Here is a 72089-nt window from a genome sequence, read left to right as displayed (position 1 = left end):
CTTCCTTGTAATCAGACACCCAAGGAACAACCATGACTCACAGCTTATTGTGTATTGTGAGTTCCTTCTGATGCAACATCTTAGTCTTGGCAGAAGAATCTTGTTTCATCTGTGTGATCCATCCATTTGGATTGAGAGGTACCAGAATAAGAAACCATATGAGCACATGATATCGGGAATAAATAGCGTCTGGCGCGAAAACAAAGTGAACCAATTGCCAAGAACCAAACTTCACGGGATCTGCCGCAATTCCAATAGCGTCTGGCACTAAAACAAAGTAAACCAACTGCCAAGAACCACACTTTGCGGGATCTGACGCAATTCCAATAGCATTTGCTTCCCTGGCTGACCATTTTGACTTCAGTAACATTTTCATTGAGAATGTGTATGGGTGACACACGAAGAATAGAAAAAGAGACATAAGAATGGTTTGGGTATAATGGTTCAAACAGAGTTTTGCTTTGCTCCAATCATATTTTTCAACCTACTGGGCCTCCTTCCTAACAATGCAGACTTAATTCTTCCTGTAACCTCCTTGAATCGCAGGCTCTGGTTTTCGTAAGCCAAGTACTAACAGGATTTTAAACCTCACATAACTACGGCTACATCTGAAGTCAGCGTCATCTTTATAGCACAAAAACCAGATTTAAGAGAACCTCCACTATCCAAGGGCTTGCGTTTCACAAGCACGGCTGAATTTTCCGTCTATGTGTGAATTCCCAGAAGCCTCATGGAAGTCAGATACAACCAATAGTTCTATTTCACCTCTGTATACGCACCTCCTATCAGACTTAAAACGTGTTAGATTAATAATTAACGCTAAAAACACAGGGGAGACAGAAACATTATAAATAGATGTAGGTGTTAGTCTTTCTTGCTAGAAACCAAAGAACAGCATTCAGTCTTTTGTGTAGCTATCTACACATCTAGGAATGTGTTCTATGCATGGATATGTATCATACAGACATTCATGGAAAATAAAATACCCGCCTGGTGTAAAATCGACGTATATTAGAAGGTTGCGAGTGTAATCAACTCATCACCCCCCTTGAAGAAATCACTGCGGGAGGCAAAATAAAAGTGCAAAGCTGTACCGTTTTGCCTTTTTCTTTCAGGAACGAAATTTGCATTATCCTTCAGCAAGGTGTGTTCAGGTAGCTTCACTGGTACCTCACGCAGCTGTGTCACTGCATTCCCTGACCTTGATGAATAACTAATTAGTCGGAAATGAGCTCTTGCAGACTAGCTCTCTCCTGCCACAGATCAAGAGGAGAGCTCTATACTCCCAACTCCCTGCTAATGTGCATGAGCCATAAAAAGGGCACCAGTGCCACCTTCCCTATTCCAGCTGGGCGACCAGAGCCCCATCAATAGGATACTATGCCCCTGGTATTCATTCTTCACAGCTCAAGTCAGCAGCAGTACATCTGCCACTGCCACAGTGATTCTCAAGTACAGATCCAGCTAGGAAGCTACTGATTTACTCGCGTTGGACAGCAGCATTGCTGTAACTCTTAGTTTCACTGCATTAAATTTTACAATCGGGCACGATTATTCATTTGGGTCTTGGAGTTCTGTTTGTTTACAGGGGACGTCCAAAGAAAGGTCACGAATAGGTGTTCCCGTTGTGGCTCAGTGGTAACAAACCCAACTGTATCCAAGAGGATGTGCGTTCAACCCCTGGCCCCGCTCGGGAGGTTAAGGATCCAGCGTTGCCTTGAGCTGTGGTGTAGGCCGCAGATGCGGCTCAGATTCTGCATTGCTGTGGCTGTGGCGTAGGCCAGCAGCTGTAGCTCTGATTCAACCCCTAGCCTGGGAACTTCCATATGCCACACATTCAGCCCTAAAAGGATAAAAAAGGGGGAAAATTATCCCCCCAAAAATAAAAAAATAAAGGTTTAACCACATGAAGCATTTAAAGTAGTAAGAGTCACGTTACCGAACATAAATACCGCTAACTGATGGGAAGAATTATCAAGGAAAAGCAGCTACAGGAAGATACTAGATGTAAATCCGCCTTGCTTCTCTGAATCCAGCATCTAGCCTCTGCTCCAGAGGTCCAGACAGGGAGCCTGCTGTGTCTGTTAATTACAACACTGGGTTGGATTCCAGTTGCATGGTTCTCAGATGAATATAACCTCCAGCTGACTTTGTTGCCAAAGTGACTCTTTGTCACCAGCAGCAAGTCACGAAATTTTAAGACTCACTTCAGAGGGCCAGCCCCAGGCTCTTGGTTTTCATTCTCCCTCGTCTGGCTTTGCCCATTTTCCCATTAGAGTTGCAGGTTCCAGAGTGAAAGCAAGGACACTCTATCACCAAAGTGAACACTGGGAGACTTGGATTGTAGGTCCAGGTTTTTTGCTTTTTTTGGGGGGGGGGAGTCTTTTTAGGGCCACACCTTTGACATGTGGAGGTTCCAAAGCTAGGGGTCGAACCGGAGCTGTAGCTGCCAGCCTACACCACAGCCTCAGCAACTCGGGATCCAAGCTGCGTCTGCAACCTACACCACAGCTCATGACAACGCCAGATCCTTAACCCACTGAACAAGGCCAGGGATCAAACCCACGTCCTCATGGATGCTAGTTGGGTTCACTGCAGCTGAGCCACGACAGGAACTCCATAGTATAGTTCCAGTTTTGAGCATAGTAACTCTGGGACCCAGACTCAAGCAGCTTCTACTTCCTTTTCCACTAGATGGGGTTAATGAAGGGCCACTGAGGACACGTGTAGGCATGAATACCGTATGCCTTTGAGCCTACGTGGGTTTGGGATGGCAGTGGGACCGTTTTTGCTTGACTCTCGCTATCAAGGTCAGACCTCCTGTGGACATGCTAAGATCCTCTTATCCAGAACATTAAAAATGTATCATTATCATCATCAAAAGGTGATCTTTAGAATATATTTCAGATTTCCTTTCGGGAACTAAGGCATCTTTCCTGCAAAACGTCCTGTATCACAGAAGCACCAGGAGATGATAAAGTCCTTTTGCCGCAAGTGAAATTCACGTCAAGCCATCTTGATCAAAACATGGGCCTCAGGTTTTTCCTCAAAAGAATTAAAGTTGAAAAGTAGGACTAGACACATAGACGAATAATGGTATAATGCTGAAAAATAGGATTACTATTGTTATAACTTTCATTTATACAGGATGCCATAATTTTTAGTTGTTTTTTTCATTTTTTAAAGTTTTGTGGAGGTGTAGTTGATTTACAATGTTGTTATTATAAGTTCTGCTGTACAACAAAGTGATTCGGTTAAACACCTACACACATTCATTCTTTTTCAGATTCTTTTCCCACATCAACCACCGCAGGCCATCGGGTAGAGTTCCCTGTGCTGTACAGCAGGTCCCTGTTGGCCGATCATTCCATCAGGCTCAACGTGCAAGTGCCAGTCCCAACCCCGAGGCCATCCATCCCCTTGGGTAACCATAAGTTTGTGTTCAAAGTCTCTGAGTCTGTTTTTGTTCTGCAAATAACTTCATTTGCATAGGAGGCCATGGTTTACAAAATGTGTCACGTGTATTTGTGTCCTACTCGATGCCTATATTTTATAACCCATCTGCACATTCGAGTATCATGTGATGAAATCAACACGTTTCGTTTCATACAATACCTTTATTTTTATTAATAATATAAACCTAGATCTTTCCTCCTGTATTTCTGCTCATGCAATTTGTTTTCCTCCCCAGGTCTGCAATACCCTAAAAACACATTCCTTAACTATCTTCCATTTGTTGTTCAATTTTATTTCCCCTTTAACAAAATAAAATTTACAAGCTAAAACAGTATGACCAAGACTCAGAGGCACTGGGTTACGTGTGGTTAACTTGCCCAGCACCATGCTAGACCACCTCCTCCTGCAGCCCTGGGAACCCTCAAGGAATTACACACAAGAACAGAGGTATTCTCTTCTCCAACATAACATCTAAAAGCCAGCAGAGGTCCTCTGATTTCGCGCAGTCTACTCCCCCCCACTCCCGCCACCAAAACCCCACAATTTCAGTAACGATTAAGGTTTAGGGAAACAAGGGGTAGAGCCACACACTAGAGTTAGCGAGATGACGGGGGTGGGGGTGGAGGCCTGGAAAGGCAAGGTAGGGCATGGTTATCACACACCAGGGAGAACAGCTCTATGGAAAAGTCCAGGCCTGACTCTGAAGCAAAGGCAGCAGCTACACTGTGGTGGCCCACAGCGGGGAAGCTGGGTCTCCAATCACCTCTTAGCTGTCCTGTCGGTTCCCTCCATTGGTCAAACCCAACCAGAAGCCAGAAGGCAGGGGCACCTCCTGCAGGTAGTTCCTACAGGCCAGCTTCCTGGGCCTGGACAAGAAGAAAGAGAGGCTCTGGAGGGTCAAGCAGGCAGAGAGCCTGCCAAGTAGATGAGCCAACAGAATTCCGTCAAGAGTGGGTGGCAAGTCCTCTCTAATGTCACTGAGAAATACCCACACTTCTTTGTACCTTGAAGTATTCTGCATTCGTATTAGACCATACTATTTCCCATGTAAACTCTTTTCTTTCTTGTATACAACAATTAAGCGTTTTAGAAGTTGGACCATCATGAGAATAAAATGAGTTCTTACAGAAGACATGCTCAAAGTCAACTCAGAGCATGTGACTGAAGTCTTTGCTCCACATCCAAACCAACCCAGAGGAGAGGTGGTCAATGGTGCTTTCAAAAATGGCCCATTAAAGCTGAAAACTTTAAAATAAATGAAAACGGCCCACTTGGAGTTCCCTGGTGTCCTAGTGAGGATCCAGCATTGTCACTACCAGGCTTGGGTTCAGTTCCTGGCCCAGGAATGTCCACATGCCACGGGAGCACCAAAAAAAAAAAAAAAAAATGGCCCACATGCCCAATCCAGTGGTACCAGCTCTGCCAGCACAGTCTTTCACATCTACCCATGGCGCCTTGGGTTTCATGCCATTGCTTTTCCCTGCTTCTCCTTACACATTCACGCCCTTCCTGATTCTCTTTTTCTGGCTTCTCTCATCCTGCTCCCAAAGGAAATGTCAGTGCTCCCCGGATGCGATCATTGCCGTCTTCTCTCCCTGTCCTGCACACCCTCCTGAGCAGACTCGCAGGCTGCCATGGCTCACCTCCACCTCGAAGCCACAGCTGTCCTTTCCAGATGAATGACCTAAGGAGGACGGGTCCCGTGAGTGAATGGAGAGTCTTTTCCTCTCCAATCTAGCTGCCTCTCTGCTACTAGAGTTATTTTTTTAAAACACATATCTCTGTTTAAAATTCTTCAATGGCTCCCAACCATCTAGGATAGGGTTTTGGATGGAGTATAGCAGTGAGGTCCTTCAAGTCATATCCGTACCCCACTGTCCAATTCTATCACCCACCGCTAGGCAGAACATGTGTACCTTACCTTTTCAAAAAATGATTCCTACATGTATGTGTAACTGGGTCACCAAGCAATATAGTAGAAAAAAAATTATATTGGGGAAGTAACTATTAAAAATAATAATAATAAAAATGATTCCGCCAGGCACGTTCACAAAGCTTTGCCTTTTCTCATGTTGTTTCCTTCCTCCTGTAATTTCTTTCCCTGATGAACTCCTATTCATCCTGCAAAGCCCAATTCAAATAGTCTTTCCTCTGTGATGCTTTCCCCAAACCCCCTAAGGAGAGCCAATAGCTCATATCCAGCAAAGCTATTAATATATTGTAATAGAATTTTCTTGTTTTTTTTTTTTTGGTCTTTTTGCCATTTCTTGGGCCGCTCCCACAGCATATGGAGGTTCCCAGGCCAGGGGTCCAATCGGAGCTGTAGCTGCCGGCCTACACCAGAGCCACAGCAACACGGGATCCGAGCCGCGTCTGCAACCTATACTACAGCTCACGGCAACGGCAACGCCGGATCGTTAACCCACTGAGCAAGGGCAGGGACCGAACCCGCAACCTCATGGTTCCTAGTCGGATTCGTAACCACTGCGCCACGACAGGAACTCCTAGAATTTTCTTTATGTAAATCCATCTCATCTACTGGGATGTGAACTCTTTTAGGGGCAAAAATCACATCTCACTAATCTCTGGCACAATACTGAAATTAAAAGTATCTATTTGCCAACTTACTCTCACCATCACAGTCAACCTATCTCCAGAAAGAATAATCTTGAACAATCTAGATTTTTAAAGGAATGATCTAAAACGTGAACAGTCACTAACGATCAGTGAAGCGGTTTAGGCAGACCTATAGCAGAAAGGTTAAAAACATGGGCTCTGGGAGTTCCCATCGTGGCTCAGCAGAAACGAATCCGACTAGCAGCCATGAGGATGAAAGCTTGACCCCTGGCCTCGCTCCATGGGTTAAGGATCTGGCATTGCTGTGAGCTGTGATGTAGGCCGGCAGCCACGGCTCCGATTCAACCCCTACCCTGGGAACCTCCATATGCCTCTGGTGCAGCCCTAAAAAGACAGAAGAAAGGAAAAAAAACAAAACAAAAAAAACCAAAAAGACATGGTCTCTAACGCTCAGCGGTTTAGGTTTAGATTTACCAGATAAAACAGAGAGCATTCATTTACATTTGAATTTCAGATAAATAATGAATAATGTTCAGTTTAAGTTATGTCTCAAGTGTTGGAAAAAGAAGGCAAGTACTGATGGCGTTTTTGTGTGTGTGTTTCCCCCTGAATCTGGCAATTTTACCAAAGTTCAAACCTCAGTTCTGTGGCTTCCTGGCTGTGTGGCCTCAGAGAAGTTACTTTCCCGCTCTACCCTTTGGTTTCCTGTTTTTAAAACTGGGACGCTAACGCTCTGCCTCCTAGGGTTGTTATGAAGGTCACATGAGCTCATACACACAAAGCGCTTCAAACACTGCCAAGGGCGTGGCCAGCGTCAAGCCCTGTTGCCAGATAAGGGCCACCGTTAGTAGTAGAAGTCTCACCCTCTCCTGGGTTCACTTCGTGAAGACAGGTTTTATGCCCATCTCCACGCTCAACAATGAGCATGACACAGTAATGAACATTAGAAACGTCTTCCTTCTTCGTTTTTAACAAAAAGACACATCCACAGGCGCAGGGCCACGCAAGTACCTCTTCTGCTGCTAACTTGTTGTGCCACCAAAATGGCTCAAATCTCTTTAAAAAATGGCAAGCGGAGTTCCCTCTGTGGCTCAGCAGTTAACAAACCCCACCGGGATCCATGAGGACAAAGGTTCGATCCCTGCCCTCGCTCAGTGGGTTAAGGATCCGGTGTTGCCATGAGCTGTGGTGGAGGTCACAGACATGGCTTGGATCCCACGTTGCTGGGGCTGTGGTGCAGGCCGGCAGCTGCAGCTCCAATTCGACCCCTAGCCTGGGAACTTCCATATGGCGCGACTGCAGCCATAAAAGCAAAAAATATTTAAAAATAAAAAATGATAAGTATGTGAGATGATAGATGTGTTCATTAACTTGATTGTGGCAATCATTTCACAAAGTATATGTATATTAAATCATCACACGGCACAACCCAAATATATATAATTTTCATTTGTCAATCACACCTCAGTAAAACTGAAAAAATTAAGCTGGTTATAAATAAGTATATTTTGAATGAATTAATGAAAAAATGTTTCAAATAGAACTGAAGTAGTAAGAAACACCCTTAGGATATTCATTTAAACGGAGATGCTAGTTGAAGACAATGATTACTAATAACATAAACCAAGCAGTCCTGCCTTATAGAATTCTATGTTTGTAACACAATTTATTTTCCCAAGTCTCTGAAATGAGCCAAAAACAAGCCTGTGAGAAATTCAACCCCATATAACATGGCTTAAAATTCTAGTGATGGGGGGAGAAAAAGACCAAATGACAGAAAGACCATGCTCTAATGTCAGGGAATGAGGTCATTTTCAGTCATGAAAAAGAAAAGGAGTTTTAAAAATTAATCATTTCCACCCATATGTAAATTTATCAGCTCCATTAGAGCAACATCTTAGGGTCATCACACTGACCTTCAAACCCACCCCGAAGGTATCACTAAAAATCACAACATCATTAGCCAAGTGTGATATGCACAAGCAGGTGGAGCCTGTGGCTGCTTCTACCCCATCCTTATTGTTCTGTCATCACTTACCCAGTCAAACATCATCCAAGTCCCCTCAACAAAAAGCACAGACAAATGAAGAGAGAAATATGTCCAGTAAGAAAGCGCTCCACAAGCTCATATGCATATGCTCTAGTGGGAAATACTGTCTCATGCACTACTATTAAAAACATGCTCACTCGTGCGCGCGCGCACACACACACACACACACACACAGAGGCATATCTCAAAGCAATAAACGGCCTGCAGAGAAGGAAGGTGAAATATGCTTGCTGAACCATCATTACCAAACAGGGGGGAAGCCTGAAATCAACAAAGGACCAGTCATGGGAAATTTATAAGTTAATATCGGTCACACCTGCAAATTACTACAGTGAGACCCCTGACCAAATCCAGAATACCATTTAAATGGATTTGGTGAGATATTTATACAGCCCTTAGAGTCACTGAAATGTTGTGAATCTAAATTTGTCAGTTATCTCAATTAAGTGCAGTGGAAGTAATACTTATCAGAGCACAGACGAAGTGAATTTAACCGCACCACTTGAGAACAGGGTTTTCCTTGGGAATCTTTAATGCACGTATTCACACAGCTTGAGATTCAGGATATAAATTTAGTGTTTGCATTTAATAGCCAATCAGGATTTTTTTCTCACGGCTTAAAACTCACAAGACTTTCAAATGCCTTAGAAAACCCCAAACACAAAACATTTCACTGGTGCCTTCTGGGAGTTTAGCAAAGCATGTACTTCCAGCCGCTAGCCAAAATACCCCATCTGAGTGACAATTTACACACATGTCACATCTTTTCATCTCCCTTGTTTTCGTGGAAAAGGTCAAAGCCATCAAGCCGACATGCTTAGCCAGAGTCAGGGAGAGTCGTCATTTCACAGCCGTGGAGTGGAACTCACACAGCAAATGAGGCTAATCATTCAGCAAGTACAAGGAAAAGAGATTATGAGATCCTAATTTTCTCACCAATTGAGAATCACAGTGCATAAAAATAGAAATTAATAGGGAAAAAATTCAGAATACTTACCAAGAAAATAAGAGCACTAAATAAAATGATCTCTTGTCTGGGAAATGACTTTCCATTTCAAGCAAAGCGGAAAGCTCTCAGATACACAAAAGATAAGAGGGCAAGACAGCACACCCTTTGGAAAATTCAACTCCGCTGCTTTATTCTCAAGATATGATTGATGACACAGGATGCCCTGAGTGGCCTTGCAGATGCCACTCGCCTGGCACTGGCAGCACTCTTTTTTTGCTGGCAAGTGGGAAATAATTCTGCTTGAGTTTATTCGGCAACAAATGGAGATGATCTAGTCCTGAACAGGTCAGCAGAAGCCTTGTAAGGACCGACGAGGCGAACTAACGGGAGCCCGCTCATGTGCACCTGCCTGTTTAAAACCCATAAACATCCTGCCTCACTTTTTCCGGATGAGCATTCCCCTAACAAAAAGGATTCTTTAATGATGTAGAAAGAAAAGATGTCTTCTCGGCTCTTAAGCATTCCGGAGAGCCTAGACAGAATTCATTTTTCCACAGAAGAAATACATAATAGATCTTGGGGAAATTCTATTTAATCCCCAAACTGTATTCTAAGGAGGATGGATTCTGTTGAAGAAAAGGCTGGCTGGCCCTTATGCTCAGTCAAGCACCTTGGCCAGGGCTGGATATGCAAAGGTTGTCCTGGGGTGAGTTTGGGAGCGAGGGGCATGAGAGGTTTGATGTTTTCTGAATAAAAGAGTGAGAAGACTCTGGAATTGTGAGAGCAAGCCAAGAATCAGAGCTGAGACAAAGGAGAGAGAGGAGCCAGCAAGACAGAGAGGGACCGGGATAGGACATGAAGCGGCTGGGCCAGTGAGGAGAGACTCCGTGAGGGTGCAGCCAAAAATACTTTGAAGGACAAGGACGCCGACTGCAAGTGGGAATCTGGGATGTGTGATGTGGCGGTGTGCTCCTGCCCTTCCATCCCACAACCCTCTGCTTCATGAAATAACTCTTCGCTGATGGAGGAATCAAAAAGAAGGGGTTTCTACACTCAACGGAGATACAGGACCATCGGAAGAGGCAGAGAATACAAAAAAATAAAAAACGCATCTCGCAAAAGTAATCCTGGAATGCTAAGTCCCCCAGGATTTGCAGACAGCTTGGGAAAGGTCCTGGACAGTCCAGGGGATGTAGAAAAAGGCTGTGAGCCATCTGATCAAAAGCTCAAGTGTCAGAGCAGCCAGCTGACATCTGGGTACAGATGTTTATGCGTTTTTGCAGCTTCACCTTCCGGCTGAACATCCGTGGTGTACTTTAATTCTTCCAGGAATTCTCTTTGAGCAACCCTCAGCTCCACACCTAAGAACCTAATTAACCTGACTACCCAGAGCCATCATCTGCTCACCAGCTGTTAGCTTTACACTATTTTCACTGTACACTATTATTTTGTGTAGTATATTTGTGTTATTGTGTAGTATTTTGTATTATTTGTGTATTGTGTGGTATTTTGTGCACACTGTTTTAAGTGTGACTGACCACTGATTTCACACACAGGCAAGCCCCAATGTACCCACGCACTAAATTCCCAAAGTACACTTTGAAGCGATTGGGTGGAGGCAGGAGCCCATTTTTCCCACAGAAGTAACGTTATAAATCATAGGTTCTCAAACTTCAATGCAAAAATAAATAGCACAGGAGGCTTGTTTAAAACAGATCCCTGAGCTCTACCACCAGAGATTCCGATTCTGGGATGGACTCCACCACGCAGCATTGTGATGAAGCAGCCGTTGATTCTGACGCAGCCCTGCTCTTTGGAAAATACCGTTGTTGGCGGTGACAAGGATTCTTCATCCTCTCGCCGAGGCTGGTCTAACCCTACTTTAACTGATGTGGGAGTGATGGCCACTTTCAGCTCTGAACAGCCCCTCCGTCTAGTCTCAGATCCTCAGGCTAAAAGCCCAGTAGCTCCGAGCACAGAGAAAGCTGCGTGAGGCCTGATGAACCCAGGAGGTAGCCCCACTAGAAGAGGCAGGGTAAGCGGAGCGAGACGCCAGCAACTGTCATATGCAAGGCTTGCCCATAATTCAGTGTTTTTCCCTCTGAACCTGTCACCTCATACAGAATTCTAATTAAGATGCTAGTAGCTTAAAAGAATTAAGATAGCTCCCTAACTTTCTTCTCTTATAACCAAGTTATAGAATTGAGAAAATCTGGCTCCGTTAATTTCTGTAGGATGATAACATTTCCAGAAGAGCACATCTTATTGGGGGATTTTCCCCCCATGGAAATTAATTGAAAGTAATATTCAATCACACAGTCCAAGACCCAAAACAAAGACTGAATTGAATGCTGTTTTCCTTACAAGTAGGAAAAACAGCTTAAGATCTGAAGGCTCTCTCTAACAGTGTCCAAAGTGATTAAGAAAAACAATACAAAGGACACCAATTGTTCTAAGTGGCTAAAAAGATTTCAGAGATCCTTTGCACGATGGCCTGCCAAAATCGTAGGCTAGCAAAGCTTGCCAGGAGACACCAGACATGCACTGGCAATGTTTAACTTAAAAAAAAAAAAATCCATTAAGCTCACAGCAGAGTAACTTCCAGACCTTGAATGACACAACATGACAATTTTATTGGCTGACCTTTCAAAAGTGAGAAGATCTAATTAGACACTCTGATGTGCAGGTTCTGAATTATGATGAGCAAGCAGGAGTCTCTAATCCCCCCACTGCTGCAGCTAAACATTTGGGAGTCATATTGCTCATTAAAATGCAGCACTCCAACCTGAAAGCGGAGTTCCTGCCTCTGGTCCACATTGGAGCCTGCGGTTTCGGCGGCCTCTCCCCAACACATACCACCTACTGCCTTCCGCCGTGGGGATTCTCCTTCTTACAATGTTCGGTGTAGTTTCTACAACAGATGCAACGTGTCTACTCGGGAGCCTGGAGACTGAATCTCTTCAGGTGGGTGATCATTTGAATGAGGAAAAGCCAGGAAATCGCTGTCATCCTCACCTCACCTCCTGCACAAAATAAATTCCATGTGGACTAAAGATTTGAAACAAAACAATAAATCTGCAAAATACTGGGAGAACAAATGAGCATGCTTGCCACAGAATTTATAACAGTAAAAACTTGGCAACAAAGCTTTTAAACCTGACTGTCTATCAGTAAGGGACTGTGCAATGGTAAATTACAGTTTATTCGTGGAGCGAAATAATCTGTGCTTGCTAAAGTAGCGCTTTAAAAAGAGGAAGTAGAACTCTATTTTCTGACATAGAAAGAGATCTATGACACTGATGAGTGAAAAAGGAAATTAAAGCGTACGTCAAAAAAAAATAAAAACAAAATATGTGTGTGGGTGCATGCATAAAAGAAACCCTGGGGAAAATGCCCAAGTCATTACCATTTGTTCTACAAGGGTGAGAACACGGGGCATCACCCCTTTATATAGTTTATGCCTTTCAGTATAATTTGAATTTTTGCTACAGCAAGAAAGCATAATGAAGTCACACCATTAAAAACATCAAATTGGCAAATTCCACCCTCTTCAAGTAAAGAGGAGGAGAGAAAAGGTCATTTAAATGGTGCAGAGTCATGGTTAAACGCGTAGAGCAAAGCAGTTAAGAGCAGGACCCCCAGAGCCAGACTACTTGAGTTCAGATCCCAACTCTGCCACCTTTTTTTTTTTTTCTTTTTGCAGCCACACTCAGCCTCTGGACATTCCTGGGCTAGGGGTAGATTTGGAGCTGCAGCGGCTGGCCTATGCCACAGCCATGGCAACACCAGATCCGAGCCACATGTGCAACCTACCGGGCAGCTTGTGGCAATGCTGGATCCTTAACCCACTGAGTAAGGCCAGGGATCGAACCTGCAACCTGGTTCAATCTGTCGGGTTCTTAACCTGCTGAGCCACAGAGGGAACTGCAAGACTATGCTATTTCAAGATGTACATTTCCGATCCAACAGGGCCCCAGCCCCAAGTCAACTATTTTTAGCAGGTGGTAAAAGAAACAATGTTTTGTTGGAAAAATCAGCTCTGCGAGATTCAGGGAAAGATGGCCTGCCCGTCCTCACTGTGGCAGGTGAGTATGGCCGCGTATACTTAGTTGATGAGCAGCTGAAGGGATTTCAAGCGTGGCTTTGTCTAGTGTCTTTACTTTAACATGCTGGCTTTAGAATTCAGCATGAATACAATCGCTCCTTAAAACTGCAGAAGCAATAAGCTCCCCAAGTTTGTTATATTACAAATACAATAATTATAGAGACTACCAGACCGGTCACCTTGCCTACACTGACCACTTCTTAATATTTCTCTTTTACATTTTTACGCTACAAGGGTTTCTGACTCTCCTTCTATCTTGAATTATTTTGTATGTGGGCTTGGTGAGGAAGGAAGGGTGCCTGGGGAGGAGAAAAACACTTCTAGTCACTTATGATGGGACATGATGGAGGAAAATGTGAGTAAAAGAATGTATATATATATATATATATATATGTGTGTGTGTGTGTGTGTGACTGGGCCACCTTACTGAACAGTAGAAAATTGACGGAACACTGTAAACCAGGTACAATGGAAAAAATAAAAATCATTTTAAAAATAGAACACAGAAAAAAAGAAGGGAAACAACACAATTATAATCTCTGAGACAAGGCACCTCAGCGGGAGTGCTGACAGCTGTGGCCTGGGAGCCAGCACTCCGTGTACCAACTGTAGCCCTCCCCGCCCCTTATCAGGCTTGGCATCCGGGCACCCTGGGCACGGGTACTGGCTGGCATCCGCAACACGGGTAACAGCTTCAGAAGTGCCTGCGGTGGGCGTCAGCCACGTAGGGGCCACCCTCAGGACAGGCGGCAACAGGAACACTGCCACAAAGGCAGCAGAACTGACACGGGGTGGCCAAGGCGTCCTCTGACAGCATCCGAGCAAATGCTGGGAGGTGAATGAAAGACGCCTGCAGCACGCGGAGCATGGTTTAACATTCCCTGGGAACTCCCCGGAGGTACCGGGATGAGGCTTGAGTTCCCTCGGCCGTTTTGACACTCAAGGGTAGGACGTCGACTTCGGGGATCAGCTTGGATCTGGACCTGGAAAGGCTCACAACACGCTCTGCGTGAAAACGGGGAGGAGGATCCTGAAGCTACGGCAGCGACGGCTGCAGCCAGTGGGGAAAACACTCATTCTGGAGTTCCCTTGTGGTGTGGAAGGTTAAGGATCCTGTGTTATCACTGCAGCAGCTCAGGTCGCTGCTGTGGCGCAGGTCCAGTCCTCAGCCCACGAACTTCTGAACACCAGAGGTGAGGGGAAAAAAAGAATACCCATGTCGTGGGGGATTATATGCTACAGAGGTGTTTGCAAATCTGGGGATTCTTGAATATCTTCAGAGACGTCCAGGGCCCCCTGCAGGTTCAGAGAACCTTGACATTCAAGTCTGTGAGTATCCAGCACATATTCATGCCATGAAGCAGTAAACTGTACAGGAGAGATTCTGGAAGCAACTCCTTTGGGGACACCAGGAAGAACCTGGAGAAGAAGGAGGTGGCCTAATCGAGAAAGGCTGGGACATTCAAGAGCAGCCAATCACGCGCCTGGTCAGCAGGTCTAGACTGCACGGGAATGTGAGTGGACTTGCTCTGAAGGCTTCGCCCTCACCCACGACCGCCTCCAGACCCTCAAAAGATGCATTTATTTTCATTTATCCACGTGGAAAAGCCCTTATGAGAATATATAAGCAAGCTTTAATTCTGCGTTTTATTTTTAAGCATTATTTTATTATTGAATTACAGAAGCAACAGAGAGAGCACCATACAAATTCTGAAAGAGAGTTTCATTAGGGAAAGTGAGTCTCTACTTTTAACAGCTGAGAGTTCTTAAGATATCAAAACAGACACATCTTTGGATTGGCTGATTTCTTTTCTGTTTGCTCTTGACAGCCATGACTGTGGCATACGGAAGTTCCCGGGCTAGGAGTTGAATCAGAGCTGCAGATGCCGGCCTAGGTCCCAGCCACGGCAACACTGGATCTGAGCCGCATCTGTGACCCACGCCAGCAGCTTGTGGGAATGGCAGATCCTTAACCCACTGAGCAAGGCCAGGGATGGGACTATCCTCAGAGAGACAACGTTGGGTTCTTAACATGCTGAGCCACAGTGGGAACTCTGTGGATGGGTTGATTTCTTAAGCTGAGGGCTCTGAGTGAGAAGCAAGGCCTTCGGAGGTTGTCACTGCAGACACATCTGTCTCCCTCTTGAAAATAGTAAGAATGTGTGTGCATTGCAAACAAGAACTAAAACAGTCACTCTCATCGATTATTTGACACTTTATTCTTCCAGAAATGTAAGTATCCAGAAGACAGGTCTAGGACTCTTTCTCTGTCCACTGCCTAGAAAACCGCCGCATGCACGTACATATTTATCGAGGATGACCGCAGTCAGAATCAGCCCTGCCAAGTCTCTGATCGCAGGGAGACGCCATCCACTTCTGGGGGCATCTTTCAAAGGAGAAGGTAAGAAGTTCTCGATTCAGTTCCTTCTTTAGGACCCATTCAGGACCTGCAGTAAAACATGGTACAACTTACTGGGCTCTATGTGCACAAAAGGAAGACTCTCCCCCGCAAACTTACTAGAGAGGGCGGTCACGGGACCAGGAGTGGAGGCTCGGCATCGCTGTGACTCGGGGAAGCAGAGAAAGGAGAGGTGAAGAGGCAAGTGGCAATCAGTGCAGACATGGAGGGAGTTCCTGCCGTGGCTCAGCAGTAACGACCCTGACGAGTCTTCATCAGGATGTGCGTTCGATCCCTGGCCTCATTCCGTGGGTTAAGGAACCAGCGTTGCCGTGAGCTGCAGTGAAGGTCCCAGAAGCGGCTGAGATCCCACATTGCAGTGGCTGTGGTGCAGGCCGGCAGCTGCAGCTCCGGTTGGACCCCTAGCCTGGGAAGCTCCATATGCCGTGGGTGTGGCCCTGAAAAAGAAATAAATAAGTAAATAAAATGCCTGCGTCAAGGCCCATAGTACTTGTCCATCTTCAGAGTGGACTCTTCCTCCCACAGCCACCCAGGCAGGGTCCCCTCTCCGTTCCTGCATCTCAACTCTTCAGGATGTTTTGTCCATTTCTTCTTTCCTTCCAGTTTTAGTGAATCTATTTCTTCCACGTGCAAATATCTGGGGAGTAGCTGGATATGGGTTCGACCTTGGGTCATCCAGACCATGGAATCTGTATCATCTTCTTTCTTTTTAGGGAAATCTTATATGATCCTCAGCCATCTCCATCCTGTTCAACTGGATCTTAAACCCAAGACAGAAGGTTTCCAAGTCAATAAACAGCAAGGTGCTTATTCGGCGTGTCGGTGCAGTGAGGACGTAACGATGTGCTTCCCTGCCTCGCCAGCCCAGGAAAGGCATCCGTCTCCGTGATGAGGTGCGTATGCACGACAGAAGGCCTAGCGGTTGCAAAGCTTAGACACTAAGCCAATTCGAAGTCATTCAGGAAGAAATCAGGCCATGTTTCTAATGCTTTCTGTGTGAATCACTCCTTGAGGCTAAAGGGGTAGACCCCGCCACGGAAGTAAACAGGGTTCCCCTCAGTAGCTCAGGGTTTTAAGCCCCAAAAAACCAACTCACTAGATGCCACACAGAACAGTGAAGCAAACGCTTACTCTTCTTCCAAGAGGAAAAATGTGTAACTATGCCAAGGTCCCAGTATCCCTGTCTCTATGGAAAGAAGTCAACAGTCAAAACCCCTGTGGAAGACACGGCAGTTACCTTCACAACGTCCACGTCCTTTCTTGCCTCCTTGCTAACAGGACTCCAAACCTGTGCAAAAGGCACCATGCCCAGACATGGGCATCAGATCAGCACTGGTCCTGGGCAGTCTTGAAAATCCTGTCCCTTGCCTCCCAAACCTTTTTGGCAGCTGACACACACTACAACATGGACGAACCTTGAGGCTAAGTCACAAAAAAGAGAAGTACTGCATGGCTGCACTTACATCAAGCACTTGGAGCAGTCAAGATCCTGGAGACAGAGAGCAGAACGGTGGTGGCCAGGCGCTGGGGGGAAGGGACTGGGGAATTCGTGTTTGATGAACGCAGAGCTTCCGCTTGGGAAGATGAAGAGTCCTGGGGGTGGATGAAGGCCCTGGTTGTACAACACTGTGAATGTATTAGATGCCACTGAACTGCACACGTCAAAATGGTTATGACGGCAGGGTTTGTATTCCAACCAGCCCATCCCAGGCCTGCTTATCCTGCCTTCCCTGTTCCTTGCCATGGAAACCACAGCAGAGGCCCTTGCCCGTGTGCCCCCCTCCCTCTGCCTCCTGACTGGCCCTGGGGATTCCCCCACGTGGGCCTGCATGGCAGGCACGTCCCCTCCTCCTGGAAGCTGTGAATGACAAACTACTTTCCAAAGGCAATCACCGTATACCTTCATTGGCAATCCTCCTGATGTCTGGATGATAATAATAAAACTCGCATTTTGACACCGCATGAAGGGTGCTGTTTCAGGCAGGTGGCCTGGGAAGGCATCTTTGCAGAGATGTCTTTTAAGCACAAACCTGAAGGCAAGGAGGAAGAGGAATGTCTGGAGAAAGGAAATGAATCTACTTCCTGACCAGATACTTGCTCCTCTCAACCTCCTCTTCCTTTTAGCCCCCTCGTGATTTTTCAGCACTATCTGCTTTTGTTCTTCTGTTGCCTTTGTGACCACAGTCCAGGGGGTTCTCCAAGGCCTCTAGGGTCAGCGTTGTTCTACACACGGATTCCTTCCCATGGGCAGTTTCAAATACTTGCTGGCCTTCCTACAGACCATCCCGCAGACACTCCAAACGCCTCCTATCAAAACCAAATGCATCATCTTCTCTCCAACGCTACCCAAAAAGAGAACCTTCAATACACAGCTACCTGGATTCTAAAGGGACACCGCTGGTCCCTTCCCTCTGGTCTCTCCTGCAGCCAGTTCGTGCTCTGCAGTGTTGCTGGGGGACTCTGAACACAGACTTCCTGCCTGATAAAGTCAGCGGTTCCTCGTGGTCCAGAACATGAAGGCCAAAGTTCTGAGCCCCAGCCTATCATCCCAGCTTCACTGCCAGGGATGCGCCCGCAGTCTCAAGCCTTTGCCTCACCAGGTCAACAACGACTCCCATTTTGCCCAAAGTTCATGAACCTCTGACGACATTCAACTCCAGTGCAGCCGTGGACTCTGAGGACCATTCCCTGAATACTTGAGAATATTCTAATTATAAAATAAAGGTATATCTGTTACAGAAAACTTATAAGAATAAAGAACATGAATAAAATTGAAATCGCTGCCTATCATCCTATCACCCACTTCTATCCATTTACAAGTACTGAGTACCTAGTATGAGCAAAAAACAGTACAGAGTTAGACAGAGAAGTAGAGGCTCTTAAAGATACTTGAATGACACGGGGACAGACAGAAGAGAGAAGAGATTTTCTTGGGCTGTTCCCTCTGTCTGAAAAGCCCTTCACGCCTTTATGATGTGACAAACTTCTCTTACCCTTAAAGAGCAACTCGAGCCTCTCTTCCCTGATGGACATACCTGGATGTCCCCCAGACGGAGCTAATTACCAGCTGATTTTGTTGCTGCTGTTGTTACTCTGACCTTGTGTATCTGTCCATTTCAGCCCCATCACCTGCTATCAAAGGGCTCTGACTGTGTGTGTATCTGTCTCCTCTCCGAGGAGCCGTGGTGACCAATCCAGCCTCCATACACGGCGGGCCCTTAGATAACAAATGTTACTGGGTTGTGTTCACAGGACTTCTCTTGAGTCCGAAAAACCCCAGTGGTTTCAGTAACTGCAATTCCACTTGACGAAAGCGCTGTATATCTTGCAAACACCTCTCTTTATGGTAAAGCATCTCCCTAGGTCATGTGTTAAATGCCACAGCATACATAACACATTTTAACGTGACATGTTATACAACAAGCAAGTCCTGCTATAGATACTAAAGCAAACTGGAAGCATCGTTTGATACACTGTGGACTCCCGTCAAGCCTGCAAAAAGTATTCAGCCTGTCCTTGTTACTAAACCCTCCGTCAGTTTCAAAGCATTTAAAATAATCAATTAGCTAATCCTTGCAACAATTCTCTGGGTTTAGCCAGGGTTCTCATCACATTTTAGAGATATTGTTTAAAGAAAGCAGAAACAGAAAAGCAGCTATCCTGTAAAGCAGTGGGATTCCTCAGTGATGCCTACAGCACCTGCGCAGAAAGCCGCCACCGCTCAGGGTTAAGACGCAAGCGAAGGAGCCTCACTTCGCCAAGGACCCCCTGGCCCGGCACTCGCCGTCCGAAGAGGAGTCGTCTGCAAGTTGCACAGACGTGAGGGACGAGTTCAGAGCAGCCAGGACCACCCGTGGGAAGCGAACTGTCATTTAGTTACGTAGGAATTTGCGGCGCATGGGGGAAGGCAAGGTCCCCATAACTTGAAGCACAAAGATCATCAACACAAGGAAACAAAGTGAGCGCTTTGTAACGGCGGGGCCTGGCCAGTGAGGAAGGGACTCGGGACAAATTGAGGGAACCTGAAACATGGTGTGTGCTGCTGTACATATTATTGTGGTGATATATTGTTGTTATGTTATAGAGTGTTGCAGATGGTGATATTGCATCTATAACTATATATATGCTATATAGTTATAATATATATTTATTACAATTTAATATAGATATTAAATATACAGTTATATAAGAGTACTCACACATATGCTGATGAAGTAGGTAATAGTATCCCCACTTTAAGAGAAAACTGGAGTTCCCATCATGACTTAGCCGGTTAAAAATCTGCATGGTGTCCCTGAGGATGTGGGTTCAATCCCTGGCCTCGTTCAGTGGGTTCAGGACCTGGCGTTGCCATGAGCTGTGGTTTAGGTCGCAGACGTGGCTGGGATCCCGCGTTGCTGCGGCTGTGGCGTAGGCCAGCGGCTACAGCTCCAATTCGACCCCTAGCCTGGGAACCTCCATATGCTGCAGGTGTGGCTGTAAAGAGGAAAAATAATAATAATGAAATAAGAGAAAACCAGAGCTCAGAGTGGCTAAATCACCTCCACGTTGAGTCAGCAAGTGACGGGGTATGTTGGAGCCTAGATGCATCTGCTGCCACACAGAGGACCAGCGTGACGGCACCTCCCCCGGTGATGTGCGCGTTCCCTGGGTGAGTCCAGCCATCCGGGCTCCAGCAAGAAACAGGCGGCACCTTCCAACCTCACACCGTGAGGAAAGTCAACACGGGGCCTGTCTACGGTGGGGTGGGCAGGGGGCAGGGCACCTCCAGGGATGGTGCGGAGTTGGTATCAGGGGTCCCTGTTAATACCCATCAGCTGTGGGGCAAGGGGCTGGCTGGAATTTGGACACAAAGAGGGTGTTCGGGGAGGGACATTTTGCAGAAAGTGTAAGATAGTCCAGGATGAGCCAATGTGATGGGCCCCACAAAGGGAAGGCAGGGGTGATAAACACACAGGCCTCCGTCTCCTCTCCCCCTCTAATCCCTGCCTGCGTGCCCGCCGGCCAAACCCCACTTGAGCTAGAGAGCGAGGTAACTGGTGAAGCCGTCCAACTACCAGAACACAGAACCCGGCGGCAGAGTGGACCAAACGTGAACTTCGGTGAAGATCATGAGGTCGTGAGGCTTGCTTAGGCTCAGCGAGGAGAGGTCAGGAAAGGGGTATTATTGCTCCAAAGGATGAGGTGGAAAGGAAGTTCGGCTTAAAACATAATAAAAATCACGCTTGATAAGTAAGACTATTAACAACATTACATCCTTAAATATTTACTTTCTGATTAATTAAGAATAACCAGGAGTTGCCCCGTGGCTCAGCAGAAACGAACCCAACTAATACCCATAAGGATGTGGGTTCGATCCTTGCTTCACTCAGTGGGTTAAGGATCCACTGTTGCAGTGAGCTGTGGTGTAGGTCACAGAGGTGGCTCGGATCCCGCGTTGCTCGGATCCCGTGTTGCAGCTGTAGCTCCTCCAATTCGACCTCTAGTTTGGGAACTTCCACGTGCCGCAGGTATGACCCTAAAAATCAAAAAGAAAAAAAAAAGGAATAATCGAAATATGACTGTAAGTGTCCTTAGTTCATTTTCTTTGCTTGACCTGATGGCTTGGTCACTTAAAGAAAAAGCAAAGAGTTGGAACTCAACTATCCAGGGGGGGAAAAGAAGCCGAGCTGTGAAAGGAGCAGTTTCTGTGAATCCTCTCTCCCCACATTTTCTAGGGGCTCAGGAAGTTCCCAAGCACATGGGCTAAGCTGCTCCCTTCTAGAGATGAGCAAAAGGAAGAGAACTAAGGAGAGAGAGCAGAGAGAAAAAACAACAGAGAAGATAGCGACAAATGAACAAAGAGAGAGTCCTTCCATTAGAGTACCAGCCAAGGGAGCACCTTCCTTAATTCAGCCAACGGGCACCATATATTGAATAAATACTTATCTCTATAAATTCCTCTTCCAGGTTTCAGGCTGTGGAACTTCTGTGCAATGAGGAATAACTCTACCACTAAAGACTGAACAGACATCGAAACAAAAGCCTCTTCTAAAATAACATTTAAATTGAAATTAAACACAGACATCAGCAGCAGCCCATTGTTCCTTCAAAGACAACCCTGGATATTCAGAGGCAAAGGGGCTTGGCTGCCTTGGAAAAAATTATGCAGCCTGCTGAAGGAGCAGAACTCAGCTGAAAAGCAAAGATGGGAAGACGTGCCCTGCTCTTCATGTTTTTTTGATCAATGACTGCATAAAAGCCGAAGGCAGGGAGTTGAATCCCATGGCTTCCCCTTTCGCTGTCCTTCCTGGTCTAAAGGGAGCCTCACCTATGGCAGTGGCTTGGCACCATCGCCATACACACGCACACGGGTCATGACAGGAGCGGATCCGGCTGGATCATCAAGCAGCGATGTGTGCAGCCCTCAGACTCCCCATCATAGGGGAAAGACCCAGACCCACGGCAGCAGGCCCTGTCCCACAGCTTCGCCTCGCAGGCTGCTGCAGCCTTAGCCTAAGGTGCAGCTGCTCCGACAGACCATCCCAGATTCTCACAGCTCACAAGGAAGGCGTTGCCATTCTGGTCCAAATCCCTGACTTTACAGGTAGAAGGAAGCAGAGCCCAAAGGGCTAAGGTGGGAGGCACTCATTTCACACCAAGGGGAGCGTTTGTCCTTTTTCCCCTCTTTCGGCAGAGCTTTAAATCATTCAGGTGAAAACTTACTGCATTTATTGGCACAACAGCAATAGGAAATAAAGCAATCTAAACGATCACTCAAAACAAGTCACCATAGTTTTCATATGCTTGGGTATAAAGAGGGAACTGCCATCATGCGTGAAACTGGGGCAGGAGCTGAGCTAGAAATGAGAGTAAGTATGTGGTCAAAGGCTAATCTAAATGAACACAGAAGAACAGGATTAAGACGGAGAGGAGCTGAGTGCAAGGGCTGGCACAGGTCCACCTCCATAAATCTCCACAATTTCCTTTTTTTTTTTTTTTAGGGCCACATGTGTGGCCTATGGAAGTGCCCAGGCTGGGGTGGAATTGGAGCTGCAGCTGCCAGCCTACACCACAGTCCCAGCAATGCTGGATCCTTAACCGACTGAGCAGGGCGAGGGATCAAACCCACATCCTCATGGATTCTAGTAGGATTCATTTCCACTGAGCCACAATGGGAACTCCCACGATTTGCTTAAAAATCCTCAGCATAGATCATGTGTGTGTTAGGTGGTTTCAGCTTTTACCCCGGGGCAGCCAGTTGTCTGAATCAGGAACCCACATTCATGGTGTGAAATCCCAGACACCAGAGAGACTTCGGGTATAGGTTTCTTGGTCCTCACCCGCGCCTTTGCTAATGAGTATCAAGAATTTCAGAAAGAGAGTTCCTTTGGTGAAATGAGCAGCATCTCAGCACCGTGGATGTAGAAACAGGCCCTGGCTGGTGAAAATGGTGGTATTCAAGATAACGTGGGCTGTGTGCCTTGGTGGTAGAGTGGTGAGCATAGCCGCCCTCCGGAATCAGGTGTGTCGGTCAAAGTATCTGTAAGATTTCCCATCCCTGCATAAATGGAGTAAAGAATGCATTGATGGAGTTCCCGTCATGGCTCAGCGGTTAACGAGCATGACTAGCTAGCATCAATGAGGACGTGGGTTTGATCCCTGGCCTCGCTCAGTGGGTTAAGGATCCGGCGTTGCCGTGAGCTTGTGGTGTAGGTCGAAGACGTGGCTCGGGTCTCGTGTTGCTGTGGCTGTGGTGCAGGCGGGCAGCTACAGCTCCGATCCGACCCCTAGCCTGGGAACCTCCATATGCCACAATGCAGCCCTAAAAAAGGGGGGGGGTTAAGGCCAGCATCACACATGCTTAAGGGTGAGGCTTTCGATTTAAATGCCCGTAAATGAACAGAAACAGAGACGGCTGCTGAGGCGAGAAAGACACATTGGCATTTCAGGGCAGAGATGACGGGATGTTTTGCTCTTGAAAGCAGCAGTTCTTACATATGCAGTCACCAATTTTTAAGATTTTGGAATGCACTTCTTTGAAACATAGACTAACAACTGGTTACTTTAAAGCCTACGCTATACTAAAAAACATTTTTTAAGGAGATCACATGCTTACCCACCCCTACCCCATACGAAAATACACCATCCAGCCGCAAACACAAGATCTCCCAATTTACGCTATGACTTTTCCTTCTGCATTTCACCGGACAATTTAACTTAAAATAACCAAATGTGTTTCTCTGTCCAATTTTCCTGTAATAGCCCATTGTTGCAATCTATTGATAAACCCTGCAGTGCTTCAAGATTAAATGTTAAAACCTACCTCTTGAGATTTGTAACCATTTTCATTTAAATAACTTTCAGGTTTTTGCAAAACCCCATTTTTAGGCATCTCCAACACGTGGAGTTTTGTCTAACATCTTATCCCAAGTATCTTCTATTAGTGTGAAATTATATGTCCACTCTTCATGTGGTGTGTTCGCCTTCCATAAGATTGCCAGCTAATTGCTTTTCCAAACTCCATGCTGGACAACAACAAAGAAGACGTTACAAACCGACAGACAGTAACACTGGCAAGTGCTGGGGCTCCTGCAATAGTAAACACCGAAGATGAAGCAACCAACTGCACAAACCCAACTGAGGTTTCCTTGCATAATCCTTTAATGAAATGAGACTGCTAAAACAGAAGAAGTTGGACACCCCTGACCCAGATTCTTAAAGTAAGGGCAGCTGCCCTAGATGTCTGTCAAGATTGTGCATTAGAGTGTATTCTTAATCAGTGAGCAATCAAGACAAATATTTCACTCCACTTCGTAAGTCTAAGCTGTGTGATTGCATCTGACACATCTAGGAGAAGAGAATCCCTTCCAGTTCACTTCCTCCTGCTTCTAAATGTAAGGTGCATCGACCTCAACGGGCCTCTCCACTCTGCCCTGGACTAGAGAGATATGTGGAGGGTTCAGGGGAGCTGGTGAAGCAAGAATTTCTAACTGGCATTGGAATCTGATTATGATAACCAGGACCTCCTGCCTAATCAGGACTGAGAGCGCCTGTCTTGGTGGTGTTCTCCCAAATTAGGCACAGGAAGAAATTAACACAGGGCTCTTTCAACAGGAAAAAAAAAGAAAGAAAGAAAGAATTAGTGTGTATTTCAGAGTTATTCATTTCGCCATTATTGGCGTAGCAAAACACAAAGAGGAAAGAAAGGAAATCACCTCCATCTCCATCAACAGGGAAATGCTGGAGCAAATGAGAGTCCATTCATTCCTGGACATTATGCAAGGACAGAAGCTTGGAGGGTAAAGCATGGAGTGCAGCATCAGCCTGCCTGGTTTGCTCACCTCAGCGCATCCCAATCTGCGTTACTCTCACAAACAACTCTGTTTATCCGGGCCTCAGTTTTCCCGGACGGAAAATACTGTAACAGTACCTATGTCACAGGATCCACAAAGTGTTTACAAGAATGATTTGGCCATGGTACACATTCAGTAAAAGGAGCTATCACTGTCGAAAAGAATTAATTGTCTAGTTAGGGCTAATAAGTGAATAGCATAGATGACTTGGCAGAGTCATGTTCACGGTAGGGTAATATTAAAAATGACCTATGTATCTGTCTCTATATATGCCTGGCACATAAAAAGGTACAGAAGGATACACACCATTGGAAGGAGAGAGAGGAAGAAAGAATGAACTTTTTCTTTATAAATCTCTGTGGTGTTTATTTTAGCATGCAGGAATTGGGCAATTTGTTAAATCCAATGAAGTAAGAAAAAACGTGCATTAATACCCAAGCATGTGTTTGGGCCCAGACACGAAAGCCAGCTCTGGGATGGAGGAGACAGCGCACTGTGGCCTGACTTCTTGACTGTGTTTCTGTACAGTGGGACTGCAGCCCCAGAGGACACTGACCACTGGTCATAGCTGTGTCAGTAGCCACAGACGGTCCATGAATGGACAGCTCCTTCCCAGAGGGCGCTGATTTTGCATGTCGGCGAAGACACCAGTGAAACTGCAGAGGCTTCAGCAGCAAAGGTTTCTTTCTCATTCTCATGACCTCTCCAGCGCAGATCGGCCCCAGCTCCATGCCAGGATTATTGGGGATCCAAGCGGAGGGACCCCAGCTTCATCTGGAACATTGCCGAGCTCGTGGCAAAGAAGAGAGAGAATGGAGAGCTACAGGCTGGCTCTTCAAGCTTTGCCTGGAAATGCCTCTTCTCTTCTGCTCACATTTTATTTGCCAGAGAAAATCAAGCACGTGGGCCTGCGTGAGTTCCACAGAAGGAGATGTGCGATCTTCTCTCAGGGCATCAACGGAGGGGAAAGCTACATTTAAGGACTGCTGCGCTTCTCCGTTATTGTGTTATTCACACCCCTCCCTCCTCTTCTTGAGACAGGTTTACATTCCCTTATCTGAACCCCTTGAGGCTAAATGCATTTCAGATTTCAGAATTTTTCAGATTTTATGCTGCAACCGTATTTTAGGTAACACACTAAACAGGATCTGGGCAGCACCTTCTATGAATAGGTCTGCAGCAAAATACATAAGAATCCACATTAAATGGGTTAAATAAAGATTAGAAGTTAACTCATTACAGCTTAGATCCAGCATTTCCACCAAATAATCTGTATCAAACTTATGGGGGAGGGGAGATTAGGATTGTTAAAGCTTTTCAGAATTTCAAATTACAGGTAATGGTTTGTCAACAAGTATCATCAAGAATTAGCTATACAATCCTGAGAAACAAAAACCAAGCAGGAGGCATAACTCTCCCAGACTTCAAGAAATACTACAAAGCCACAGTCATCAAAACAGTGTGGTACTGGTATCAAAACAGACAGACAGACCAATGGAACAGAATAGAGAATCCGGAAATAAACCCTGACACCTATGGTCAATTAATCTTTAACAAGGGAGGCAAGAACATCAAATGGGAAAAAGAAAGTCTATTCAGCAAGAATTGCTGGGAAACCTGGACAGCTGCATGCAAAGCAATGAAACTAGAACACACCCTCACACCATGCACAAAAATACACTCAAAATGGCTGAAAGACTTAAATATACGACAGGACACCATCAAACTCCTAGAAGAGAACATAAGCAAAATACTCTCTGACATCAACATCATGAATATTTTCTCAGGTCGGTCTCCCAAAGCAATAGAAATTAGAGCAAAAATAAACCCATGGGACCTCATCAAACTGAAAAGCTTTTGCACAGCAAAGGAAACCCAAAAGAAAACAAAAAGACAACTTACAGAATGGGAGAAAATAGTTTCAAATGATGCAACCGACAAGGGCTTAATCTCTAGAATATATAAACAACTTATACAACCCAACAGCAAAAAAGGCCAATCAATCAATGGAAAAATGGGCAAAAGACCTGAATAGACATTTCTCCAAAGAAGATATACAGATGGCCAACAAACACATGAAAAAATGCTCAACATCACTGGTTATAAGAGAAATGCAAATCAAAACTACCATGAGATATCACCTCACACCAGACAGAATGGCCATCATTAATAAATCCACAAATAACAAGTGCTGGAGGGGCTGTGGAGAAAAGGGAACCCTCCTACACTGTTGGTGGGAATGTAAACTGGTACAGCCACTATGGAGAACAGTTTGGAGATACCTTAGAAATCTATACATAGAACTTCCATATGACCCCGCAATCCCACTCTTGGGCATCTATCCGGACAAAACTCTACTTAAAAGAGACACGTGCACCCGCATGTTCACTGCAGCACTCTTCACAATAGCCAAGACATGGAAACAACCCAAATGTCCATCGACAGAGGATTGGATTCGGAAGAGGTGGTATATATACTCAATGGAATACTACTCAGCCATAAAAAAGAATGACATCATGCCATTTGCAGCAACATGGATGGAGCTAGAGAATCTCATCCTGAGTGAAATGAGCCAGAAAGACAAAGACAAATACCATATGATATCACTTATAACTGGAATCTAATATCCAGCACAAATGAACATCTCCTCAGAAAAGAAAATCATGGACTTGGAGAAGAGACTTGTGGCTGCCTGATGGGAGGGGGAGGGAGTGGGAGGGATCGGGAGCTTGGGCTCATCAGACACAACTTAGACTAGATTTACAAGGAGATCCTGCTGAATAGCATTGAGAACTTTGTCTAGATACTCATGTTGCAACAGAAGAAAGGCTGGGGGAAAAATGTAATTGTAATGTATACATGTAAGGATAACCTGACCCCCTTGCTGTACAGTGGGAAAATAAAAAAAAAAAGAATTAGCTATAGAATAAGTCTGCTTTAATGTCTCTTTTTCCCACAAAAACAGGGAAGCTACTATGTTTAGAATTAGCAGTGTTAAGTCCACACACTCCCTGATGACAGGGTAGCCTGAAAAGTTCTTAGAAAAAATCCAAGGTCCTTCCCCAAGATGTCATGCGTGAATACTGCGGACAGTAATGCTTCCATTGAGTATGACGGAGGCACGTTTTCAATGACAAACTTTATTAGGAATTACAGTGATGGAGACAGAAAGATATAGTGATGCTCTAGGTTTTTAGGAGAGAGAATTTGAACTCATTTTCCTGGATGAGAGCAGGAAAGTATGTTTAAATACTTCCAGGATATCATGGAATGGGCTGAATGCCACCGAGAGGGATCATGTGATATCCTGCTCCATGCGCTCAGATATGCCAGGCCGGGTGCCCATGCACCTGGCCCTGAAGCTTTACTGCAGACCTGCTTCCCTGCAGTGCCAGAAGGGCAAGCTAGATGAAGGCTCAGGAGCTGTACTGAGCAGCAGATAAATTTGGCTGTGGCTTGGATGCAATTCATAGCCTACAAAACAGACTGCTTCCCTGTGCAGTTTTGTTCAAGGTCAGGATTCGACTCTATTAAAAAAAACCTTCCATGCATGAGTCAGGCAGCCAAATACAATTGTGGTTAAGACCCTCCGGCAGGGGCCCTTCCAGGGTCATGGGCACTGTTCAAGCCATTGCTTTATCATCTCAGCAGGGAATGGCTTCCCATGGCCACCCAGGAGCCTATGGCTATTGCTAGGTCCCCAGATTTGGCATCTATATGGCATGAATGGTACCAGCGATAATTTGTGACTCAGATGCAACAGTTTCTGCCAACAAACCACACTTTCCATTCAACATGATTGAGAGCTGACGTGATGTTTCATCACTTCGGTCTATGCTAGCCGGACACTAAGCATCACTTGCACGATGCGCAATCAGCACGTTCTGTGTGGCGTGCACAGGAAATGGCCCTGATGGCTTGAACACAAACCGGAGAGCCCCAGCACCCACTCTCTGGTTCTCTGATTTGTAGATTTCAGCAGGAGCATCCACGAATCTGCACCAAAGCAAGCCCCTCGGGTTATTCTAATGCAGGTCAAAGGTTCATGGTAGCAGAAACTATGACTAAAGAGCAGAAATGATGCCCTGGCTGGTGCACATATTTTAAACTAAACACAGAAAATAAATCCTCCAAGCAAGAACACCATAAATTCAACAGCAGGAAAATCCTGCTGTGGTTTTATCCTAGCAGTGGTGGTTTTACCTGATACAAATGCTCTGAAATTTAGCATTAGGCTTTAGCTTTACGAACTATTCCCAAGAAGTCATAAATACTTTATGCAAATTCTGATCCGTACCTGACCAAAGAAACTCAACATCACATGCATGACTGACAGGGGCCGAGGGAGATGAAGCATGGAGCCATATCACCTAACACTATACATTTTCCTGCTTGGGCTCATAATCCAGCATCTTGAACTTGCACTTTACGTGAGCAGCGATAATGTCACTAGATTTATGCACCAAGGCAGAGTCTGCCTCACATGAGGCAAGGGCTTGATTTACAGTTGATTTTTAAAGCCCGTGACTATACAGCTTAATGAATGAACCACTTTACTTGTCATCTCTTTAATTTCAACCCTCCTTTTAAACCCAAGTTTATTTTGCACTTCTACAGATTTTTCCCTTTTTTCTCTATACCGCTACTAGTAAATGCTTATTTGGGATACAAAACGTAATGTGTCTGCCAAAACTAAAGGAAAGAGGAAGAGGAAGATGAAAAAAGAGAAATGAAAAGGGAAGTAAAGGAAAGGGAAGAGTGTGAAAGGAAGGGGAAGAAGGCGAGGAGGAGGAGGAAGAACACGGCAGCCGGTCGATCCCTCCCGAGCCAGACCGCGCCAGCGCTCCTGGGCGCTTCTGCGGCGCTCAGCCACACCTCGTTCCGTGTCCCACCTTCACCTGCACCTTCCACTCGCCCGATGACGTGAAGTTCACAGTATCCCTCCCAGCTCCGGTGACCAGCCTGGGTGGGCCCAAGCAGCTCTCAGAGATTTGGCAAAGACCCAAAACATACCTGGTGCCCAGCCTTCCGCCTCCCTCTAAAGGGAGTGCTCATCCCACGGATGCTCCATCCAGCAACTTGTCACCTACACACCGCTAGGTCTGGCCACCCACCTGGTGTTTTCGAAATTCAACCTCTGTCCCAGACGCACGGATCTGGCCCTCAAACATTTATAAGCATTTACCAGGTGCCGGTACTGCGTTCGAGGCTGGGATGCCACTTCACAGGATTTGGAGTTTACACCGGAGCAGGGGGGCAACCTCAAAATAGACGGGAAGCTCTGGTGGAAGAAATCGTGGAAGACATCCTCAAAGAGAAGATGCCAAGGTTGAGTCTTGAAGGATGAGCGAGAGTTTACCACCCGAAGCAAGAGGAGCAAGGACTGATCTAGTTTAAGAGAAGGAAGAGGCGTGGCTGAAGTCATGGAAGTGGGAAATATTTGGGGTGGAGGCATCCAGTCCGTTGACCATCACTGGACCAGGAAGTGTGGAGCCCAGAGGGTGCTCCTTGAAGCTGAAGGCCAGAGGCCAGGATGGCGAGGCTTCAATGCTTCACAGAGCAGCTGGAATTTATTTATCAAATTATTATTTATGGAATTTACTGAATGGTGCAGAATTTCTAAGGATTTTTTTCCTTTGTAAGAATGACATGCCATTGCCGCACCATTTACAATAGCCAAGGCATGGAAGCGACTAAATGCTAAATGTCCATTGACAGAGGAATGGATAAAGAAAAAGGGGTGTATATGTGTATTACTTGGCCATGAAAAAGAATGAAATAATGCCCTTTGCAGCAACATGGATGGACCTAGAGATTCTCATACTAAGTGAAGTCAGACAAAGAAAGACACATACATGATATCATTTATATGTGGACTCCAATAAAAACGACATAAAAAATTATTTATAAAACAGAAACAAACTCATAGATTTTGAAACCAAACTTCGGGTTACCAAAGGGGAAACCACGGCGGGCAGGGATAAACGGGGAGGGTGGGATCAGCACACACACACCACCATCCAAAACACAGGGGTAATGAGAACCTACTGCAGGGCACAGGACAACCTACTCGATAGTCTGTGACAACCAGAAAAGAATGGCTGATTCACTCTGCTCTTCCTGAACCCAACGCAGTGCTGTAAATCAACTATACCCCAATAAAAAAAAAATTTAAAGAGATACTTAACGTAAAAACAAACAAAAGAATGACATGCCGGATTCACATTTTAGGAAGACCCGGCTTGCGGTGATGTGAGTTTTGCTTCTGAGGTGGCGGGAGGCGCAGGGGAGCAAGGCTGAAGATATGGAAGGAGATTTCTCCAGCGGTCCAACCCCGAATTGATGCGATTCCAAAGAAGGTCTGGAGAAGCAAGCATGAAGAGGAAGGGATCCATCCGAAGGGTTCTTTAGAAGGCTAAAGCCGCTGCATGTGTCCGAAGAGGAGAATTCGAGGAAGATCCCCAGGTCCCACGTGACGAGGCAGTAAGTTTACAGAAACGGGGAAGGAAGAGGAGAAACTCGTTTGGGAAACGAGGGGTTATTTATGAAGTCACCATGAGTTCCAAACCCTTTTACACAAGCTGTTTACCCTCTACAGACTCGGGAGCCTTTTGGGGACAAGAAGAACGATTTCCCAAAGGGAACGGCACAGCCTAGGCTTCCACTTGCACTTTCCTGACTCGACCACGGGGCGCACCCACCCGCCCGCCCGCGGGGAAGACGAAGACGGGTCCTGCTTTCAACACTCACTTCACCGCCCCGCTCACGCGAGGCTCCGGGGCCACGTTAACCTGGGTGGTGGTTTAGGGGTCAAAGATCGGCTGCTGCGAGGCTGGTGATTCGCCAAGCACTGAGAGGAGACAGGATGAGGGGCTCTGTTAAGAGAAAATCCTATTCTGTACCTTTTTATTTCATATTTTAAAAGGTTAAATATGATACTTTAGTGACACATATTATACTGTGTAATAGATATATGGACATCCATCACAACAGGGTTTTTTTTATTTCTTTAATCCTTATATTTAATTTCTATAAAATCATCTCATAAATATCCTTCATCTCTTTATTCCCACCAAACATCCACCTCTTCTTCCCAAACGCAAAGCTTGAGGAATTTTCATCTCCCTTCAGTAAGACTGTGAGAAAGGAATGAAAAAAATTAGTAAGATATGTCTTTTCCAAGACAACCTATGGAATAGGAGAGAATATTTGCAAATAATGTGATTGACGAGGTGTTAATACATAACATATACAAACAGCTTACACAGTTCAATATTGAAAAAACAAACAACCCAATTAACACGAGCAGAAGACCTAAATAGACATTTCTCCAAAGAAGACATCCAGAGGCCAATGGACACATGAAACGATGCTCAGCCTCACTAATTGTTAGAGGAATGAACATCAAAACCACAATGACGCCTCACCTCACACAGTCAGAGCAACCACCATCGAAAAGCCCACAAATAAACGCTGGAGAGGGTGACGGGACGGGGCGGGGAGGAGCTCTCCTATTCCGAGGGTGAGAAATTGGTGCCTCCACTGCGGAGGAGAGGATGATGGTTCCTTAAAAAACTAAGACTAGAGCTACTGTATGATCTAGTAATCCTGCCCCTGGATAAATACCTAGACATGAAAGCTCTAATTCCAAAAGACACATGCACCCCAATGCTCATAGCAGCACTGTTTACAAGAGCCAAGACATGGAAGCAACCCAAGTGCCCATCAACATTCCATTAGCTGAAGAAAGTGTGGAATATCGCTCAACCATAAAAAGGAATGAAATCTTGCTATTTGCAGCAACATGGATAGGCCTAGAGACCATACTTAGGGAAGTAAGTCAGACAGAGAAAGAAAAATATATGATATTACTCATATGTGAAATCTAAAAAATAATGCAAATGACTCTATATACAAAACGGAAACAGACTCACAGACATAGCGAACAAACTTATGGTTACCAAAGGAGAAAGGTAAGGAGGAGGGATACGTTAGGAGTATGGGATTAATATATACAAACCATTATACATAAAATAGATACAAATTTCCTGTAGAGCACGAGGAACTATATTCAATATCTTATAATAACCTACAATGGAAAATAATCTGAGAAAAATATACATATAACTGAATCACCTTGCTGTTTACCTGAAACTAACACAATACTGTATATCGACTATATTTCAATTTAAAAAAGACATCTTTTGCAAATTCAAATCCTCATTGAGATGCTGAAACATTACTAGAAATGTGTATTAGTATACAATATCTATTATAAGCAATTACTAATACAATGCATTTGCGTGTGTGTATATATTTACACACACACACACACAAATAGAGCCACTTGAGTTAACGGAGCCACTTTGAATACCTATATTTACTAAGAAAATTTACAAAAATGTGAAAAAATAAGACATCAGTTAAAACTTCATAATACACATTTTTTAACAAATACTCAATGACTCAAAATACCCCCCAAAGGTGTGTTTCATGTCACAGTTCGGTTCCCTGAGAAGCACACTGTGAATCGGAGCCCGCATGCAGGGTATTTCTTATTACAAAGCACCCTCCGGAGCAGCACTGGAGAGAAGGGAAGGAAGCAGCACCGGCAGAAGGAGACACTGGGCCCCAGCTCAGGAACTGCATAGGCTTCAGCTGGTCCCACTGGCCCTTCAGAGTTGTCTCAGTTGGGACTGAAGGGGCCAGGCCACTACACATCTGCACCAACCAGACACCCCCATCATCAGATGGGAGCTGCCCTTGGGGAAGGAGGCTTTCTGCAGCCAAGAGCAAGCCCCCGGAGAGAGAGACTCAGCTAGGAGCTGGTCCACGGCCAATCCTCCTAGTAGCTGGGATAGTAAGAGCTTCAGTTCCGAAGAGAGATTCCGATAAGCGCATCACAGGGTCTACCTACATCTCAGAAAGGAGGCAAAACTGTCATAACTACATGTTGAGTTCATGTCAGAGGGTGACTTCAGCAAGTCACTTAATGCTGGGGGACCCACTTTCCTTACCCGCCAAATGAGGCAGGATAGACCCTTCTCGGGTTTCTAAAGATCTGAACGTGGGCTGAGTTTATCATGCTGTGGACCTGTGTCCCGAGAGTCTCTGCTTATACTTCTTCCCATCTTCTGAGCACAGGTGGGTTCCTTGGAATAGACAACACACGCCATCCATTTAGGCTCACTTTGTATGATCTGAATGAGTGGAAGCACTTGCGTGTCTCTGATACTCTAAAGGAGATTGAGAAAAATTACAGTAAGATGTTTCTTTGTCCTAATGACATTTTATTTGCCATACCTATGATTTATTTGATTCTGAGGTAAGTGGTAGGAACATGCAGGCTTTCCATTGTGGTGTTATTCTCATCAGAAAATTTGATTTTTTTTTTTTTTTAAATCTGCTTGAGGACTCAGCCTCCAGGAATGTGTTGAGGCAAAAAAAAAAAAAAAAAAAAAAAGCCAGGACTGTCTGCAGTAAATCACCAGAGGAGAGGATACGCCCAGAATAGCAATGAGAATACCAATGATAAAATGCTCTTTGTCTGTGCAATAAGAACTAAAGGAATGTCCTGGGAAAATCCAGGCGACTTCAGGAAGGGCACCCCTATGATCATCTAACAGCTCACAAAACAATCAAACGAAGGCACAGATCTTCCTTCTGAGGGTGTGGCCCTTGGCTTGATTTGTTAGAGAGAAATTGCCAAAGGTTCCACTAAACAGGACCACGAACAGCAGGGAGGTAGGAAAAGGAGCATATTAAACATCTTAGATCTCGGTACTGAATTAAACTGGCCAAACAACGGTGGTGTTGAGTTTGTTCCGAGTCCCCTGGAGATGGTGTCAGTGCCCAGAAGCTTTTTGTCCCAACTCCAAAGGGAGGCACTCCCTTTCCATTCCTTTTTATCAACACTTATCCCTACACTGTCAACCCACTTCCCTGTGGAGCCAGGGTCACCTGTAATATAAGAGATCTTCCTGTACAGCTTTCCAAAAATTGCACTTAAAAATAACAGAATTTTCACAAGTACAGGCACCAAGATGTCCATCAAGGCTGTTAGCCAAAAGCGGTATCACCTAGATTCTCAGAGATGAAGGGCTTTCTCACTGAGGTAGAGCTGGTTTACAATGTGGTGCCAATTTCTGCCGTGCAGCACGGCGCCCCAGTCGCACAGGTACGCACCTCCCCCTTCTTCCATCATCCGCCATCGTGGCCCATCCCAAAAGGCTGGAATACATGACTTTCTAAACACAGAATATCCACATCACGCCATGAAGCCTGTCAAAAACATACGGCAGAAGAATATTTGTTAGTGTAGAAGAACTCCACTGCCTTTTAAGCAAACAAGCAAGCCAGGAAACATCACCTGTGTTGTGATCTTATGCACGACGGCACTCACAGCGGCGTGGTTTTCCTCCTTTTCCGAGTTTTCTGCTTTAAAAGTGTACTTGCTTTCGTCTTTAGAAAAAGTGCCACTTTTTAAAACGGCTATATTCAGGGGGGTACAGAAGATAGGTTAAGGGTGGAACACACCACAGAGGAAGGCACTCCGCCCCCTTCCTGGGGGCAGTCAAGCCTTGGATAGATGTGGGGGACGCAGCTGGGAACACAGACAAATACCTCACTCTGGTCCTCACAGCTGGGCCCTGAGAGATTAAAGCCACCTAAACAGTCCCAAACAACACCTCAGAGAGCCCAAGGCTAAGAGACGGGAAAACAATGGCTCACCCAAAGTGTCTGACTGAGTCACTTTCCCGAGGAGTCGGCCTGAGACACGATGCGCCTCGCCTGTCACCCTGTGGGAGGGAAACCTTCCCATCTTCTTCCTGGGGAAGAGAAAATAAAGGACAATGTATGGTGCAAGGCGGATGTCTAGAGCGACTTGGCTTATTGAACGAAAATGTGACTAGATTTAGGAGTTCCTGTCGTGGCTCAGTGGAAACAAATCTGACTCGTATCCATGAGGATGCGAGTTCAATCCCTGACCTCACTCCGTGGATTAAGGATCCAGCGTAGCCATGAGCTGTGGTGCAGGGTGCAGACTCGACTCGGATCTGGTGTCGCTGTGGCTGTGGCTATGGCTGTGGCCAGCAGCTACAGCTCCAATTCAACCCCGAGCCTGGGAACCTCCATATGCTGCAGGTGCGGCCCTAAAAACAGAGGGGAAAAAAAAGAAAATGACACGAGATTTAAAAAGCCTCCTACTTGAACAAAGTGAGCAGCCAGCCAGGAAGGACAGATAAAGGATGTGAGTTACCTATGAGAAGGGAAAGTTTCCACTGCATCCTGGGAGCCCATTCTGTCTTCTTGGCAAAGGGATCAAGAAACTCTTCCTGCAGATGAACAACCAGCAAGAAGATGCAAGCCACAGGATGTGCAGAGTCAGGTCACCAAGAAGCCAGTGAGTGGAGGGTCTAAGCAGATGCACTCGGCTGCGCCATCAGCCTCACTTGGCTCCAGGCTGGTCATGCCTCCACTGGCTTCTCCCTTCCTGCAAGAGGGACATGAGGTGAGAACGCTGAATTCTTTGGCAAGTGGGCCCAATACCAGAATTAAGACGTGTGTTATAAAAGAAATGCCGGCACGCCCATTTGGATGGTCACTCCTAAAGACAAAAAGAACAGACGAGAATAACAAGCGTCGTCAAGGATGTGGAGAAATCGAAGCCTTGGGCATTGCTGGGAATGAAAACTGTGCGGGTATGCTGCGAAACAGCATGGCAGTTCTGCAGGAAATTAAAAATAGAACTACAATGGGATCCAGCCATTCCACTTTGCTTCCACTTTGGGTTATGTATCCAAAAGAACTGAAACACCTGCGTTCACAGAGCACATTATTCACTACAGCCAAAAAGCACGACGCAGGGGCCACCAGTGAGTGGGTGAATAAATAAAATATTATAGAGACATACAATGCAAAGTCACTCTGCCTTCAAAAGCGCAGGAGTTCTGACCCAGGCTGCACCATGGATGAAACATGAGGACATTATGCTAAGTGAACGAAGCTTATCACAAAAAGACAAATCCAGTATCATCTCACCGCTATGAGGTCCTAGAGCAGTCAAACGCAGGCAGACCCAAAGTGGAACAGAGGTTACCAGGGGCTGGAGGAACGGACCTGGGGTTTAACAGACACGGCTCAGGAGGTTTCAGCTTAGGAAGATAAATACAGTTCTGGGGACAAGGTGAATGTACCGAATGCCACTGAGCTGTACACTTAGCAATGGTGAAGATGGTTTTAGGTGGTGCGCATTTACCCACAACCTTTAAAAATCATTACTTCATGAAAAAGAAAGAAAAAAAGAAGGAAGGAAAGAAAAGAAGTGCCAGCTGATTCAGAACTGAGTAAGTTTGGCCACATTCCCTGATTGTTGGCTGGAGTCTGTGGTCTGGAGCCAACTCTGCACTGAACCCCGGGGAACTTGGGCAAATCCACAGGAACCCGGGGGAGTCTGGCCAGCCCCAGCGAGGCAGGACCACCTGGGGGCGGAGATCACAGCCGATGGACTTGGGCAGTCAGGGGTCCCCAGCTCCTCCACGCTGAGAAGTTGCCCTGAGCATGTTACGCCACTAGAGCTTAATTCTAATTGTAAATGGGGTAATAACAGCTCCTTCCACTTAGGGCTGCCATGAGGATTAAGTAAAAACAACACACGAAGTGAAGAACCATGCATGACGTGTTACCACTTGGCCATGAAATGCGGGGAGGGGGAATATAAAGGTTTATATCCCTATTTTCTCATTTATGCAGAAAAATCTCAGAAAGAATATACTGTAAAGGGATAACAGTTATTAATTATTTCTTTGGAAGATGTTAACTCTGTGGAAGGGAGAGGGAAATTTCTTCCTAAATAGCTCGCACCACTTTGCACTGTGAACCCTGCAGATGTATTACCTGTTTAAAAGAAAATAACTAAAATGTCAAAAGACAAAGTTTATAGGGTGTGCATCCATCAAGGCATATTAATTATTATGATGGCAACTATCTTCAGAACCCATCATCCTCATCTCGAAGCTTCTCAGCAAGACGGCACTCTCGGGCTAATCCAACAAAAAGGTAGACCCCTGGAAGGAAACCTGGAATCCTCCCAGAATCTTTAAGATTCAGGACCGTCCATGGCGGGTCCGGAACTCCCAATATACCTTCCAGATCGAAAAGTCTATTAGGCTGAGGCATGAGCCTGCTCTTCTCAAAGCTGAAATCTAAGCAAAACGATACCAGTGTCAGCTACTAATCCAAAAACGCAAAATCAGGACAAGTGGACAAGGACAGGGAAAGAAGGAAGATGGAGGGAGCATGAGACCTGGTGAAAGGAAAGGGTAGGAGGATCCTTTACATATAAATGGGACCCCTTCCCCACGTTTGCTCCCCTAACTCTGCCCTTGTGCCTTCCTCCATCTGCTTCTGGCGAAACACCTGCACTATTTCGTTTTGGCAGAGCCAACAAGCTAGACCCCACGGGCTGATGAAAAAGCCTCGACCAAAAAAGAATAGCATCACACAACACAGGCCCAGAGGCAGAATATCCCCAGCAGCACGTCTCCTGCTTCCTCAGCTGCCCAACCTTCAGTGGCAAAAGAGCAGCCCCCGCATGAAGACAGTGGTGCCCTATTGGCCTGTCCTCTGGGGTGGGCCAGCTCGGAACCACCCCACGAGCTCGCCATAGGAGAACATGAACCCCTGATCAGAGGCGCTCCTTCCACACCTTGGATTTCAAGACTTTACCCGCATCCAACATCTGGCCTCAATGTCACCGCCACCACACAAAGACTCGCAAGTTCCTAAAGGGCTTCACAGTCACGACTCGGAGGGCTATGTGGGGCAGACAGGTGCTCGTGGCATGGTCTCGTGTACGGCACAGACTGCCTTGTTGGGCGGTAGGTTATTTAAGCTTTCTGCATTTTTACATCTTAGCCGGTGCAGAAACAATTGGTTCCACTTGGGTGCATGGGAGTATAGAAAAAAGAAGACACACAGCGTGACACTGGGGCTGGCTGCATTCAGACCCTCCCGGACGGAGCAAGAGAAGCACTACATCGGATGCGAAGCTGTTCCCTCACGGCCAAGTTGTTGCTCGGGGTGTTTTCAGTCCATCTATCGTGCTAACCTATTATTAATTCTCCGAGATTTTTTTTAATTATGGAGGATCAAGCCTTTCAAAAAACAATTAATTACAAAAGCTACTTAATATTCAGAGGGGTCACACAAGCATATAACTGGCATTCTCTGTGGGTGGTTTAATTAGACAAGAAGATGCAAAAAGCTGTCACTTGAGGGTGGGTGGCTGCAGGGGAGGGGAGCCCTGAGAAGCACAACCAGTTGGCCATCTGTACCACACACAAAAGCACGACTCTTCCGCTGGCCTCCCGGGGAGAAATCTCCCTGCTTCTACCATCTCATCCATTGGCAATGGCTTCCTGCAGCGGCTCGCTGGAAGGCAGACGGTATTCAGCAACTCTCCCTCTCGTTTCAAATGTGATGTGTCGTGGACGTGGACGTGGACGTGGATGGCTAGGAAAAACAATCCACCACGCGCTGCCTCAGTTTCTCCATCTGAGAAATACCATATTCGCAAATGTCATCCATCCATCTGCCTCCCAGAGCAACAGCTGCTGAACATTTTTTTTTTTTTTTTGCAAGCGGCCAGAAACATGCCAAGTAACAAAACTGGCCCCATGCTACACATTTTGATATAAATATGCTGGCAAGAACCAGAAAAGTCTTCTTAATTTTACTCGACTATCAACTGCTGCTTATTTTTTAGTGGATTTTTCAAGTTGCGGTTTTTTGTGCCATTCCTCCTCCCTCATGTTTTAAAATCATCTCTGACCATCTGCTCTCTAGATAATTCCTTTTCTTTAGTATCTTCATTAGGTGGTAACTAATAAAATACCAGCAATCTTTACTACCGTTCATTGTATATTCGCATTTAGTCCTTACAATAGAGAGAGGGAGGCATTATTGTCATTATTATTTTTCTATATCACAGATGAAGAAGCTGAAATTTAGAGAATTTAGTGACTTGACCAACACCCCAAAATCAAGTGGAAAAATCTGGATTAAAATCCAAGTCAGTGTGACTCTAAATCCCTTGGATCACGTCTTTCTCTTAAGCCACAGAGGAGGGAAAAAATACATAATCACATACACACAAGAACGGTCAGGATGTCTACCGATCAGAAATTATTATAAAATGTGGGAATGATTCAATTACTCGATAAAGTGAAATGCATTCTTAATAAAATGTGGTGTCTTGCACTGAATCCTGGAACAGAAAAAAAGACACTCATGGAAAAGTTGATGAAATGTGAATAAAATATGCGCTGGGGCTTTTTTTAAATCGCATCTAAGGAACTCGATATCTGTATCCAAAATTATAAATACTACTGCCATTACTAAGGCTAAACGTTGGTCATTGTTTACAAGCAATTTAAATAACTTTTGAGTATTTGTTTTGAGTATTTATTTCACTTACCACTTAATCCATAAATCTTTTCTTCAGAGTGTTGTTGAAAAAAATTATTAGTTTTGCGCATTCATGATTTTCTTTACCCAAATAGTACAGACAATTACAGGTCGATCAAGTGACATAAAACCATCTGGCACATCAAAAGGATTTTCATATTTGGGAAAGGAAATCAAAACATGAGTATTGATACTGCTTTAATATATGAAGGTATAGGATTTCTAAAATTCCTTCTTTAAACAAGTTTTTTTTTAATAAACTATATACGTTTATTTCATACATTACTAAGTCAATCTGCTTTGAGTAAAATTAGATTTGTTAATATTTCTGAGCATGTCAATTAATTTCCAATAAAAATATAACTGTAACAATGTAGGTTCAACACTGCATAATTTCTCAGGTAAGTAAAAGGCCAGAGAGACACCAGGAAGACCAGGTGAAAAGGACGGCAGAGATTGGGGCAGTGCTGTGGAACAGAGAAGCCGTCTGAATCTGGAGGATGCAAAGCAACTACGGATGAGAACGGCCAGAATCTACCAGAAAGATCTTCTTTGGCTACTAACAGAAGGAGACCATCAGAAGCCGCAGCGTCACTTCCCCAGGGGTGGGGGAAGGGACAACCCACAAACAGGAGAGCAATGACCACTGCAGAGGGTCTCCCAAGGAGCAAGGGGTCTGCGCCACATCGGGCTCCCCAGCCCGGGGGTCCCTGTCCCCAGAGCATCTGGCTTTGGAGGCCACGGGGCTTACTTTCAGGAGTCTCAGCGGGCTATGGGAAATGGATTCCACCCTGAAAGGTACACACGAGATCTCCCTTTCTCCAGGATCCAGGGCAGAAGCAGCAACTGGCCAAGAGCCTGGCTCAGATTTCCTGCTGGTCTCGGAGAATCTCCCAGAGAGGCAGCAGGTGACCGCAGCTTGCCCTGGGGACATGGACACTGGCCCAGCTCATTTGACCGCGGGGACGCTGGTGCAGGCAGGTGCCATTTCGGAATCCTCCCTCTATCTTACTAGCCCCAGACTCAGCCCTGCCCGGGCCCGAAAGCCTGGAGGCACCAGTACTGGGACACCTGGAGCCAAGCAACTAGCCAGGCAGCAACACAGCCCCAACCACCAGCAGGCAGGCCACCTTAAGACCCCCTGAGGGAGTTCCTGTTGTGACTCAGAGGAAACAAATCTGACTGGTATCCATGAGGATGTGGGTTCAATTCCTGGCCTCACTCAGTGGGTCAGGGATCCAGTGTTGTCGTGAGCTGTGGTGTAGTTTGTAGACATGGCTCAGATCCTACATGGCTGTGGCTGTGATGTAGGCTGGCAGCTGTAGCTGTAGTTGCCTAGCCTGGGAACTTTCATATGTCTCAAGTGCAGTCCTAAAAATCAAAAAGAAAAAAAAAAAAAAAGCCTCCCCCCCGAGCCCACAGTTCCTCCTGGACATGGTCCAGGACCAGAGGGCCCAAGACCCAGCCCACAAACAGGCACACAGGCACCACACCTGGCATCCCCAGACCTGCCAGCCAGAGACCTTGGGACCCAGCTCCACCCATCAGAGGGCAGGCATCAGCCACAAGAAGCCCAGGAGCCTAGCCCCATGCATCAGCCAGCCAGCACAAGCCTCAGGACCAGCATCATAGAGCAGTGGTCAGTCACCAGCCCCAGGACCCACTGGGCTCCAATCTTGCCCGTGAGTGGGTGGACACCAGTCCTAAGAGCACCACAACCCCACAGCCTGTGGTGTAGGACTAAGCCCACCCACCAGAAGGCTGACACAAGCTTCAAGCAGCCAGAGACCTCAGGATCCAGGTCCACCCACCAGTGAGCCAGCACTAGCCCTGGGACACCCTGGACCTCAACCCTACCTACCAGCAGGCCAACACCAGCTCTGAGGCAACTTAGACTCCTTAGCCAGCTACCCCAGGATCTAGCCCCACTGCACCAGCATTGGGACACCCTAAAACCCACAGTCCGTCACGTCAGAAAACAGCCCCACTCACCAGCAGATCCCAACACCAGATCAAAGCACCCCAGCTCTACAACCACTCACCCCAGAACCCAGCTCTGCCTACCGGTGAGCCAGCACTAGCCCCAGGTCCCTCTAGGGTTCCATAGCTGGCCACCTCATGACCTGGCCCCATCAGCCAGCAGCTGGCAGCCTCTGCACAAGGCAGGGCCTGACAACCAACCAGAAGAGGGGCCAACCACACCTAATAGATCATCCATGGTAGTCAGCATGCCACAACAGAAGGACCACACAGCCAATATGGGGGCACCCCTAAGCATACAGCTCTGGTAAATAGAGGGGAATGCACTGCTGCAGATTCAGTGCAATCCCTGTCAAAATACCAAGGGCATTTGTCACAGAACTACAATATGTAACTTTAAAATTGGCATGGAGCCACAAAAGATCCTGAATAGCCAAAACAATCTTGAAAAAAGGAACAGAGCTGGAGGAATTAGGCTCCCTGGCTTCAGACTATATTTCAAAGCTACAGTAATCAAAACAGTATGGTACTGGCACAAAAACAGATACGGAGATCAATGGAACCAAATAGAAAGCTCAGAAAAGCTCATGTGCTTACAGTCAGTTTAGTCTATGACAAAGGAAGTAAGAATATACCATGGAGCAAAGACAATCTCTTCAATAAGTAGTGCTGGGAAAACTGGACAACTCTGTGTAAAGGAATGAAATCAGAGCATTATCTCATACCATATACAAAAATAAATTCAAAATGGATTAAAGACTTAAATGAAGATAGGAAACCATAAAACTCCTAGAGGAAAACATAGGCAGAACATCCTCTGATATAAATCGTAGCATTATTTTTTTGGATATGTCTCCTAAGGCAAAGAAAACAAAAGCAAAAATAAACAAATGGGACCTAATTAAAAGTTTTTGTGTGGCAAAGGAAACCATACCGAATGGAAAAAAATGTTTGCAAATTATATGACTGATAAGGGGTTAACATCCAAATTATATAAACAGCTCACACAACTCAACATCAAAAAAACAAGCAACTTGATTATTTTTTCTTTTTTGGCTGCCCCATGGCACATGGAGGTCCCAGGCCAGGGATCAGACCCGAGCCACAGTTGCAACCTAAACCACGCTGTGGCAATGTCAGATCCTTAACCCACTGTGCCAGGCCAGGGACCAAAGCTGCAGGCCAGCGCTCCAAAGATACCATTGATCCCACTGCACTCCAGCGACCTGATTTTTAAGTGAGCAGAGACTTGGACAATTGTTCAAAGAAGTTATACCAGTGACTAACAAACACGTAGAAAGATGCTCAACATCCCTAATTATTACCAAAAAAATTATCATGTAAATCAAAACCACAATGAGATATCACCTCACAGCGGTCAGAGCGGTTATCATCAAAAAGAACACAAATAACAAATGCTGGCAATGATGTGGAGAAAAGAGAACTTTCGTACATACACTGCTGATGGGAGTGTAAATCCGTACAACCGCTACAGAAACCAGTAGCGAGGCTCCTCCAAACACTAAAAACAGAACTACTGGATGCAATTCCTCTCCCGGGTATTTATCTGGAAAAAATAAATAAAACACTAATTTCAACAGATACATTCCCACGATGCTCTCGCAGCATTATTTACAGTTCCCATCATATGGGAGCTTCCACGGTGGCACAGTGGGTTAAGGATCCAGCATTGCCATGGCTGTGGCATAGACGGAAGCTGTAGCTCAGATTCAACGCCTAAACCCGGAACTTCCATATGCAGCGGGCGCAGCAGGAAAAGAAAAAAAAAAATGCCAACATATGGAAGCAACCTAAGTGTCCATCAATAGATAAATGGATAAAGAGGTTTTATATACATACATACAAACACACGCACAAATATACAACGGTATACTAGTCAGCCATAAAAAAGAATGAAATTTTACCATTTGCAACAACACACATGGACCTGGAGAGTATTATTCTTAGTGAAATAAGTCACACAGAGAAAGACACATACTGCATATGCGTTCACTTACATGGGGAATCTAAAAATAAAACAAGCAAATGAGTGTAACAAAACAGAAGCAGATCCACAGATACAGAGGACGAATGGTTACCAGTGAGGAGAGAGAGAGGAGAGGGGAAAGGCAAAACAGGGTAAGGGATTAAGAGGCACAAACTACTGTGTATAAAATAAGTAGGTCACAAGGATATACTGCAGAGCACAGAAAACAGAGCTAATATATTCTAATAACTCTAAATGGAGTCTAATCTATAAAAATTTTGAATCACTACGCTGTACACCTGAAACTAATACTATATTGTAAATCAACTATACCTCAATAAAAAAGGACAAAGAAAATAACACACATTCACACAAAAAAATTAAGACACATTAAAAATGTACACTTTAGTTAAAGAATTTCTGGTAGATTAGCAAACTTTTTCCTTCACTATATTTTCGGCTTAGGTATAGAATTTTTGTTTTGCTGTATAATGCAGAAATATGTGATTTCTAGTTTCACTGTATTGTTGAATATGCATTTTACTTTTTATTTTGACAGTGGACTTCAATCAAATCTAAATGAACTGTAAAACAAAAGCTGGGAAGAACCACATAATGTATCAGAACCCTGAAACAAACTGAACCCAAATATCAATTTTTTTCCTGGCTTATAACACTGCCAAACCTAACAACACAAAAACCAGTACAGACCTCAGCTGGACACGTTTATATTACGTACCAGAAAAAATAAATAAATAAAGTCATCAAAATATTCTCTGCTCCAGGTCTAAAGATTCATGCAAGTCCATATATTCTATGAAAAGCTCCACACACTTGGTACAGGGCCCATCTCAAGCTCATCTCTATAAAGGCTGGCTTAGATTTTTCCCTTATCTTTATTTACGAGCAACAACAACAACAAAATGCTAATGGTATCTAGTCCTATTCACTTGGAGGGACTGGTCAGAGGCCTGGCCCTTGGAAATCTGACCCAGCCTCCGGTAAGATTAAGTCCCTTGTGAGCCTTGAGCACCCAAGGACCTCAGGTTTCACATGGAAGAAAGTCCCACATGGAAAGTCAACCTAATGAGCCTATGGTCCTCCTGTCCACCTCCAAGGGAGCTCCAGCTGTAGCAGGTACGGCCTCATGTCCTTCCTGGGGCCCCAAACCCAGGGACTGCCTGAGAGACTCCCTCACTGCTGATACGTGCTTAAAATCTGCTATCAGGAGACATCTTTGGAAAGCAGAGGACTGCTCCCATCCCTCAGGATAGCTGCTGGTGTGCACTTGGAGTCGGATTTCGCTAGAGTGAGGCTGTCATTTGCTGAGCTACCTTCAATTCCTTGAGTTGTCAAGTTGATAGCCAATGCACTACAATATTTAGGTGAAAGATCTAAAATTGTAATTTACTACTCATGAACCTGCTAAGTTTTATGACTTAAAACCAGTCTGATGGATGTGATCATTGAATTCCCTGACTTTGTGGTTTTAATGCATCTGATCAGGAGATCTAGACCTGGGCCTCCAGATCTAGACAGTGTGGAGGTAGGGCCAGGGAGTGTTTGTAAACTCCCCGACGCACAAGTCCGGGTGTTTGTGCATTTCTCTGGCAGAGCGCCTCGACTTTCCATTCTCTAAAGAGTCCCTAACTCAAAAGAAGTTCAACACCACTATCTATGAGCCATGTGTGCTTACGGCACCAAAGAGCATCTGAATAGACAGGCGTGTGTTTCAGTTTTCTTTACGGACTGAATCGTGCTCTCCAGATATTTACATGTTGAAGTCCTCACCCCCGGGATCTCAGAAGGTAAAGACATTTTGAGATGGGATCTTTATAGAAACAATTAAATGAGATGGGTAGGGTGGGTCTTCGTCCAACAAGCCTGGCATCCTTACACGAAGAGGAAATCCAGACGGACACCAGCAGAAGGAAGACAACGAGAAGACACCCCCAGAGGGAACCAGCTCCACCAACACCTTGATCTTGATCAGAACCGAGAGAAAATTAACTTGCTGTTTAAACCACCCAGTCTGTGCATACGTTATGGCAGTCTCCAAACTGACACACATGCTTGGTGTATTATTTTCAGAAAGTGTATTCTTAGGGCCGGGAAAAACCAAAAAGATGACTTGCCAGTAGAACGTCTCCAGCGCTCACATTGCTTTTTCATATTCAAAGGCCTTAAGGAGTTCCCGTCGTGGCGCAGTGGTTAACGAATCTGACTAGGAACCATGAGGTTGCGGGTTCCGTCCCTGCCCTTGCTCAGTGGGTTAAGGATCCGGCGTTGCTGTGAGCTGTGGTGTGGGTCGCAGATGCGGCTTGGATCCCGAGTTGCTGTGGTTCTGGCGTAGGCTGGCAGCTACAGCTCCGATTCGACCCCTAGTCTGGGAACCTCCATATGCCGCAGGAGCGGCCCAAGAAATGGCAAAAAGACAAAAAAAAAAAGGCCTTAAATATGTTCACCTGTTAAATACGCATTCCTAGAAAGAGTGAAGCACATACAAATTATTTTTGCGCAGCTCCCTCAAGAACCACTAAAAGGGGAGTTCCCACTGTGGTACAGCAGAAACGAATCCAACTAGTATCCATGAGGTTGCGGGTTCGATCCCTGGCCTCGTTCAGTGGGTTAAGGATGGGGTGTTGCTGTGACCTGTGGTGTAGGTCGCAGACACAGCTCGGATCTGGTGTTGCTGTGGCTGTGGTGTAGGCCGGCAGCTGTAGCTCCATTTGGACCCCTAGCCTGGGACCCTCCATGTGCCGCGAGTGGGACCCTAAGAAGCAAAAAAAGGAACCAGTGGAAGAAGAGTGAACCACAGCCCCTCCTTATCTCTCTTTTCACAGGTCTCCTCTGAGCGCTGATGAAAAATACACTACGTTAAAAATGTTATTTATTTATTTTTACTTATTATTTTGTCTTTTGAGGGCCGCACCTGCAGCATATGGAGGTTCCCAGGCTGGGGTCTAATCGAAGCTGTAGCCTCCGGCCTACACCAGAGCCACAGCAACACGGGATCCGAACCGCATCTGCGACCTACACCACAGCTCACGGCAATGCTGGATCCCCAACCCACTGAGCAAGGCCAGGGATCGAACCCGCAACCTCATGGTTCCTAGTCAAATTCCTTAACCACTGAGCCACAAGAGGAATTCCCCAAAACGTTATTTATTTTTTAAACAAAGTGATATGTGGTTATCATAAATAAAATTATAAATATAGGTTAGCAGAGGAAGAAAGAAATTCTCACAACCCAAACTTAACAACTGTAAATAATATTTGTTACCATATTTTTGCTGCTGCTACATCTCATTGTAATATTTTCTATAAAACTATGAAATCACGCTGTCTTCTCTAAATAAATAAGCTCATTATACAGAGTACTCAATACTATATGAAACGTAAATTTGTCAGAATTATTTTGAAAAATGCATTTCAGATTTCAGAATTTTTCAGATTTTATGCTGCAACCGTATTTTACGTAACACACTAAACAGGATCTGGGCAGCACCTTCTATGAATAGTTCTGCAGCAAAATACATAAGAATCCACATTAAATGGATTAAATAAAGATTAGAAGTTAACTCATTACAGCTTAGATCCAGCATTTCCACCAAATAATCTGTATCAAACTTATGGGGGAGGGGGAATTAGGATTTTTAAAGCTTTTCAAAATTTCAAATTACAGGTAATGGTTTGTCAACAAGTATCATCAAGAATTAGCTATAGAATAAGTCTGCTTTAATGTCTCTTTTTCCCACAAAAACAGGGAAGCTACCATGTTTATGAAAGCATATAGGCATAAAGGTACATAAATAGGAAATAATTAAGCAGTATGTGAGAAACGGAGGAAACAAAACAACTCTTAACAGGCAATGGGAGAAAATATTTAGTATGATTAAGGTGGAATTCAATCAGGAAAACAGCAGTAAATTAGAGCAAGAGAAATGAATAACTAACAAAATGTCCCAAGTATTAAGAGTGATTCAAATACTAGAAACAATCTCCTAGGGAAAACTATGAAAGTGCTACAACTCAAAGATGGAAATCTCCTAGAGTTACTGTCTACAAATACTATTTTCTGAAATAATTCTAATTTTCAGTCATTTCTTAATTCGTCCATCATATAACCCTGCTTCTAAAAGCCTGCTATAGCACTCGAATTTGCAACTGCATCAATCTGATCTGATGAGCAAATTTTTGTTAAAATACACATTTCAAATTATCCCACAAAGTTTTTCTTTTGTGTGCTTTTTTCAGATTTTTATTTTGAACAATTTCACATCTAAAGAAAATCTGCAAGTGTAGTAAAAAAACTTTTTTCTGAACCATTCTGCATATTTGCCAAACGATGCTCATCCCTCCTGAATATCTTAGTGCATATTGTCCACAAACAGGATGATTAGCCTACATAACCCCAAACACCTATCAAAACCAGGAAATTAACATTAATACATTACTACCATCTAATCCACAGACCCCTTTCAAGTTTCACCAGTTTTCCCAGCAAGTCATTTATAGCAAGAAGATTGAAAAAGAAATTCCCGCTATGGCACAGTGGGTTAAGGATCTGGAGTTGCTACAGCTGTAGCATAAGTCAAAGCTTCGTTTGGATTCAATCCCTGGCCCAGAAACTTCCATAGGCCACAGGTGCAGCCAACAAAAAAAAAAAAAACAAAAACAAAAGCGGGAGTTCCCGTCGTGGCGAAGTGGTTAACGAATCTGACTAGGAACCATGAGGTTGCGGTTCGATCCCTGCCCTTGCTCAGTGGGTTAACGATCCGGCGTTGCCATGAGCTGTGGTGTAGGTTGCAGTCGCGGCTCGGATCCCGCGTTGCTGTGGCTCTGGCCTGGGCCAGTGGCTACAGCTCCGATTGGACCCCTAGCCTGGGAACCTCCATATGCCGCGGGAGCGGCCCAAGAAATAGCAGCAACAACAACAGACAAAAAGACAAAAAGACCAAAAAAAAAAGCGTCTGGAACCACGTGCTGCATTTATTGGTCATGCCTCTTGGTTTCTATCAGTCTGGAAGGATGCCCCAGTCTTTCTTTTGACTTTCATGACCTTAACACTTTTAAAGATTATAAGCCAGATGTTTTGTTTCATTTTGTTTTAAGAAAGTCCATTAATTTGCTTCACATGATTAGATTCAGGTCAAGCATCGGGGCCTATACATCTTTATACACATTGGTTCTTGGCAATTTTGTTTTTATGACCACACCCTCGGCATATGGAAGTTCCCAGGCTAGGGATCAAATCCGAACTGCAGCTGCCGGCCTATAGTACAGACCCTAGCCGCATCTGCGACCCACATTGCAGCTTATGGCAATGCCGGATCCTTAACCCACTAAGAGAGACCAGGGATTGAACCCACATCCTCACGAACACTATGCTGGGTTCTCAACCTGCTGAGCCACAATGGGAACTCAAGTTCTTGGCAATATTTACCAAAATTCTAAATTCACATAACTTTCTACCGCGAGAAATTACTCCTGAGACTTCATCTACAAATATCTTCAACAATCCACATAAAAATAAATACAAGAATGTACACTGTAACATTTTTTCTTATAACAAAAACCCTGGAAACAACCAAATGAACATCAAAAGCAACTAGTAAAATAAATTATGGCACATGTATATAACATACTACTTACTGTGTACAATAAAGAGTAACACCGGAATTCCCGTCGTGGCACAGCGGAAACAAATCCGACTAGGAACCGTGAGATTGCAGGTTCAACCCCTGGCCTTGCTCAGAGGGTTAAGGATCCGTGAGCTATGGTGTAGGTTGCAGATGCAGCGCAGATCCCACATTGCTGTGGCTGTGGTGTAGCCAGCAGCTGCAGCTCCAATTCAACCTCCAGCCTGGGAACCTCCATATGCCGAGGGTGTGGCCCTAAAAAGCAAAAAACACCCCTACCTACGCAGTGATGCGGAAGAGTCTAGGACGGGACGTCAGCTGACAGAAGGAAGACGCAGACATCACTCTCGGTGTCTTCCTGTGGGGGTGGGGGGGTTATTTTAAGGAGTTCTTTACATTTTTGGTATAAACAGAAACTTTCTGAAAGGATACAAAAGAAATTTGTTCTGGCTGGGGTTGCAGTGAAGGCCTTCTGTGGCTTTTAATTTTTTACCAAAAGGATGTATGACTTTTATAAGTAAAAATCTACACCTAGTTAATCTTAACGTCCCAAAGGTAGGGACCGTTCCTTTGATGGCATCTGATCAGTGATTTCTAAATACGTCCTATGTGGCCTACTCTAGACCCCGGCTGCGAAGCTTGCATTGTGCCTGGAGCTTCATGACTAACCACATCATTACCTGGGCAAAGCCTTCTTACAGAAGTACCAATTTTATGAAACTGAAGATTCTTATTGAAAAAAACATTCCATATTATCTACACAGGCTACATTGTACACGTGGGAAAATTTTAGGGAACGGTGAGGCGGGAAAGTTTTAGATGACTCTCTTTCCCTGAACCCAAAATTCAAGGAGTTCCCATCATGGCTCAGCAGAAGTGAACCCAACTAGTATTCATGAGGATGCGGGTTCAATCCCTGGCCTCGCTCAGTGGGTTAAGGGTCCGGTGTTGCCATGAGCTATGGTGTTGGGTCGAAGACTCGGCTTGGATCCCACGTTACTGTGGCTGTGGTGTAGACCGATGGCTACAGCTCTGATTCGACCCCTAGTCTGGGAACATCCATGTGTTGTGGGTACAGCCCTAAAAAGACAAAAAAAAAAAAAACTCAGGAAAATCCTTATTTGTATCCTGTGTAGGATAATACACAGGGAAACATCTTATAATTAATAAGAGTTCTATGGTTTAAATGTTTTATAATAATTATGTATTTGTATACTCCCTATGAGATTTTTAAAAGAATAAATTAAAAAAGGAATCTAGCAAAAGCAAAGCAATTGGGCAAAGGGGGAGGGAAGGGAAGAGAAGGGAGGAGAGACTCCTCTGACGGGCACCTGCCCGGTGAGACAACTCGGGTTGACCTCCCCGCGGGTCGGAGTCTCTGGTTACGATACCCTAGGTCCTGGCTGCTAGAGTTGTCCATTTACCTGTGAAAATGAGACGGAAGCCCCAAAAGACGTCCCACTGCAACACTTAAGAGCAAAACACTCTTTCCTGCTCCCACTGAGTTACAGTAGCCCTGTGACCTCCGAGGGTCAGACGTCAGGGTGGCGACATCTTTCCTCACCCGCTCGCTCGGCACAGGGATTTGGAAAGAAGGTTAATGAATTGTTCTACCAGAGAGTCAAGTGTCTTCCAAAGCTACAGTAACCAAAACAGTGTCGAATTCACTGCCTTGCTGTGAATGGGCACAACAGCCAGTCATGTAATGGAAGGGTAATAGTGAACATCGGAGAAAGATTCTAATTTTAAAAGTATTTAGTACAGGATGGGAACTCCTGCCCCAGCGCAGCGGAAACAAATCCGACAAGGAACCATGAGGTTGCGGGTTCAATCCCCCCTGGCCTCGCTCAGTGGGTTAAGCATCCAGTGTTGCCGTGAGCTCTGGCGTAGGCCACAGATGCGGCTTGGATCTGATGTGGCTATGACCGCGGTTAGGCCAGCAGCTGTAGCTCTGGTTCAACCCCTGGCCTGGGAACCTCCATATGCCGTGGGTGCAGCCCTAAAAAGCAAACAAAAAAGTATTTAATATAGGATAAATAAAGCATTTTAAATCAATGAGGAAAAGATGTAATAAGTATCGAGCAAAGAGTTGAATATTTAGGGGGAAAAATCAACTTCATCGAGGGCCGATATTCAGCAAAAACTACCAATCTGACCATATCCAATTTTTTGGCTGGCGTTCATTTTGCTTGGTCAGCACCCAAGGCACACTGGCTGTTAAATATTTTGAACATCATGCCTGGCTTCATCTCTCCATGATAATGAAAGAAATTCCTAATGGAATTGAAGTGTAAAATTTTTCAATCAAACTCTAAGGGCATAGAAATATATACTTGAATATTTACATAATATTAGATGGAAGATTTTTGAAGCATGGTCTCAAGAGCAGATACCATTTTTAAAAGGATTGCAATTTTGATGAAATAAAAATTGTAAACTCTTTAGGGAAGAAAATGCAAAAGGCAAAAAGGCAAATAGTACTTTGAGAAAAATATTTCCAACATGTATAAGAGACAAATGATTTTTCTTTTTTCCTTCTTTTTTCTTTTTGCTTTTTAGGGCCAAACCCATGGCATATGGAAACTCCCAGGCTAGGGGTCCAATTGGAGCTACAGCTGCCGGCCTACACCACAGCCACAGCAACTCAGGATCTGAGCCACATCTGAGACCTACACCACAGCTCATGGCAATGCCAGATCCCAACCTACAAGGGGAGGCTAGGGATCAAAACTGCAACCTCGTGGATACTAATCCAATTCATTTCCACTGAACACAATGGGATTTTATTCTTTTTTGGGGGGGGTCTTTTTGCCTTTTCTAGGGCCACTCCCGCCACATATGGAGGTTCCCAGGCTAGGGGTCTAATCTGAGCTGCAGCGGCCAACCTACACCAGATTACAGCAACACGGAATCCGAGCCACATCTGCGACCTACACCACAGCTCCCAGCAACACCGGATCCTTAACCCACTGAGGGAGGCCAGGGATTGAACCTACAACCTCATGGTTCCTAGTCAGATTCATTAACCACTGAGTCACGACGGGAACTCCTGGGATTTTATTCTTAATATATAAAAAGTTGCTAAAGTCGTTCTTTAAAGAAGTCTAACAACCCAATAGAAAAAAAAAGCTAAAAGAATGGTTTTATTAGGAAAATAAATATAAACAGATAATAACATACAAGCAAATGTTCAACCTCTCTTGTAATCACAGAATATCAAATTAAGACAATTAAATGCCATTTTTAACTATTAGGTTAGCAAAGCTTTTTTAATATAGTAAAACCCAATACTGGTGAGGGTTCAGGGAACTGGGAGCTCTTATTCACAGCTGATGAGAGATTTCAAGTCTAATCTTCTAATCTTTCCAGAAGCTTTAAAATCTTCTGAAAGTGCATTATTTTAGGCACTAAAAAATGTATCCAAGGTATTGCTTATTGTAGGATGCATGCATAAGAGTATTTGTATCAACATTGGTAAATAAAGCAAAAAAAACAAACTGTAACCAACTAAAATTCTAATAAAAGGGGACAGATTAAGTAAATATATATTTTCTTACATAAATATATTTGAGAATATTATGTCGTCCCCATTTTGTGCAATAGATATGTATTAACTGGGTGAGTATGGGTTTTGATTTTTTGGATATAAATTAATACTTTCCATTGATCCTGTTTTCCAGCAGTAAAACTTCTTTCCAAATAAGGCAGGCAGAGAGAAAATCTAATTAATAGAAGTTTATGCCTTAGCAAGATTCCTATAAATTGAGATTTTACTATAATTAAAAAGATAATCAATAAAAGTCATTAATATCTGTTAAGCAAAATCAAATCTAGAAACTGCAAGTGCAGTGATACTTCATGGTTCAGAGGTTTGGTAATGAGACGTGGAGACCCCTACTTCCGGCAAGACACCTCGTATCCACCCCAAGTCGGTGGTTTGAAGAGGCCACAACCTCATCTGCAGAGTTACACAAACTCTACTTTCCAAGTGGCTCCTGTTTAACAAGTTAAACAAGTAAATCCTGCAGAAGTGCAAGTTCATGTTGAGGGTTCAAGAATGAGATTGCACTTCTGCAAGATTTGGGAGGTGGCCGAGAGGACGCAGGCACTCTCCCCTCTTCCTCTGGCAGAGAAGGAGAAAGACAGTGTGTATAGATGTATGACTGGGTCACCTTGCTGTACAGCAGAGATTGACAGAACAAGGTAAATCAGCTATAATTTTAAAAAGAGGAAAAAAAAAAAAAAACTAAGCCTCTCGATTCCCTGCCATTTCAGCTACCAGAGCAAGAACCGCCACGAGCCCTGCAGCAGGCAGCAGCTCTTCACTTCTTTGTGGCAGTGAACCTGAAACTAGCGGCGATTTCCAGGGTTTTCACTCTTCTGGTCTTTCCCATGGTTTCCAAGGACCTCAATCCCTGTATTAAATCTCATGTTAAAAAGACCTGCAGTCGTGGAGGTCTCTGTCTGGCCCAGGACAGCTGACTCAGTCTGATCATTCCCTCCACAGTGCCTTAAAAAAAAAAAGAGCACCTGCAGTGGAAGAGCTCCTGCTGTGGCTTGGTAGGTTACGAACCTGACTAGTACCCACGAGGTCCTTAGCCCACAGAGCCACAGTGGACTCCTAGGTCACCTTCTTCTACACTGTCTTCCTAGATATTTGATAAAAGTAGATTGTCAGCTGCGTAATCAGGCTACATTCCTTAGCATTTAAAATGACTCCATTAGAAACGAGTATCCATGAGGATGCGGGTTTGATCCCTGGCCTCGCTCAGTGGGTTAGGGATCCGGCACTGTCCTGAGCTGTGGCGTAGGGCGGATCCCCAGAGTTGCTGTGGCTGTGGCAGAGGCCGGCCGCTGCAGCTCTGATTCACCCCCTAGCTCTAAAAAGATAGATTCATTAATTTATTAAAATACCTGCAGTGGTTTTGTTTTCCTGACTGAACCCTGCTGATACAGCCTGGTTATGGCCTGAGACAAGATGTCATTTCTTGTCACTAGAGGCAACTATCACAGAGGCCCTGAAATGAAAGGTACAGATGATCTCAGAATTTTATTTCAGACGCCTTTAGAGACTCTTTCTTAGGAGGCTTCATCAAAATTCTCCAACTGATTCAGAAAGGACTTGGGACAAAGAGGCTCACAGGAAATCACTCACAGAGAAGGAAAATGGCCATGTAAACAGAAAATAGAGTTTTCTTAGCTGTCCCAACCTTAGAAGCAGCAGTGTTCGCTCAGTTGGAAAAACCATTGTAGGCTCCATCTAGAGAATAACGTCGAATCAAAGTCGATTCTTCCTTTTCTTTTTATGGCCACATCTGAGGCACTTGGACGTTCCAGGGCTAGGGGCCGAATCAGAGCTGCAGCTGCCAGCCTGCTCCACAGCCACAGCAACACGGGATCAGGGCTGTACCCGTGACCTACGAGGCAGCCTGTGGCATCACCGCATCCTTAGCCCCCTGAGCAAGGCCAGGAATCGAACCTGAATCCTCTCGAAGACTATGTCGGGTTCTCAACCCACTGAGCCACAACAGGAACTCGTGATTACAGGATTCCATGTCAAAGATCTGCAGGAAAATGCCCCTAAAGCCCAGCTTCCTTCCGATCCACCAGATCTCATGTTTTCTCTCTCGTTCACAGCTCTTTTCCAAAGGATTTTTCACCTGCCCCAGTGGATCCAAACCCATCTAACTCCTGGCATTCCTTTTCCATCCTTTATCTTAATTTCTTAACTCATAATGTAAATGTTCTCAGTGTGATGGGGGGTGGACATACCAAAAACCCCACCCAGTACCGTGACAGAAGCATATAGGTCATACACATAAAGGTTTGAATAAACTAGGATGGCAAGTTCACAGGTTTCTTCCAGTTTCATTGAGTCACAAGTCACACATAACACTATGTAAGTTTAAAGTGTACATGTAATGATGTGATATGTGTATACATTTGAAACGGTTATCACAGTAAAGAATAATCCATCATCTCACAGCTACCTTTGTGTGTGTGTGTGTGTGTGTGTGTGTGTGTGTGTGTGTGGTGGGAACACCTAGGACATCCTGTCTTAGTAACTTTAAAGCATACAATACAGGACTGCTAACTATAATCACTGCTCTATCCATGGGCTTCCCAGAAAGTTTGTACCCTTTGACCAGCATCTCCCCATTGCCCCAACATCCCAGCCCCTGACAATCAGCAATCTCCTCTGTTTGTATCAGTTTGGATTTTTATTTATTTATTTATTTATTTAGGCTTTTAGGGCTGTATCAGAGGCATATGGAGGTTCCCAGGCTAGGGGTCGAATCAGAGCTGTAGCAGCCAGCCACAGCCACAGTCACAGCAACTCGGGATCTCAGCCACGTCTGTCACCTGCACCACAGCTCATGGTAACGCTGGATCCTTAACCCACCAAGCGAGGCCAGGGATCGAACCTGCGTCCTCAGGGATGCTGGTCAGTTTCATTTCCACTGAGCCACAATGGGAACTCCCAGTTTGGCTGTTATCAAAAGGTAAGAGGTGACAAATGCTGGTGAGGATATGGATAAAAGTGTTTTGTTTGTTTGTTAAGATTCCACATCTAAGTAAGATCATGTAGTGTTTGTTTTTCTCTGCCTGATTTATTTCACTTTAGCAAAAGGCCCTCAAGATTTCATGTTGCCACAAATGGAGGGATGTCCTTCTTTCTCGTGACTGAAACATATATATATATATATATATATACATATATACACACATACACACCCATATATATACACATATACACACACACACACATATATATACACACACACACATATATACACACATACACACACACACACATATACACACACACACATACACACACACACATATATATACACATACACACACACACACACATATATGCGTGTGTGTATGAAATCACATCTTAATCCTTTCATTTGCTGATGGTCAGTTAGGCTGTTTCCATATTTTGGCTTTTGTGAATCATCCTGCAATGAAGATATGGATGCAGATACCTCTTCAAGATCCTGTTTTCATTTCCTTCCTGTAAACACCCAGAAGTGTGATTGCTGGATCATAGGATGGTGCTGTTTTTAAAGTTTTGAGGAGCCTCCTGTACTGTTTTCAACGGTGGCTGCACCAATTTACATTCCCCCAACAGTACACACTTTTCTCCGCATCCTCACCAGCATTTGCCACCTCCTGTCTTTTTGATACCAGCCAGAATGACAAGGTTTTGAATTGCAAGTATTTTGATGAAAATCTAAAATGCATCAAACCCTCTCTTAATTATCAAGTGAGAAATCTGAAACAACAGCACATAGTCTGAAAGAGCTATGGCTCATTCTCAGAAGATCTAAATTGGAGTCTCCAATCTGCCACCTGCGTGACCTTGGTTAAGTGACACAACTTCTCTGAAATCCCAGGTAAAACAGAGACAACACATCCGCAGGGCAGAGGCTCTCAGAGTGTGGCGCTGGACCAGCAGCAGCATCGGCATGTGGGACCTGGTTAAGAGGCAGAGTGGGGCCCACCATACAGCTACAAAGTCAGAAACTCTAGAGGTGGGGTCCGGAAACCTCTGTTTTGTGTGGGGGTGGGGTTGTTTTTGCTTTTTAGGGCCGCACTGTGGTAGATGGAAGTTCCCAGGCAGGGCTTGAATTGAAGCGGCAGCTACTACATCATAGCCACAGCAATACGAGATCCGAGACTTGTCTGTGACCTATACCACAGCTCTCGGCAGGGCTGGATCTCTCATCCACTGAGCGAGGCCAGGGATCAAACCCACATCCTCATGGATACCGGTCAGGGTCATTTCCGCAGAGCCACAATGGGAACAGCAATCTGTTTTAACAAATGCTCCAGATGATTCGTTTTTTATTGAAGTGTAGTTGATTGACAATATTTCGTCAGTTTCAGGTGGCTGTCGATATGACCCCGTTAGACGTGTAAAGATGCACCCTCCACAGGGATTTTGTGTTGACCTGACAAAGTGTTGCACATAATCTAAAGGATTGGGTTTAAGAAGACAGAAAAGCTATGCGCGTTTGAGCTGGAGCATCACGACCATCAGCTGCGGTGCTGGTTCCCGCGATGCCCCCCGAAGGCTACCGTAGCCCTTGCGGTGGTTTACTCCCGAACCAAACGGCTCAGGTCATTGTGCTGAAGAACGAGGGAGAATTCAAACGCAATTATTCTGCTCTCCAGAGTTCTCCCGTCTCCTCCCTCCGCTGTCCGGTCTCATCCCCCTCCCCCCACCGCGGTCAGTGAGTCCTGCTGCGATCAGATCATCTGCTCCGTTACACACACGGTGGTTCTGAGAAACTGCCTGAGGGCGATTCTGCCTCTCCTGCAGAATAAAGTCTTCGGCCGTCTTCAGCTTCAAGCCTCTCTCATTGCCTTTTTCCCATGTATGTTCTGAGTGGTTGAGGCTGCCATCAGTCTGACCTTTGGCTAAGAGGTGATATTACAGGATGATAAACAGAGGTCTACCTTTTATAGATCGATATTCAGACGTCTACAGCACCAAAGCAGTGCCTGCTACCCAGCAGGTGCGCCGTAAGGATTTTTCTTTGAATAAAGGCACATGTCACAGAAACGGGAGGATATAGACCACAGACAGTTTCACTCTGACACTGCTAACTCCTACAGGTTACCAGGAACCCAACAAGTGTGGTTTAATCAACCCAAGCTCACAAACACTTCTGGGAAAACAGTGCCAAGGACAGAGTTAATGGGAAGCCACTGGCACTGTCTTCCTAAAGGAAGGGCATCACTTATACATGTGCGGTGAAAGAGGAGAAAGTCTGCAGTAGCGAAAGCACTACATAAATGAAGGTGCTCTTATTATTACACGATTTTGTCCCCACTGGGTACAGCAGGTTTGCTTGTACAGGATGGAGACTGTTCCGCCCAGGCACCAAGTCTCTTTGACCCTGCCGATGGGGTCTCTTTAAGATGAGGGACAGCGCCTTACTGGCTGGACTCCAGGGATGCCCTGTGCCGCTCAGTGAAAGAGGTGGCACAGCACCTCACACCCTGTCATCACAACCCACTCCCAAGAGAAATGCTGGCCACTTGCCTCTGATCTTGGCCTACCTCCTAGTCCACCATCTGCTCAGTTTCCATGCTTTCAACCAAGGCCTTCAGACCACAGACTGCCTCTTCGTGCTCTGCTGGCCACAGCGCCAAACTCCATTCCCTGTTCTCCAGTAAAAGACGCCAACTGCATTCCTGCTCCTACCTCGGTCTCTGCAATGACTCTCTCCCCGGGGAACCAGCACTACCAGCCCCGCGCCCGCCAGAGTCGCCAAGTACACACCAACCCACCCTCCTGGAATCTGTTCATTCACCAGTCAGCCAGGCCCTTGTCCCCAGAGCAGGGCCATGCCTAACCCAGCCCTGTAGCCAGGAACAGCCCCTCACAAGCTCATCTACTTACTTGGAACGCTGCTGCTTAGTGCTCAGTAAACAGTGGGTGCTCAATTAATGTTGCTGCCTGCATGCACTTTCTAAGGTTTAGAATGCTGATCTTCAACTGAAATCAGAGATCTGCTCAGGGAAAGCAAGTCAACCCTTCCATGAAATAGTGATGCAATCAGCATAAATTTCCACAACATCCATCAAAAGGGTTCACGGCAAGTGCCCAGCGAACCAAGGAAAGTGACCTTCGGAGCCCCTCCCACTCCTGCCCCACTCCATATGCTTGTTAGCTGCTCTTGATTGATGGCTTCCCAAAAAGACAATCCATCACTGTTGAGATGCACAAAGCTTCTGCCACAACTTGCAGGTTATTCTAGCATTTTGTGAAAATGAGACAAAATACAAAGTCTTAAAAAAATGCCAACTCGTGGGGAAAAGGAAGAGCTCAAAACAGCATGGTACTGCCAGGCATCAATGAAATTAACACAGACAGAAGATGGACGGAATTTTTTAAATACATATGTAGGTGTACAAGACGCCTAGGTTTCAAACACATGCAGAAAGCCCGTTCAGTGTTAGAGTCTTCAATCCATGCTGGAAATTCTTCATGGCCAGGAGAGACTAAGACGATTTTGTGCCCCAAAGCATCAACGACCACTGCAAGTGAGCGCTTACTCAAGCCAGGCACTGTGCTAGCTGCTTTACTATCCCTTTCAGTCCCTATTTACGACAAAAGGCGAAAATCTCTATTTTGCCAATGAGGATTTGCCCATGATCACAGAGCTGATAAATGACAGTGCCAAATCGAAACCAAAGGCAGGCTAACCCCCAAGCTTCTACTTTTACCCTTCTGCATGCAATTCTTCTACCTCTCAAATTTTGACAAAAGCCAAATCAAGGTTAAATGATCATGGCTACAAAAATGAAAGGATGAGTCGCAACACATACATGTGCTTGGAAGTTGTGTGTGGAACGGGAGAAGAAAAGCCTTACTCTTTACATTGTAAGATGGCCAAAAAGTTTATAGACTATAAAATGCTCCTTAAAGACACAGCAATGGGCTGGGACAAATGGAAAGACACATCACATTTGTGGATAGGAAAACTCAGCATCAGGAAAATGTCAGTTCTCCCTAAGTGATTTCATGAATTTAATATAATCCCAATTTAAAAAAGTGTATATTGTTTTTTTCCCCAGAGCTGGGTAAGTTGATTACATGTTTTATTTGAGAGAACAAACAAGCAAGACTATCCAGGGAAACACTATAGACAAAGCAAAACAAAACAGCGGAGCAGGGACACAGGCTAAATAGATATTGAAACATATTATAAAGCCTTCAGTGTCGGCACATGAATTGATAGAGCAATAGAAAAAGAAATGAAAATCCAAAAACACACCAAACTGAATACAGACGTTTAGAAGGTTACGGAAAGCAGAATCTCAAATCGGTATAGAAAAAAAAAAATGGACTGTCTAATGGAAAGCTGTCTAGTTATATAGAAAAATATACAAGTGAAATTATGTCTCATGCTGCATGCCAGCATAAATTCTAAATGGGTCTGAAGAATAAATACATGCATACTGTACCTCCGTATTAGGAGAAAACACGGGTCATTATTTTATAAGCTGGAAATGGGAAAAACGTTCCTTTGAGGTAAAATCCAGAAGCAACAAAGGAAAAGGGACAAATTTTGTCATGTAAAAATAGCAATTTTGGCATGAAAAACATAACATAAACAAAATCAAGAAATGAACACAAACTGAGGGAGGCAGGGAGATTTGCAACGTCCGGTCCTCGTCCAGTTTACCCCAACACAGAAAGAGTTGCCAACAATTCAAGAGGATGGAAATCCCTAGAGACAAATAAGCAAACGATCTAATTCACAGAAGAAAAGGCAATGCCTCTTAAATATAGGGGGAAAATTCCAAATACTGCAGGACATGCTCTCCGATGTGGCTCTGGAAAAACACGCCCTCTCATACCTGCTGCAGGAAGAAAACCAGAACTATCCCCAAGGAGGGGGATTTGGGCAACGTCTGGCTGGACTGCATACACATCTACGCACTGACCCAGCAACCCACTTCTAGGAACCCTACCAAAAATATTCCAGCAAAAATACAGAAGGACACGGGCATGACATCACTCACAGCAGCACTTTTGGTAACAGTGAGAGACTACTAGGAAACAATCTAAGTGCCCAACAACAGGGAGCTGCTTGAATTAACTGTGGTGCATTCACAAAATTGAGTACAATGCTGGCATTAAAAGAAATGATACTGGCACTAAGCACTGGCTCTCTGCTAGGGATGATGTTGCCGCCCAAGGGCTGCGTGGCCATGTCAGGAGACATGTGTGATTGTCTAATGCAGACAGAAGTGCCACCAGCATCTAATGGGTACCGGCCAGGGATGCTGTAAACATCCTACGATTCATAGGACAGTCCCCAAAACACAGAAAATTATCTGGTCCAGAGGGCTGCTATGGACCATGCCTACTACACAGTATTTTCTTGGACACACTGGAAAGGGCAAAGAGCAGCGAAGAGCATGCATTGCTGAGACCATTCCTGTTTTGGAAGCTCAGCAGATTGAATGAAAGCCTGCACATCTGAATGGCCTCTCTCTGGGAGACACTTTCATGTGATGATAGGCTGGATAATCATTAATGACGGAATGACCTCCAGTCATGTGCCAGCATCTTTTGACGTTCGTGACCATTTCACCGGAAGGGATCCGGGTTCAAAGACCCAGGGGAGGCCGGCCATGCTGTCATATAACGAGAAGTGTGTATTCAGTCTTCAGCCCCAGCTCCCAGCACAGAGCTCCTAAAACCCCTGTAATTTCCTGAGTGATGGGATGAGAGGAGTGTATTTTGTTGTTCATAATAAGCCTCTTTCAACCACACCTGAGTTTGTGCTACTGAGGCAACTCTGGGAAGATGGAGGCTGGCTGCCAGAGGAACCAACCTCCTGACTGGAGAGTGGAACTTTCAGCTCCAACCCCCAACTTCCAAGGGGAGAGAGGCAGGGCTTGAATTCCACCATGAACAGTTGGCCATTTAATCAAGCATGCCCATGTGATGGGACCCCCATAACACCCTGAATGACAGGGCTGGAGAGCCCCCAGTAGGTGAGCACCCAGCCGTGCCAGGAGGACGATGCCTGGAGAGTGTGTGGGAGCTTCTGCCCTTCCCCAGACCTCGCCCTGTGCATCTCCTCCATTTGGCTGTTCCTGAGTTGTAACCAGTGATCTAGTGAGCAAAGTGTCTCCCTGGACGCTGCGAGTCTCGGGTTCATCCTGCAGAACGAGCCCGAGGAGCAGATCACCGGAGTCCTCAGTTTAAAGCCAGTTGGCAACAAGTGACAACCCGGGGCTTACAACTGGGACCTGGGGGGGGGGGGGGAGTCTGTGAGAGCGGGCCCTGGAGCGTCACGAGCAGAGGAGCGCAGGGTCCCCGCGTTTACAGTGTAATCACGTCGTTGACGGGGGAGTGTCACTCTTTATGGAAGAGTCCCAGCAAATAAATGCAGAAAGAAGGATAAAGTTACCAACTCCCCATTCTACAATCCCTAATAACACAATGGACATCCGTGGCTATTAAAATTCTTTGGTGAAAGAGAAATGAGACAGTGTATCATGGACAAGTCAGGCAGACAAGACTTGGACCCACAAATCAAAAAACAATTGTTTGGTGCTTTTTGATGTGCTTCGATAAAAAATATACAATATCAATTGTGAAATACTTTGCCAAAATAGTAAACAGGAATGCTAGATAAACTGTTCTCCACCGGGGGCAACTTGGCCCTGAGGGGACATTAGGTAATGTTGACAGACATTTTTGGTTTTCACACAAGGGGGTTGGTGTTACTGGCACCAAATAGCTACCGGCCAGGGACACTGCTACATATCCTACAATGACAGGACAACCCCCAGGGCAAATAATTATCCAACCTAAATTGTTAATAGTGCTGAGATTAAGAAACCCAGTTCTGGGTCTACTTCAAGAAGCCAAGGTGCATATCAACCAAATGCAACATGTGAACCTTGTTCGAATCCAGAATCAAATCAAACAAGCAGAGATATTTATGATTCAAAGAAATTTGAACACTGACTAAATATTGAGGAACTATCCATTTTGAGGTATACTAATAATATTATGCTTATGTTAATAGAAAAATCTTTACCTGTTATCAGAATCATACACTGAAGAATTCACAGGAGTTCCGGTTGTGGCTCAGCAGGTTAAGAACCCGACTGGTATCCATGAGGATGCGGGTTCAACCCCTGGCCCTGCTCAGCAGGTTAAGGAATTAGGGTTGCCATAGTGCAAGCCGAAGTGTCGGTCACAGATGCGGCTCAGACCTGGCACTGCTGTGGCCTGGGAACTTCCCCATGCCACAGGTGCAGCTTTTTTAAAAAAAAGAATTTACGGATAAAATGATCTATCTGGGGTTTACTTTAATGCAGCAGGTAGGGAAGTGGAGGAGAGGAGAGAGGTTGGCCACAACTCGCCATCATTAGAGCCGGTTGATGGATATAGCTTCTACTGCTGCATATGCTTGAAAATAGATAATAAAAACACAAATATTTTAACAATTTTTTTCAATTATGGACTTTTTATAGGTACATGAAACTTGGTTTTAGAAACAGTTACCCGAGAACTGAGATGTTGCTGGTTCCAAAAGCAACGAATCCACAAAGCTTAATCCCAAGGTCCTAATGTCTTATGCCCACAGGGAAAGCACCTCCAGTGTCGCCACCAAAGCACTCTTTAAGGCACGTGCTACAGTATCTGCGCTTTATTTAAACATTCCTTAGTGTACGTCAGTTACAATTACATGTTGGGGCAGGACGGTGCCCTAATCAGAAATCCACATTCTGGGGATGATTAGCTAAGCATTATTAGAAAAGCCATTCGCTAGAAATAATGCCTGAAAGGTCTTCAGTCATTATTTTCCCGTGCGATGCAAGAGCATTCCTCATCAGCATAATGTTAGAAACGGGTTTTCATTGGTGGAATTAGTGGCTTGTTAATTGATAAAAATGAGGCTTTCATTTGGGAAATTAGTGGCAGTGGGGAAATGTGAATTGGCTATAATATTTTATAGACAGTCCCTGTGCTTGCAAACAGGAGGTAAGATTCTACCGAGCCCTGGAATCTTTATCATTAGGAATGGGGCCCTAGGTGATATCCCTAAATGAGGTTTGACGAAGTGGTTTATGATTGTTTTGTGCCTGCCTGCAGAAAGGTCTGTATGAGTAGCAGAATTTGGTCTGAGACTTGCTTTCCTAATAATCTGATACAAAGTTATGGGAGCGTAATTAACCCTCATTACTGTCAACCATTAAAACTCCCCAGATATACCGAAAAGAACCTAAGAGCCGTGCACACCGAACTAGCTTGGATCAGCTCTCAGTAGCAAAAAAAAGTACATGCATCATCCACAATGGATGAGCCCTGGCCCACCATAAAAGCAGTTCTCTTGAAATCACCTGTTTCATCTTTAAAATTCATGTAGGTTTGGCATATTACTCCACCCTGTAATGTTGGCCACCCCCAATGTATCACTTCTTCAGTATTCAAGCCCTTTCCACACTGAGTCTGTGCTGGGCCATGTGAAACATTAGCAAGTCTGATCCAAGCAGAAGAAGCTGGATGAGAGCTTTCACCACAGAGCTTATCCTCTTGGAAGGCTCTCTCCTGATGCCCCAAGCCACCATGTAAAGAAGTCCACCTACCCTAATCAAGAGACCTTGTGGAAAGAGAGAAAAAGAGAGAGAGAGAGGCCTAGCTAACCATCAGCTCTTCTAGCCTTTCCAGCTGAGGCATCAATCATGTGAGTAAAGACGTTTCCTTTTTTATATATATAATATTATGTTTAGTTTTCTATCTTACCTTTTTTCAAATAATACTTTACCCTTTTTTGGCCACACCCATGGTATGCGGAAGTTCCCGGGCCAGGGATCGAACCCACACCACAGCAGTGACAATGCCAGATCCTTAACCATTAAGCCACTGGGGAATTCCAAGAAGCTATCTTAAATACTTCAGTTCAGAAGTCTCCATGTGGAGCAGAAGAACCACCCCACCAACCCCAATCTAAATTGAAGAACTTTAAGAAATAATAGCTTGAAGTGACTATTATTTTCTCACGCTTTCTTGTGATTTCATAAATTTTATTGTACTAAAAAAGGGTCTCCTCCTTGTTTTTAAAAAAGCAGAAAAAAAAAGAAAGAAAGAATAGCTTGATCTGCAGAGAACTATACCAAATGCATTTTGTAGTTTTTTATATGTCTTGGAACAATGCGAAACATCTTCCCCAAACTCCAGCACCAACCGCCAAAAGCACCGTAGATCCATTACTCTGACTCCGCGGAGAAGTTCAGAAGCTCAAGCAAAGTTAAGGGAGGAGGAGCCGGTGAGTGCGTGGCGCAGACTGACTCCCTAGGGATGAGGAAGGCGGTAAGAATTCACAGACCCTGAGAATGAGGCAGAGGCCAAATCAGGAAAATTCCCCCGTGTGCGCTACAGCTATTCATTATTACTTTCTGGACAACAGTATTTCTCTTATCCTATTGTTATATCCGGGCAACGTAAGTCTCTTGAAACTGGGGCCGGAGGCCACATGAAAACGTGTGGGAAAGTGCCCAAGAAGGGGGCAAAATGCTGGTATTAGGATGAATCCTCATAGAAAGAAAACAATCATCGTGGTAAACCCTGCATCCGTATTAAAGCCTGGGTGCCTCTAAAGTACCACTCTGCCCGAAAACCCAAGCATCACTCCGAGCATCCTGGATACAGAAGCCACCACTGCACCTGTGATTCTATGCCTAGCAGTTCATGAGCCTGAGTCTAGCGTTATAAAGCCCCCATCACACCTTTCCAAAGCCTGACTTAGGAACTGGAGAGACTGACCTACGAGCTGAAGATGTCAGTGCCACCACCGAAACGGACTGGAGAAGATAAAGCTTCAACTATCCCACAGCCCTCTCCCTAGCAGATGTTTCTGGAGAAAGAAAAACAATTGCTACAGTAAGATATTTTCATGCTTAAAAAATAAAATCCACTCAAAAACAAAATACTCTGTAATTCTGTTGGAAAATTCAGGCACAGTTCACTGAAATTTTCATTTGACACAAGAAACATCAGCCAAAATGTATGTTAAGTTACTTATTTCTGATTTGACCCTTAGCCCGGGAACTTCCATATGCCATGGATGTGGCCATAAAAAGAAAGAAAGAAAGAAATCTTTTACTCACTGAGGGACGATAAGATGAGGCAAGTATATCCGACTTTAAAGTTCAGGAACGTAAGACTAGAAAAATAGAGGAATCCGACCCAGGAGAGGACAAACATTCCTAAGGATGGTCCCCAGTGTTTTCAAAAGTACTAATTATGCATTAAGTGAGATAACAGCATGTGACTTCGCTAACCTCCCAAAATGGTGACTGGGCCATATGGTCCTATACAGGCATGCATGCATGCCTACAGAGCAAAGTGAACAAGTTAACTCGCATTTGTTTCAATCTGTACCTCTGCAGACTAATTTATTCTTAAGTCTCACTAAACTGAGGCAACTGAATGCACCTCTACTGTTATTTCAGTACTCTGATCTTTTCTTAGAAAATTCTTGTTATTGCTTATTTTCAAAGTACTGCATATCTACTAAAGGATAAATTTCTTTCTTTTCCTTTTTTTTTTTTTTTTGGCCTTTTGTCTTTTCAGGGCCGCACCTGTGACATATGGAGGTTCCCAGGCTAGGGGTCTAATCGGAGCTGTAGCTGCCAGCCTATACCACAGCCACAGCAACGCAGGATCAGAGCCGTGTCTGCCACCTACACCACAGCTCATGGCATCGTTGGATCCTTAATCCACTGATCGAGGCCAGGTATCAAACCCTCAACCTCGTGGTTCCCAGTCGGATTCGTTTCTGCTGCACCAAGACGGAAACTCCAAGGATAAATTTCTTAATAGCAGCAGACAACAAATGATGACAGGGAGTTTGGGCTTGGCACATGCCAACTATCCCATTTAGAATGGATAAGCAATGAGGTCCTGCTGAACAGCACAGGGAACTCTATCCAAGCTCTTGGGATAGGACATGATGGAAGACAGAATGAGAAAAAGAACGTGTGTGTACACAAACACACACACGTATATATACAAGATATATAATACAATGCAATATATATACAAAATAAACAAATAAAATAATAAATAGGAGTTCCCACCATTGCTGTGGCTGTGGTGCAGGCCAGAGGCTACAGCTCCAGTTGGACCCCTAGCCTGGGAACCTCCAAATGCCACAGGTGCGGCCCTGAAAAGACAAAAACACAAAAATATATATTATAATAATCATAAATAAAATTTATGTATTAATATTCACTAAACAATTTAATAAATGTATTGAATATATAATAAAATATTTGTTTATATAATATATAAATATATTAAATAATTTAATAATTAATTAAAAATAAATAAAAATCATTAAAATGTAATAAAACAAAGAATAATATCAACAGTCTTCATATTGATGAAATTGTATGCCAATAAAAATACATCATCCTAAAAGTATATGTAAATAAAGAAAATAGAGAACCACAGGTACAGACTAATATTTTATTAGCAGACTACGTATTTGCTGTTGGTAAATGATGCTCTTACCCGGAAAAAAAACATGCAAAGAACATAGTCTGGCAAGTATGTATATCTAGAAAAGGAATTTAAACAACTGGGAACTCAAGAAGTCACATGCTATCACCTTGAGATATCTGAGGGCTGAGTACGGTCAAGGCAGGTAGACAGTGGCACTAACACCCAAGAACCAGACATAACAATACAGTAAGGTCTTGTTCTTTTCCAATACTGGGCCTACGGAAGATCAATTATTCTAACTAGAGTCAAAGACAAAGGACAGGGGTCTGGGCGAGATTACACCCCAAGCTCGGGTGTATCCCCAGAGGGTCTTCATCGACAGGAAAACAGCGAGACTTTCACACCACGCAGGGGTCACGTGAATAAAGACCTACACGAAAGCAAACGAATGAAATCGGAAGGCACAGGCCAGAGCCACAGTCTACGCCCAGCCTGGCTTTCATCAATTTTTGGTTTATCCTAGAAACGCCTCCTGCTCTCTCATTGCAGAGAATCACAGGCACGGTCATTTTCGATTATTCTCGCAAACAAAAACACAAGCTGTCGTGTGCATCTTTTCCATGAACAAGTGTCACGATGGGTTCAAATGTTCAACCGAATTAGTTCTGATCTTCCTCCAATGATCTTAGAAACCAAATGAATGCGTAAACAAGCTGGAAACATATGCAAGAAATACGCCGAGGGGAGAGATGACGTGTTACGGGCACAGGTAAAGACGTGCAGTTCACACAATGAGTGGGGGTTTGTCCCTCGTTTAAAAAAAAAATAGCCACAAAAGCCCACAAAGCACATTCACTTTAACAGACATGACCAGAAAGTGGGACAATGAGCAAGAGAGCTCTTCTCAAACACGTACTATTATTTTCCAGAACCATTAGAATTAGATTGAATTGTTATGGATTTTTCATGAGGCAGCATCAGACTGCTGCTGGAGCCGCCATCTAATAAAATCAGTGATTTGCAACTCAGGAATACTTCACGCGAAAGGAGGTGTCTGCTAATTTATCACGCCAGTGAGCTCATTGTTTTACGTGCGAGAAAATCTTTACAGAATACCAAGGGAGCTCAGAGGTACAATGTACGTTTTCTGTCTCTAGTTTTTTAACATAATGCAAAGGCTTTTTCTCCATTTGTCTCATCTGTTCTTTGGTGTTTGCACAACCGCATGGTTTGTCCAGGCGTTTGTTCACACCACTGTTGTTTGTTACTTCTGAGGATGCAAAGGCCAAAGTCCCAGGCAAGACCTGTGTGGCTCTGAGTGGATCCACACATAAGCCAATGATGTGGCTCATATGCCTCGATCTAAATACCATCCTTGGGACAGAAGGATCCCAGAAATGGTAATTCCTGGGCTCACACATCCTCTTAGTAAACCTTGATGCATTAAGGTACATGACCTCTTGACCATGTTTAATTCTCCTACAGGCATTCATTAAGTTTGCTTTGTAGGATGCCCAGCGTAATCACACGATAGATAATATGCAGAAATATTATTTTGACTACGATGACCCAAAAGTCCCCAAGTTACCCCTTCCTGAGTTTTTATTTCCAAGCCAGATGTGCCTGCCTACAACAAATGTCTCTAAATTTTCCTCCCTGCAGTTATGCTTTTAAAATATCTGGATTTGCATTTAGAAATAAATTTCCTCCCCAACTCTGGGGATATACTCTAGAGGTTCCCATGAATGATTTTAAAACAGCAGATATTCCCATGTTGAATACAGAAAAGTCTCCAATTAGGAGCCATACTAAAAAATTTTAACAAGAATTATGGAGCTATGGTCTGAGTATCTATGCCTCTGGCTGCCTGCAAATTTGATCCCAGAAGGAAAATTCAAAATTAGAAATATGGTTGAAATGTAAGGATGTTTAGGCGGATCAATCCTTGATAAACACCACAAATATAAGGGAAAGAGGCATAGCTATATACACATAAGTATAATCAAAAATGCACTTATATTTGCTTATCGACTAAGATTTTAAAATACACTAGGACTCAGTTTTCAAGAATAATAATATCGGCAGTGTGTGGAAAAGGACAGGAAGGGGATGGGAGTAATAGATGGGGGAGGGTCAAAAACACAGCAGATAAGTGAGAGCTAAACACTGGCTTGCACATGCCGAAGCTATGCTAAGCTTGGGTTTAGAGCTGCAGGAAAAAACCACTCAGGGCAGGTGCAAAGTAATTCAATAGCCCTATACCAGTTTTTAAAACACTCTGGAATAGCTGTTGATTCTGCATCTGCGCATGAGATCTAGGTCTGTATTTACCAAAGCATGGAGTCCATGGCACAAGCATCTTCTTCAACTGTGATGCTAAGGTTGCAACTTCCTCCTGAGACCTGAACCCAACTGCCAGGCGGAGGTCGGCATTGGATGGGGGGTTCCAGGTGAGGTCGGCTTTGGATGGGAGGCGGTTCGTGGCAAGGAGGCTCTCTGCAGAGGCTGGGGTTCGAGTAAACACTCTCATCTCTCACTTGCATTTTCTCTTCCAGCCCTTGTTGATCTTTCTCTGATCTAGCAGTTCATGCTCTTGTTACAACAAAAGCCTCTGTCTAATCATCATCTTTCCCTTATAATTCTCTTTTTTCTCTTCTCTTCTTTTTTTTAAAGGTTCATCTGTCGCTCATGGGCCCAGGACCCTGGCTTCCTATGTGTCTATCTTCTCCCTCCTCATCAGCCAGCTGGTCTTCTTCCTTCTTCTGTCTCCCAGCTCCTCTACCTGCATGCCAGACACTAGATGTGTTATCTTCCATCTGCTTGGGGATAACCTTCCCCGACCCTGCTATGCCCCAGCCTAGGGCATCACCCTTGGTTATGACAGGTTCCTTCTTTCTCCCTTGTAATTCTTCATCTCAACTCAGGAAAGGCTAAGGATTAGCCAGAAAGATGGAGGAGATCTACCCAGCCTCTTGGAGATCAGAGTGTCCAAGAATGTCAGGGCAATGCCTGGTTCAAGCAGGCACTGATTAGAGTTGTTAAACATTGAATAAACAATGCAGAGATCACATTTCCAGTGCCACTCGGTGACCAAAACAGGAGAAAGTCCCTCCCTTCATGAAGCTGCATTCCAGCAGGAGACAGGCAATAAAGATAAGCAAACACTCCGTCAGTAGCGAAGCACGAGCTGTCCAGCAGGTGTTATCAGGGTCCTTCTCAGATTCTCTGGATTCTGTTCCCATCTGACCCAACCCCCCAGCTCCTACTGTGAGCTTCAGAAGGCTTTCTCTCGCAGCTGAAGGACACTCGCCCAAGCAAAATGACAGGAAATACTGGCAAATTAAAATCCTAAATCCAACCCCTCCACCCCCAGGAGGGCAGCTCTCACACCAATTCTCTGAAAAGAATTGGCAGATAAACACCCCCAACCCTCAGACATACTTGAGGCATGCCCATGTGGTCTCCCAGAGTTGCTGGGCAGGACGGAGTCCCGGGGGCCCGAGAAAGTACCTGCTGATTGCCACTCCCTCATGTGGCTTCTTCCCCCGCTGCCTCACTCCCCCACACCTCAGCGGACGTCCTGGGATTACTGCCCATGCAAACCACTTGCCCTCAAACCCTTGTCTAAGATTTTGCTTCTGCCTGGCATTGCATCCGTGAGGATGTGGGCTCCATCTCTGGCCTCGCTCAGTGGGTTAAGGATCTGGCATGGCCGCAAGCTGCAGCGTCGGCCCCAAATGCAGCTTGGATCTGGTGGTGCTGTGGCTGTGGTGTAGGCTGGCAGCTGCAGCTCCAGTTCGACCCCTAGCCTGGGACTGGGAAGGGCACGGGGCAGCCGCGTTAAAGGAAAGGAAAGGAAAGGAAAGGAAAGGAAAGGAAAGGAAAGGAAAGGAAAGGAAAGGAAAGGAAAGGAAAGGAAAGGAAAGGAAAGGAAAGGAGAGGAGGAAGGAAGGAAGGAAGGAAGAGAAAAAAGAAAAAGTCTTGCTTCTGGGCAAGATGAGTGTTGTGTTAAGGAAAACATGACACCCAGAAAGAAGAACTGAAGCCTTGGCTCGGGTGAGACTGCAGATGGCACATGGGGAAAAGCTTCATTGAGGTGATTTAAAAAAAAAAAAAAAAA

The 72089-nt window shown here is 44.9% G+C and overlaps 2 long non-coding RNA genes across 3 annotated transcripts; both read right to left on the bottom strand.

The window, feature by feature from the left end:
- Nucleotides 1-15149: 15149 nt before the first annotated feature.
- LOC125137743 (uncharacterized) lies at nt 15150-19623 on the bottom strand. Its single transcript, XR_007137498.1, has 3 exons — nt 17457-19623; nt 17020-17149; nt 15150-15584 (listed from the first exon to the last, which is right to left on the bottom strand). It is a non-coding gene; the product is annotated as an uncharacterized LOC125137743 (long non-coding RNA).
- A 13691-nt stretch (nt 19624-33314) lies between these two features.
- LOC125137760 (uncharacterized) lies at nt 33315-50098 on the bottom strand. Of its 2 annotated transcripts, XR_007137499.1 has the most exons (5): nt 49982-50098; nt 43797-43906; nt 36152-36385; nt 35077-35720; nt 33315-34127 (listed from the first exon to the last, which is right to left on the bottom strand). It is a non-coding gene; the product is annotated as an uncharacterized LOC125137760 (long non-coding RNA). The 2 variants fall into 2 exon arrangements; XR_007137500.1 differs by lacking the exon at nt 43797-43906 and having other exon boundaries at nt 49982-50041.
- Between the last annotated feature and the right edge of the window lie 21991 nt (nt 50099-72089).

Source organism: Phacochoerus africanus, chromosome 10 (assembly GCF_016906955.1).
Source record: "Phacochoerus africanus isolate WHEZ1 chromosome 10, ROS_Pafr_v1, whole genome shotgun sequence".
NCBI lineage: Eukaryota > Metazoa > Chordata > Mammalia > Artiodactyla > Suidae > Phacochoerus > Phacochoerus africanus.
This window is presented reverse-complemented; position numbering and strand designations above follow the sequence as displayed.